Source organism: Sinohyriopsis cumingii, chromosome 17 (assembly GCF_028554795.1).
Source record: "Sinohyriopsis cumingii isolate HCF-2022 chromosome 17, ASM2855479v2, whole genome shotgun sequence".
In the NCBI taxonomy this organism is placed as follows: Eukaryota; Metazoa; Mollusca; class Bivalvia; order Unionida; family Unionidae; genus Sinohyriopsis; species Sinohyriopsis cumingii.
The window spans coordinates 111,631,956-111,692,903 of record NC_142977.1 but is presented as its reverse complement, the minus strand read 5'-3'; the positions used below and the strand labels follow the sequence as shown (position 1 = coordinate 111,692,903).

Genomic DNA, 60,948 nt, shown 5'->3' with positions numbered 1-60,948 from the left:
AACAAGTGAAAACAATTCATTACAAATCTTACTTAGTGATTATTTGTTTGATGTAACTGTATCTTTTTTGATAACTAGTAGAGTTAGTGTTATCGTTATTTGTATCTATATTTGTTAAAACAGATAATTTGTTGACCAGAAATCAGTGTCCACCTGCACATCTTTCAAATAAGTACAGTTTCATATACTGTTTTTTAGTTTTTTACATAATTTTATTGATTTCTATATTTGTTATATGTTTTGCATCTGATAGATTTCATAACAACACTCAATTATGATATTTTGCTGTTCATAACTCGGACACCGTATTGTTATGTGGGGGTTTTTTTTGTGCTTATTTGGGATGTGCACATCAATTGACTATTGTAATCTGCCATGCATCCAGTATGCATCATGTAACCTGTCGTTTATCCAGTAAGCATCTTGTAACCTGCTATTCATCCTGTAAGCATCTTGTAGCCTGCCATGCATCCAGTAAGCATCTTGTAGCCTGTCATGCATCTCGTAAGCATCGTGTAATCTGTCATGCATCCAGTAAGCATCTTGTAGCCTGTCATGCATCTCGTAAGCATCGTGTATTCTGTCATGCATCCAGTACGCATCTTGTTGCCTGCCATGCATCCAGTAAGCATCTTGTAGCCTGTCATGCATCTCGTAAGCATCGTGTAATCTGTCATGCATCCAGTACGCATCTTGTAGCCTGTCATGCATCTCGTAAGCATCGTGTAATCTGTCATGCATCCAGTACGCATCTTGTAATGTACAATGCATACATTAAGTATATTGTAACCTATCATGTATCTGGTAAGCATCATGTAACCTGCCATGCGTCCAGTATGCATTTTCTAACGTGCAATGCATACATTAAGCATCATTTAATCTGTCATGCACCCAGTACGCATCTTGTAAGCTGCCATGCATCTAGTAAGCATCATGTATCCTGCCATGCATCCAGTAAACATCATTATGATGATCATTATCAGTGTCATCAAATATATGAGGCACATAGAAGGAATTTAGGCTGAGAGGCCCCCCCCCCCCCCCATATTTAAAAGAGCGATATTTTCATTTTGATTTCATACTTGACGCTATATGTCCATTGAATAGGGTGATCATTTGACGATGCCAGTAGCTGAGGCCAGTGTCACATGCATGGTATTACTCTGTTTCATGTACTGGAGATAATTATATCAATATATTAGAGTTTCGACCACAGTATGACTATCTAGGTTTTTGCAAGTGCCATTAAGGGCTTTGCCCTCTTTAGCATATCGCAAATGCCATTAAGGGATTTATCGCCCTTAGTATATTCCAAATGACATTAAAGGGTTTGCCCTTTTTAGGACATCGCAAATGCCATTAAGGGGTTTATTCTTTTCAGTTTGTCACAAATGTCATTAATGGATTTACCCTTTTCAGTTTATCGCAAATGCCATTAATGGGTTTTACCCTCTTTAGCATATCACAAGTGCCATTAAGGGGTTTACCCTGTTTACTTTATCGCAAATGTCATTAAGAGGTTTACCCATTTTAGTATATCGGAGATGCCTTAAAGGTTTATCCTTTTTAGTTTATCGCAAATGCCATTAAGGGATTTACCCTTTTTAATATCTCGCAAATGCCATTAAGAGGTTTACCCATTTTAGTATATCAGAGATGCCTTAAGGGTTTATCCTTTTTAGTACATCGCAAATGCCATTAAGGGATTTACCCTTTTTAATATCTCGCAAATGCCATTAAGAGGTTTACCCATTTTAGTATATCAGAGATACCTTAAGAGTTTATCCTTTTTAGTTTATTGCAAATTCCATTAAGGGATTTACCCTTTTTAATATCTCGCAAATGCCATTAAGGGGTTTACCCATTTTAGTATATCGCCAATGCCATTAAGGGGTTTACCCTTTATAATATTTTGCAAATCAAAACTTCGGTCTTCTAATATAAAGACATTTTCAAAAATTTTGTATTGTCTCTGTCTATTTTGTTAGTAAAGTCTGTTTGCTAACGGGAAGGTTACTCACGAACAATGAGCATTAGACAATTATTCGTCAATATTTATATATAAAAAAATTATATATCTGATAAATATTTGGTGAAAACATTACTGACTTTCAAGCAGTAGGCATAATTGTAACTGAAATGATGGGTCTGATTTTCAGATAGACTGCATACAAGCACAGGAGACCTCTTGTCACACACTCAACCTTTTAATCTTTATCGTTGTCAGCAGCGTGATGTTTGGCTTTCATTGATTTCAGTCCTTCCATGTCAATGCATAGTCACCATTCTCTTTCACCATATATAGTTTAATTAGCAAATTGTATGGCATTACTATAGACAGTACCAACTCTTTTCTGGTCACTTTTATATGTTCAAGAAAGCAATTAATTTTAGGTATATGATTAGGTCTTACTGTGGTAATCTCCCTTTGATGTTCTTTACGAATGACGGCAATACTTCAAACAACAGAACAAAATTGTTTTAAAAGAAAATGACAACAGGAATTCCTCATAGTTGTTTCTCAAATTTTCTCATACATCTTTTGCGAGATATACACAAACTAAAATTTTAAATAATATTATATGGATTTAATAAACACGATATATTTCCTATATTAGAAAGGACCAAGAAAGCAATATCTCTGAGTTGTGTTCTTTAATTTGACCTTATGTAAACTGATATCAGGTCAACTCTCCAAGACTCTGATGTTTTCAACACTTTGATTACCAAGTAACAGCAAAGTTATTAAATAGTCCTAAAAGTTGGAACAAACTTATTAAACAGTGTTATATCAAGTCAAATGCAAAATGTTTAAAAAGTCTTATAAGTCAGAATAAACGTGTTATAAATTATCTAGTCCAATACTAAGATGGAGACAACTTGTTAGATAATATTATGCCATATAAGACCAAATTTATTGAACAGTCCCATGTCAGTAGTCTTATTTCAAGATGGAACAAACTTACTAAACAGTCGTATTTTAATTTGGATAAACATGATAAACGATCTAACACCAAGCTAGAACACTCTTACACCACGCTGGAGCAAACGTACTAAATAGCATTATTCCAACTTAGAGCCAACTTACTAAATACCATTATTCCAACTTAGAGCCAACTTACTAAATACCATTATTCCGACTTAGAGCCAACTTACTAAATACCATTATTCCAACTTTGAGCCAACTTACTAAATAACATTATTCCAACTTAGAGCCAACTTACTAAATACCATTGTTCCAACTTTGAGCCAACTTACTAAATACCATTATTCCAACTTAGAGCCAACTTACTAAATACCATTATTCCAACTTTGAGCCAACTTACTAAATACCATTATTCCAACTTAGAGCCAACTTACTAAATACCATTATTCCAAGTTAAAGCAAAAATACGAAATAGATGACAATTTGGAGCAAACTTATTAAATTATACCAGGTTGATGTAGACTTGTTTTATACCAGATTCGAACAAATGTATGCCAAAAAAGATGATGCATTGGTTTGATGGAGTGTGCGCGCGCCCGTGCGCGCGTGTGTGTGTGTGTGAGGGTGTATTTGTGTGTGTGTGTGGATATTATTTCATTTTAATTTTCTATCTCCCACTCTCGTGTTTACTATAATTAAACTTGAACTATGTATGCACTGCATACTAATGCTGATACTAATAATACTACTAATGATGATACTATATTGGTAGACTATCCGATTTCTTTGGTCGTGTTAGGGAATCAACAGTCTTGTGTTGGTTATGTTTAGAACATTGCAGGTGGTTTTACTGTCTTTTACTGTCTCAATGTTTGCGTTGTCGTTGACGCATAAACAAAGCCAATAAAATGAATATTGAAACAGCGAATCCTCTGTTAACGTCTTTGAATCCTAAAACACAAAACTGCTACCCCCACTATAACCCACTGTTTTTTTTAATGAAAATAGCAAGTTATGCGTACCAGATAACATGGAGAGTAAGGATGTCACAAGTTTTGTCATGATGCTACTGCTATCAATGCTCATGTTTAATCAGAAATGGCGTTGCATTCACTAGTGTTAGAATATTGCATTTTTCTTCGATGCTAATGTTTGCCGTGATGGAAGTCAAAATGTATAATATATCCTGTGGGAGGTATTAAGTGACTGTATCAAATATAGGCAACCGCGACCTACTTTACATTTTTCAATGTCTACTAGCTCACGTATTTGATTAGGGTCACTACCTAAGTCATTTGTGAAGTTCATAAACACTTGTCAAGGTGGGTGCGGCGTATATATCAGGGGACACGTTTGTGAGATAGTCTTAAATTCCCAAGAATCTCAGATCATCGTTTAGCAGCTCTGTTTCACGAATAATATGTAACAAAGTGGAAGTCTACTTTTTCAAGGAGGTAAATGGCATAAAAAGACAAACAATTTAAATTATATGCTTTATTGAATGAAAATATGTAGATATTAAAAATGTATTCAGCTATTTTGCAAAAAATAACAAGTAAATAAATATCTATGCACGTAAAAATATCTAGATTCCTCACATATTTGGAAATAATATTTTAAAATCACTTCTTGTTGACTGCACATTTATTTGTCATTTTTCACCAACTCAATTTCTTCATTTCACTTAGGAAATGGCATCATGATGTGTCAGCCAGTAAATCACCATCTCTCACACGTACCATGTAATTAATGGATATACATGCAAAAATGAAAACATTTATTTAATATAATGTAAAATCATAACACTGGATTTTTAAAAGCCGTAGGTTTCATCTTTTGTTTGATATTTTTAATCACAAGTAAAACTAATAAAAATGCATGGTGTAAAATATAGTGGACATGTAAACACTCTGAGTTAATAATTAATACACAGGCAGAATAACTGAAAATTGTATAAAAAAAAGACAATGCTTGACATATCAAGAAAGAAAGATAGGGCTTGTTCAACTGCCTGTTTTGCTGGATGATAATGATATAGATTTTTCTGAATCTAATTCTCTTTTTTAAACTTTAAATTTAGTCCAAACAATTTTGGCATTATTTGACTGAATTGTCTTTCTGTTGTAGGGATTATTTGTGACTATGTACATTTTATTTTCTTTAGTTGCAACATATTTCAGTTTTAACTGAAGATTCATTAGAATTTTGATATGATATCTCAGAGTCCTCTAATTAAGTTCAGTTTCTTTAAAAGTGTCTCTCCCATTCTCCAAAAGTATTTTGTGCTCACATCAAAACATATACAACAGGAAGACTCATCTCCGAGACATTATACCAATATTTGATGGAATAAACTTCCAAGTTTAACAAAGTTTTACCAAACAGATAAACAAACGTTGCCCTAAAATTGATAAAATAGTGCTTCTTTACTACTAAAAAGAAAACTCAGTTTCGTGATTGCTGCTCGTTGTAAGAATAGAAATCAAAGGCAGCATTCAGGCCAGACATGATAGCACCTTGTATCCATCCATTCGCCCACGATATAGCTTCTCCTGCTAAATATATCGGATGGTGCGAAGTCTGCAAAGCTGCCATGTTATTGTTGTATTCATATGGGTGAAGGTAAGCGAACGCACCCTGAGCAGCCGGATCGCTAAACCATGCCTGGACTGTTCCATGCTCAAAATATTCCTCCGTTTCATCATGGATTTCTTTCAGAATCCGGATGGCGCTAGCTACTGCCTGGTCCGTGGGCTGTGAGCCGAAGATGAGCGCATCCTGTCCCCATGTGTAGGACACTAGGATTCCGCGGTCTTTGCTTGTCAGTTCGGAGTTATCCCAGTCTGGGTAATGGATCTGGCCGATAGGAAGATCGGTTATCGTAAACCCACCCTGTCCAACCTTATCTTGCCAGAACCTTTCTCTGAACTGCATCAGAACTTTGGTGGACGGCTCATACGAAATATCAGCCAAAGCCTTTTGCTGGTCCATTGGTAGGGGTAAGTTCAGCTGACGTAGGATTGTCAATGGAAGCGTAATTATTACAGCGTCGCCTTGTAAGATGCTGACTTCTTTCCCGGTAGTTGAGTTACTTCCTTTGACGATCACTTTGTGTGTGTCATTGTCCACCTCTACCGAGTCTAGACGAATGCCGAAGCGGATTCTATTCAGAAGATTGACATCCTTGTTCCAGCCGTACTTGTTTGGCATGATGAAATGTTCAGGAAGGTCTGACATGCCATTTGTTGGAGTGTAGAGTTTATCCTGCCACCATCCCCCTAACTCATCTCGGAGGTACTCCACCATACTGATCTCTAGAATGGGTCGATAGCCAGACACCTAGTGGAAAACACAACAAAAAAAGTTTATTTACACTCCGTGCGATTGCATATAACAAAATATACTGGTATTGAAGTGCACATCGTACAGAGGTGAGTAATGACTAAGAAAGATGAAGCTGTCAGCTGTTAAATATTCTCAGAGTTTGTTAGGTTGTGTAATATATTTTAGATGGATAGTCGACGGAGTGCGTTTACTGGCGACTTACTGATTGAAGAGGTTTCAGTTATTGTAATGATTAGAAGTAGTACTCCGTGCAGTCATTTGTCAGTACTTTTAGTACTCTGAGTTTCAGTTAAGTTTACATAATATGGGCTGAACCGTTGTCAGGCTTTTGAGTGTATATACTATAGGCTGAATTGTTGTCAGGCGTTTTACTGCTAATACTATAGGCTGAACATTAGTTAGGCTTTTGAGTGTACACACTATAGGCTGAACATTTGTTAGGCTTTTGAGTGTACACACTATAGGCTGAACATTTGTTAGGCTTTTGAGTGTACACACTATAGGCTGAATAATTTGTTAGGCCTTTGAGTGTACACACTATAGGCTGACCAATTATCAGGACTTTGGCGTACAAGGTACACTTGACATCGATATGTCGGGCCGCGAAAGACTATTATGTATAAACTATATAAAAAAAGGACTATTTCAATCAAAGAATTTGCATTTGCAAGGCTGTCAAACGTTTAGTACTGCAGTGTGTACAATTCCTGGCAGAAAACTATTTATATTTTTTTAAAACTGTGATTGGTGTTCTTCAAAAATCCCTGCACGTGCTTTACATAAATGATACTTTACGAATTCCATGTCCCACGTCATTAAAGATGTCCCACGATATCGTACACTCTTTGTTTACCTCATTATCTTGTTTCACAGGACGGTTCTTGCGGTTTCAAAAATTGTATAAGCATTTTTTTGTTTTCATTATTTAATAAGAGAGAAGTTGGAAGCATATCGTTTTATGTCCAGTTTCTCCTATAGTTAATATATACACTTGGGTAACCACCGTAGTCATATCGATTACGTCATAATATAATAGTCCTATCATTTCGAGTTTTGCGGTAAATGTTTATTTTACAAAGCGCCTATCCTTAGCAAAGATATCAGATTGTATAAGCATGCAGTTATCATTACAATAACTTGATCTGAGTGCTTGTATGGCGTCAGGTTTGACAGTGAAGTACATCTGATAATATGAACACCATTGCAGCTAAGTACACGCTTCTGCTTATGGGAGATTTACTATTTAATTTTATTGTCCCGGGTGGTCGATTGGTCGAAAGCACTCGCTTTTTCCGATCACTGCCACCTCACCTCTTTTCACGTGAGTTCAAGTCTCGGCTTATATGGGTATATGAGAAAATTTGCCATTAGCTTCTCGTAGGTCGGTGTTTGTTATCTGTGGGGTTCCCTGGTTTTTCTCCACCATTTATACTGGCCACCCCGTACAGCCTATCATGGGCTGAAAAATGGCGATAAACCCAAACAACAATAAACATTACAACCATCACCACAACAACAACAACTTTTCATTTTTATCCATACGCCGACGAACTCGGTGGTCACATTTGTATGTTAAGTATAACATATTAGTTCAAACACTTTGCCCCATTTCTTTTTTTCCCCTTCTTTTTATTGCTTGCTAAGGTCAGGCTAATAAATCTCTTGATTGTAATTTAAACTAATTACAATTGTTCCTTTTTTAACGCGTGCTTTTGCAAAGCATACGATTGTACATGCATATTAAATTACTTCTGTTGCAAAATTTTCATTTTTGGATGTGCGTAGTTTTGCGCGATGATAAGCAATCTGCGCCGTTGCTGCGACTCTGCTATCTGGCGATTTACTATCCAGTTTTGAATATTATCCCTACGCCGACCAGCTCTGCTGACACGACTGCATTTTAAGAGCAAACAAAATAGTTCCAAATATTTGGCCCCACTATTTTTTTATTTTCATGACTTTCTAATATATGCCTTGATTATAATTTAAACTAGGTACAACTCTTATCAAAATGTGTTAACACGTGTCTTTGCAAAACGAAAAATTGCTCATTCTTTTTGGAGCAAGTTGTTGTCCAATTTTTACTTTCGGATGTGACTAGATTTGAAAGTTGTCAAGCTCTTCATTTTCAGAGGCAAGTTAATATTGAATTCAGTCTGAATCCCATAATGTCACAATCGAAGTGATCGGTGATGAACAAGCAAACAAGCAAACAAACAAAAACACAAACATAAGCATAGGAACTATTGAAGTTTGCGTTGCTAATATCTTCAGTTTCGTTGGTAAGTATATCGTGTATGTAGTCCACAATCTTGAAATGACTAAATATAAGTAATCAGTTAATCAGTTTTAAAAAAACACAGAAGCTTATGAAGTTTGATAAGGTAGACTGGGCGCCCATATACTAAAAAGTAAGATCAATTAGAATATCCTCGACTATTCAATCGGATGCTAAAAAGAAGAGAGAAAAAAACCCACAAATATTATTCAACTGACATCGGAAAAAGAAGATGATTTTCCGAATGCATTCAACAATATGACTGGTTCATTCGAATATCTCTCTCATCACCATTAGGGTAAATATATCTGCAAACCAGAAGTGTATTTTAAAATGAAAATTGACGATTCTAAATTACCCCTCAAACCAAACGTCCGCGGTCTTTTCCATTGCATGCTAGAAAGAAAAAAAAATCTCTGATGTAAATAATGGTCAACTTCAATTGCCCTCAAGCCTGTTGTAGTTGGTACGTCATAATAACGTTAAAATATCACATGAATAGATGCCGTATCATAACTAGCAGTAATAGTCGCAGACAATTTAAACCGAATGATCTATTTGCTTCTGTTGTAGGCGATGTAAGGATGGTGGTAATGGGGCACGCTCTATACCTGCGATTGAACGGGAGGTAAATCTTCCCTTAATCCTTAAAGCGGATGCGGGAGGTTGTGGGTTCGATCCCCGACCGAGTCATACCAGAGACTTACAAAAATGGTACTAACAGCTGCCTCGCTTGGCGTTCAGCATTAAGAGGTTAGTGTTAGGACTGGTCGGCCTGGTGTCAGGATAATGTGTCTGGGTGGGACATCATGCTACATGTCTGTGGCATGATGCCCCAGTGCTAGACATCACTATAAACTGGCACATTGCAGACATCGTAGCGATATGACTGAAAAATTGTTAAAGCTACGTTAAAAATCAAAATCACAAATCACATAATCCTTAAAGGAAAGGGATGTAAATCATTCTTCCTTTTAATTCTTAATCATTGCTGACAGTTTTTATATTCCACAAAAGTAACAAATAAAGTCAGCCATAAAGTAGTTTTTACAAGAGTATTTTAAACCAGTATATAATAATTAAAGAAATATTTTAAAAACAATTTACATAAATTTGATCCGATAGTTATATACTAGTATATAATGAACAATTTCTAAAATAAAATAATTTCTGCTCTTGTCCATTAATTGTAAATTTTTAAAAAACTTTTATTTACATAGCATGAAAACACACTTCTATTGTGTTCGTGCATATTTTAATTATCTCTCCGAAGAAATGAAAGTCAGAGGTGGAATGGTTCATTTCTTTTGTTTCTGGGTCGTTAGTAGTGGGCCGTAATGTTGTGTGGCAAAACAATTGCTTTACATCTCAGATGGTGAAAACACTAGACTGTCCCATTAGCTAAATAAGAAAATTGTTTCACATAAATAATCATTAGTAGTAGTACTACCAGTCTTAGAAGTTATTCAGTTATATTGATTCATGTATTTAATTTAATCATTCGCTGGAATTACAGTGCTCAAAATATTCAAATTAATTGGAATTACAGTTATACGGAGTTACTGTGAAGTTTTTACATGACTGTTCGTCTCATAAACTCTGTCAAGCTGTTTTCCATGACCCGAGAGAGAGAGAGAGAGAGAGAGAGAGAGAGAGAGAGAGAGAGAGAGAGAAGTAATTCAAGCTCTTATGAAAGAGGTATCACTTTAACAACGAAGATATGACTACAACTGGGGAATATGGCGATGCGAGGGTACGCGATCTGTAACAACACAAGCTTCTTTGAGATTCTGAAGAATGAACTAATTTACTGAAATACTCAACATATAAAATTAAATTCCAATATCAATCTACATAAACTTAAATTACGGATATAAGACATACATATAAAACTACGATATTCTTTCACTTACCAACATCATACATTTATATAATTTCTGCTTTTCAGAATAGAATACAGATAATTAAATATCGAATAAATTCACGATAGCTAAATAATTTAAAATTCATTATTTCAGAATAATACTGCAATCATTTAATATAAATATATTTTACTGAATTTAATCTAAAATGTCAACATATTAAACGCTCTTATTTAAAGAGAGTTTTATTTCTAAATTAACTATTACTGAGCATGAAGTTGGTAGTGAAAGTCGCTTTTTTACTATTATCAATAATATAATTACAAGTAAATATAAGTTCATTAAACAATTAATCTTTCCAATACATTATATTAAAGAATATTAAAGAAATATTAAAATAATCTAATGTTGAAACGTACTGATGTTAGATTAATATCTTAACACTGAAAATCCTTATAATATATGAAAAATTGTACATAGAAGAAAATCTTACCTGTGACGGCACAAGCCTCTTTGAGATTCTGACGAATGAACTGATGAGTCCGCAGTCCGATGCTTTTTATTTCTGTTTCTTAGGACGTAGCCAAATATGGTTATACGTCTAGTGTTTGCGTTACGCCAGAATCTCAAAGTGAGGCTCCATCGTTTCTTACAGACTATCGTCTGGGTCTATGTACGTCATTAGACAGACAATTCTACCACGTCAGCTCAATTACCCATTTAGAAAGAATCTTTGGAGTTTGTCTATTTCATCTACCTACACACCTTACCGAGTGTAGTTTTTTGCTGACTTATGATACAATGGAAATGTATAGAGAGTTTTGCCTTTTGCTCATAAGAGCGCAATCTTTATTAAATATTAGATAATTGTAATACCGAAATAAATGGATTTAATTTTAATAAATTTAAATAGAAAATTAATTTCAATATAATTTAATGGGAAAAAATACTTTTAATACAAATTAAAGAAATTTCAATCTTATTACTTTTACTGACAAATTCTGTCCTAATAAATTTATTTAAAGACTATTTGGATTTATAACTGTCAAGGGATTACTATAAATTCATTTAAAGACATTTTGGGATTATATCACAGTGATTCGTCTGTATTTTTGATTCATAATTAACCATCATTCGGAATACCATTGGAACAAATCCGGATTACTGGATATGTTTGGACTTGAGAGAACTGTTTACGACTTTAGGGTCTCCTTCATCATGCTGTAAGCTATTTGTACGTTTTCACTCTGTAATGTAAGGGACTAAATATTGATTAATTTATGACCACAGAGTCGTTATAATACAAAACGGCATTTAATAATTCAATAAATCAGATGAGAAAGTGTGTAGTGGTGGACGAAGCTTACCTATAAGGGATGCACTGACGTACTATTTACTGAAAACGAATGTTGTTGTACAGCGCACTAATATTAACAACTGTATAAATACCCACATTAGAAAAATACCTTATAAGCAAGGATGGCCTGTTCTGTCCAGGGCCTTAACTTGGGTCCAAGAGAATCCTGATACTGCTCAGAACGAAAGAAGCCCAACATTGACATTTTACTCCATTTTTTCACCCATTGTGTCCAGCCTTCCCTGCTATGGTCTGCCAGGATTTCGTTCTTCACTGGTTCGATCGTTTTCTCATAAAGATCCACTAAGAAAAAGAAAAGTTTTTTTTCTCTCGTCATTGTGATCGATTCATGTACTTTTCAATATCGGAGTGTATTCAGTTGAGAAGAGACTAATATGATAATGGAAAGAACTTTGTTGTTATTAGATCTTTCCCTGCCTTATCCGTGCAGTGAAGCAGTTGGTGAAATTGAAAATGATAACAAAAACTAAATTATAAAGTTCCCACAGTCTGGTCAGATGATCACGAAATCTCTTTAGTACAGGAAACAAAATATCGGATACTAATCCAATAATGCGTTACTCAGGGTCAATCAAGTGTTCCAGTATTTTGTTTTCTTACTTTCTCGCAAAAGAAGTTTGGTTATTGTGTAAATAAGTGTATAGCGTTATTAAGTGTAAAAGACGAAAACGACGGATAAACAAGTCAGACACACTGAAAGACGGACAGAATGCTTACATATTCCTTTGATTCCCGCTTCCTCTTTTTCCTCAGGGGTCAGGTTGTCGTCCCATCCTGGCCAGAAAACGGTTGTCCAGTGTCCATTATCCTCTTCCCAATCTGCAACATGAAATTAGTTGGACATTTAGTTACTAAATACACATATCTACCTACCTACATTTATGTGCATTCATACGAACAGGCAACAAATATAAGTCTACTCCCCCAACACACACACACACACACACATACACACACACACACACACACACACACACACAATGATGGGGTGTTATACCTACACTTGCGGTTTCAGGGATGTAATAGGTCCAATGCACCCCACCCCCTACATGCTGCAAGAGACGAGTGATGGAGGCAACCTTTCTGCCCAGGGATGCGTCCCGTTATGATGTTCCAGACGAGGTTTTAAAAGAGTGTATTTTATATCAACTATGTGACAATATATTTAAGAATTTTGTTTTCCATTTGTTGCCTTTATATTTGTTTTGTATGACTTTTTGGGGATACCTAAACTTAAATAGCACAAGTAATAGCTAGAATTGTTCTGACGTGCCGTTGAACCATATACATACATACATGCATGCATGTACACACACACACACACACACACACACACACACACACACACGCACGCACACACAGACACACATACATACATATATACATGCATGCATGGATACACACAAACATATTTACATACATACATACATACATACATACAGATACACATAAATACATACACACACATGCACATACATACATACACATACATACATACACACATATACGTACATACATACACATACATACATACACACACACATACATACATACATACAGATACACATAAATACATACATACATACATACATACATACAAACATACATACATACACACACATACACATACATACATACATACACATACATACATACACACACATACACACATACATACATACACACATACATATACACATAAATACATACATACATACACATACATACATACACATACACACACATACATACATACATACATACATACATATATACATACATACATACATACATACATACATACACACACACACACACACACATACATACATACATACATACATACATACATACATACATATATACATGATTGTTTTGCTCGTTGATCAATATTCGTAAACATACTCAGTAAACAAAGGGGTAGGTTATGGAAGAATGTTTTCAGTGTGACTATTCTAAGCCATAATAAGTGACTTAATATCTTTATTGGCGTTAACAAACACTGGAATAATAGTTGTGGCCTTAAGCATCCCATGTATTCAACTAGCTGATGACACGACCCTGCTATCCTCGTCATATTATGGCATTGACATTCTAATGACACGACCCTGTTATCCACATCATGTAATGGCATGGGCATTCTAATGACACGACCATACTATCCTCATCATTTAATGGCATGGGCATTCTGATGACACGACCATTCTATCCTCATCATATTATGGCTTGGGCATTCTAATGACACGACCATGCTATCCTCATCATTTAATGGCATGGGCATTCTAATGACACGACCCTGTTATCCATATCATTTAATGGCACGGGCATTCTGATGACACGAACCTGTTATCCGCATCATTTAATGGCATGGGCATTCTGATGACACGACCATACTATCCTCATCATTTAATGGCATGGGCATTCTGATGACACGACCATTCTATCCTCATCATATTATGGCATGGGCATTCTAATGACACGACCATGCTATCCTCATCATTTAATGGCATGGGCATTCTAATGACACGACCATTCTATCCTCATCATATTATGGTATGGGTATGTTGTTTTGAAACGTTCCTAACTTTGTAACTTCGTGGAGGCTGCGATACAATGTTGATAAAAGCAATATTGTCATATTTTAGAAGAAAAAAATCGTGCAAGAAACCTTGTTTACGCTCGGAGATTTATACATGCAATATGACACAATGTAACCGTGACAAAGTTAGTACAAAGGATCAGGACATCTGGCATGTGTTTTTAGAACCTGACTTGCATCGGTGATCAGATACAATTTTTGCACATTTTGACACTTTCACAGTTCGTTACTACACCAAATGTGTATTTGATAAGCGACGTAAATTCGACAACGAAAAGACCTACATGAGAAGGAGACGGTAGTTTCCTCTGACCCTTGTCACCCCATTTTTGATATTTGGACATTTATGTTGGGGGTGTCGGTGCTTGGTCGGATAGTAAGCGGCTTCTCCATGCCGACACCAGATGGTGTCGGCAAATTCCAACTTTTCGATAGGGAATGGACTCTGACCCTACACCCCAACAAAAATATCCAAATATCAAAACTGGGGTGTCAAGGGTGAGAGGAAATTTGGACTAAGGAGACGGAAGTCATCCTTATCTAACGTTGACGCCGACACCTTTCTATGAGACCAAAATATAATATCAATTATTATCGGCTTAAAATATGTGTCGATATGACTAATTGATGGTGTTCAATTTTATATGGAAAATGATTTCCAATTTGCAATTATACCACTAATGCGCAGCCCCACCCCAATTATCCCCCCCCCCCCATAATAAGGTTTTGCTGCTCCAGTATATAAGAAAATTATCTTGGTCAACACAATTACTATAATAATTAATTAAAGTTTGTATATTGCTTTTGAATTAAGTTCCCCTAACTTTATTTTATGTTACTTTAAGTTCGTTTTAGGTTGCAGTTCGTTCATTTTAGTTCATTTTAATCAGTTTCCAGTGAATCTTCGTTCATTTTCGTTAATTTTCTCTGTTTTCAGTAATTAGTCATGTTTTTTTTAAACAATACCCGTCTAAGCCTCCAATTTGACATGTTTTTCTTAAACAATACCCGTCTAAGCCTCCAATTTGACATGTTTTTCTTAAACAATACCCGTCTAAGCCTCCAATTTGACATGATTTTCTTAACCAATACCCGTTTAAGCCTCCAATATGACATGTTTTTCTTAAACAATACCTGTCTAAGCCTCCAATAAGACAGTTATTTAAGGGACAAAATCGGACATACATTAAGAGAGCAAATTTCTTGCATGGAAATTTTCTAAATTTTTCTAAAATAATGTTACTTTGTGGGCCTTTATTTACTAAGTTCAACTGAAAAGATTTACGTAGTGTATAGATATCTTAATACATCGTAAATATATTCTTGTACATTTCCATTAATGGGTTTTGTGTTATGCAAATACGTTGAGAATTAAATAGATTACTGACTCTTTCCTTAAATGTACCACTATAGACAAATAAATAAATAAATAAATAAATAAAGTAATTTGCATTACCAACAATGTCAATGCAACATCAATGTACATTATGTGCGATTAAAAAAGAACTCTTATAGTACGGGGGGGGGGACTGGAGCTATGGTAGGTGGTAGGGCGCAGCATAATCAAAAATGAAAAAAAATATATAAATATAATATCCATATCCAGTGTGCCGTATACATGAAATATTTTCACCTTTCAGTGTTATTGTTTTTCCATACAAATGAAGGAGCCCTTTTTCATTCTTATTCTTGAATGGCCGCGTTGGAATCTGGAAGAGGTCGATGTAGTGTTTTGTCAAGAAGTGTTTTGGAGGCAGTCTCATTGCACCACCTGCAATACAGTGCGATACAAATCGATTAGGCACGTTGTAACATTCAGATAATCCATCACAAATTCAATTAATATTGTCTTTCTCAACAATATTTTGTTCCATATAGTATCTAATCAGAAATTAAAGAAAGTAAATGCACATGCTTTGATCGTTGCGAAACTGTCTTTTAATTTCCCATCTTTATTTTTGTTGTCCCATTACAGACACTATCTTCACGAATATGATGCACAAATATGGAAAGTTTTGATACAATTTAGCCAGCTATTCATCCTAAATATGTCGGGAAAGGAGCTATTAATCCAAAACAAGTCGAGGGTGTGTGGGAGGATTAGTATGACGATGTGCATTAAACTTTTCTTGGCAAGTCTAGTGAGATTTTAGAAACATGTCTAGTCTAGTGAGATTTTAGAAACTTGTCAAGTCTAGTAATATTTTAGAAACATGTCAAGTCTAGTGAGATTTTAGAAACTTGTCAAGTCTAGTAAGATTTTAGAAATATGTCAAGTCTAGTGAGATTTTAGAAACTTGTCAAGTCTAAAGAGATTTTAGAAACTTGTCAAGCCTAGTGAGATTTAAATTTGTCAAGCCTAGTGAGATTCAACCTTGGCAAGTCTAGTGAGATTTAATTTTCTTACTTGTAAGTTACCATCTTCGCTACCCAAGGTTCCGATGTGTTAACCCTACCGACACCTCGGCGGATCGTACATATATTTACATATATTTAAGAACTTTGTTCTAGTGATTTCTATTGGATTTCATGAGTTATCTCCCTTAGTATGTAATGCCAACTAACCAATAGCGTGTAACAGCGGTGCGTTGTATGTAATCTAATTAAAATTAAACATCCACTGTTAACATGAAGATCTGACAGCGACCGCTTAGGGGTCACGTTCGGATAACCTACGTTATTACCATAATCGCTAATTTTATCAACCAATCAGGTGAAATTCTATATCTTCTCGTTTGGAGACTGAGCAGTGCAGATAAAGAGCATGAATGTGTACCGAATGAGCTGATTCACAATAAGATTTTTAAAGCTGCATTTCCGTTGGCTAATTCAAAGGTCGCCAAAACATGACTCTTAAGCGGTCGTCGTCAGATCTTCACGTAGGACAGCGGAGTTCTGATTTTAATCAGATTGCGTTGTACGTCGGCTGAAAATAGTGGAGGCAATTGACTTCCAAAGGATACTTTTAAAGTTTAACATCGAAAGTATGACTATATACCAGAGGAAAGCCATAACATGTGTCCTTGAGGGAAAGGATGTATTTGTACAAACACGGACGGGCAGTGGAAAATTGCTTATTTATGAGTCCATTCTAGCTGTGTGCTCCACTTGTCTCGATCTTGTACGAACAGTGTTCAGGTTTGAACAACTTGATTTTGATTGGATGCGGTGGCTTGTCGCCGCATCGAATGAAATTCACAGACCCGAAGCACAAACACATCTGAACGATCTACCAAGGTGTAGATATGGTTAACACATCGGAATCTTGGCAAGCGAAGATGGTAAGTGACCGATTTTTGTAATATCGTAAACATGGAAAGCTGCCTGATTCGTGGGGAGACAACTTTATCTCTTATCAATCATGCATCAAATCTGATGGTCGTTCTGCAATGATGTGGATGGTGACGACGATAATTAGATGATGATGATGATGATGATGGTAATAATAATAATAATAATAATAATAATAATAATTATTATTATTATTATTATTATCCCCTTTCCAACATGCAACACAGGATAAAGAGTTATATAGATATATTACCTTCCGCATGTAAACCATTGGAAAAGTCATGTATGGTTTTCACTCTTCCGCCCACTTTACCTGACAGTTCAATGATGGTTGTCTGCAAATCAATAAATGGAATGAATCAGATTGTTAATTGCTCTTTCAGTCATGTATAAAACACGACATCTATAGATACGGTTGGTAAATTAATAGATATACATGGAAAGTTACATTGCTAGCTCGTGGTTAGAATTAATAATGTAATTCGCTGTTTGGTTACTTCGTAGTAAACTAGTGCATTTATTCATGTGATATTCTAGATTATGCAACTGTTGAATTGAATAGTAACTTTGGAAAATGGTTGCAGTGTGTAAAATTAGTTAATATGGATATTTGAATATTTGTGTACACTTGTGGGAGTGTAATGTACAGAAATGCGTCTGATTGCTGTGCTATTGTTCAATATAATGAGATTAAGAATATATATATATATATATATATATATATATATATATATATATATATATATATATATATATATATATATATATATGTGTGTGTGTGTGTGTGTGACGCAATTCATTGATGTCATTAATTGATGTCTGTATGATTAGTAGTTGATACCGTGCTTTTATTACGACATTATTTACCATACAAGAGCGTATGGGTATTTCGATGTGCACGAATGTGTGACTGAAAAATGTAATAGCCTTTATCTGATGATTGATTGTTGGTTTAGTGTGAAACGAGATGGCTAAGGAAATATGCTCACGTCCTTGTGTTTTCACGGGAAGCTTTTAGGGGACAGACTTCCGGTGTGGTTTAGTCCCGAGTCTCTAGGAGAGACGGAATAGAGACTAGTGGAGAAGTAGATTGTGAATCGAAGGCTAGTCGGAGAGCAGAGTCAAGGAGGAGGATGTCCAATAATTACGTGATATCAGCAACAAACATCTTTCCAATATCATTTTCGAAAATATTAAATGAAAGTCAAGTAATTTATATTTAAAAAAAGAAAATGACATACATCTCAATATATTTATTCCGAAAACAACTATCAAATACCTGGAGAAATCCAGATTCATCAAGCAGATATGACCTGTCAACGCGATAGTCACCTGATACTAACACTGTAAACACGTGCTCTAAATTTGATGAATCTATACTTATAAGGTCACACCTCTACTGATCAAGAAGCATGTCAGTAGTAACTGATATTTATTCATACCAAATCATTTTTAAAGCACGCCCTTAAATGAATAATGTCGAATCGAATGTGATTTGCTTACCTGGTGTCCCACTTGCTCAAGTTCATAAGCGGCGACCAACCCAGACATTCCCGCGCCAATAATGATTACATGTTTCGGATACTTGGTTTTCGTCCGTTTGTAAATATCTGGGTCGGTTTCTCCACTCTTGATGGCGTACTCATACCGAAGGCCATCCGTTAAAATGTTGTTGTAAAAGTCAGCGTCATTATCTTCCTGCTGAATAAGAGGCGGTTTTGGCTTCTTAAGCTTCGAGTTGATGTCCATTTTCTGGAATTGCAAATCGGGATTATGATACTTGGTATGTTTCTCTGTATTTCATCACAAATATAGTCGTAAAAATAAATCTTCAAATGAACAACAAGAACAACAACAACCAAACTCGGGACCTGGTATAAAATCTGCACGTAACAAGTGAACGTTTGCGTGAGTATGTTTGCTTTGTAATGAGATGGTTACAATTATCCCCTAGAAACGCTTAAAATGCAGGAGCATTTTGCGGTTTCTCTACGTGATTCAACGCCATGGGTTCCATCCACCCCTGCTTTTGACGTTTTATAAATTGGATACCTTTGATCATTTGATTGCCCTTCATACTGGAGAAACAGATCAGCTCTTTCATCTGTCACTTGTATCTGTCACTTGTATGAAGGTGCTCGTCTTCTATCGAAACAGAGAGCTCTTTCATTTGTCACTTGTATCAAGGTGCTCTCTTCTATCGAAACAGAGAGCTCTTTCATTTGTCATTTACATCAAGGTGCTCGTCTTCTATCGAAACAGAGAGCTCTTTTGTTTGTCATTTACATCAAGGTACTCGTCTTCTATCGAAACAGAGAGCTCTTTAATTTGTCATTTACATCAAGGTACTCGTCTTCTATCGAAACAGCTTTTTCATCTGTCACATGAAGAAATCGTCTTTTATCGAAACATCTCTTTCGTCTATCACGTACCTGAAATTACTCATCTTCTATCGAAACAGAGAGATATGTACCTGTCACTTGTAGAAAGTACTAGTCTTCTATCGAAACAGAGAGCTCTTTCATCTGTCACTTGTATGAAAGTACTAGTCTTCTATCGAAACAGAGAGCTCTTTCATTTGTGACTTGTATCAAGGTACTCGTCTTCTATTGAAACAGAGAGCTCTTCCATCTGTCACTTGTATCAAGGTACTAGTCTTCTATCGAAACAGAGAGCTCTTTCATTTGTCATCTACATCAAGGTGCTCGTCTTCTATCGAAACAGAGAGCTCTTTCATCTGTCACTTGTATCAAGGTACTTGTCTTCTATCGAAACAGAGAGCTCTTTCATCTGTCACGTGTATCAAGGTACTTGTCTTCTATCGAAACGGAGCTCTTTCAGCTGTCACTTGTATCAAGGTACTCGTCTTCTATCGAAACAGAGAGCTCTTTCATTTGTCACTTGTATCAAGGTACTCGTCTTCTATCGAAACAGAGAGCTCTTTCATCTGTTACATGCGTGAAGGTACTCGTCTTCTATCAAAAATATTTGTCTGTCCCAGGCGACAAAATGTTGCATTTAATTCCATGAGGCAGTATATTCGCTGTCTATTCCACTCTTCTGTAAATGCACGATTTCAAGTCGCTTTTGAAAATAAAACAAATACAAATACTTGGCCATCTGAAAAGAAGGCATTTAAAAATGATATGGAAGGAGGCACATAATTCCTCATACAGCTTTTTCATTTTGAAGATCATTTTATCGAAATTCCCTAACTCTCCAAACCATAATAAGAACCATATGAGAAAAAATATAGTGTGTGTGTGTGTGTGTGTGAGAGAGAGAGAGAGAGAGAGAGAGAGAGAGAGATGTTAATCCTACCTCCATAATTTTTCACACCTGTACTTTTGTCTTCTTGATGGCAGTTTGCAGTTGTATTCTTGTCTTCTTGATAACAGTTTCCTTTTATAGCTCATTTGTGTCACGTGAGATATTAATATTAAGCGGGAAAAATATCTTCCTTTAGGATACTGATAAAGCGAAATTTCCATTTTCGGGCAACTGTTTGAGTAAACGTCTCGTGATTTAGTTTAAAAATAGAATATTGTAAATTAGCGATTGTGCTGGGTTTCATCATTTTCCAACTTCCTAACATTTTCCTTCACGCTTAAAGTTTCAAAGAATTGAGAGATATACTTTCGATTTAATGCCTTCCTGATCTAACAGTGGTAACTTGTAGCTGGAGGGCCTATTAATGTTTCCTCCCTAATGTATATGAAGTAACAATTTACTCTATTTAAAATATTAGATTTTCGCCGGGAAGCCTTGTTAAAGATGTACCAGACAGTAAACAAAAATAAAGATGCACATTTATTTTTCTATGATTTGCTATAATTACTTTATATGTGAGAGAACGGGTACCTGTTTACTACAGTCATCTCAATATCTATGTGTAAACAGTGATAAGGCCTCCCAATGTTGATGCGTCAGCAAGCTATATTTTATACACTTGGGAGTGAAGATAAAAATGTCAGTGCTATTGAGACATGCTCTATCAAATAGCGGTTTTGATTTCACTTTAAGACGCATACGGTGATTTCGTTTATGAAATGGTACCTCTTAGGTCAATGATCAAAGGATTTAAATTATAAACTTCATTTTGTTCCATAATACTTGCCCAGACAATAATACTTGCCCAGACATAATACTTGCCCAGACAATAATACTTGCCCAGACATAATACTTGCCCAGACAATACTACTTGCCCAGACATTACAGTAATATCTGCCTGATCAGCACATTCAATATAAATGTATAGTTTTGGATATCAGATACCTTTTAAAAACAAGCGTGAAGGTTGATATTTTAATGTTACATGTTGTATTTACAGTGTGAAGAAATCTTCATAAATCTTACAGAACCTGTATCTAATCCATACCAGGTAGACTAAACTAATTTATTTGTAAATAAAAGCGTGGTGTAAGTAGAGAAGATATTTATCGAGTATGGCGTTCAGTGTGACGAATTTTTGTGGCAAAGTTACGTATTAGTGTTCTAATACCTTTCAGTGTGATTTATAAAACTGATTACCAATAACAATGCAATACTGCCAAAACGCAGAATAATCTCTGTGTATCAATATCATTTGCATTTAACACTTGATCTGACAACACTGTTGATACAGCTGTCCATAACTTTGCAAAATTAAGGATGATATTTCGCAAATTATACATTGCTATAAGTAATGATTGTTGATATTAAATTGACAATCGTTACACAAGTACCCCATGCATTTGTCGTACTTTTTTAATTTTTGCCCAGCATGTTTAAAAACATAAATTTCATTAACGCCTTCAAGCAGAACTTTAAAACTATAGATAGTCCGGAGTGTAATAGACATTCATAGCTTTCACTACTTTTTCTAATGACTCAGCTATTCTTCATCATTTTCGAATGTTTTTAGTTGTAATCCATTATTCGTATTAGGCCTTATCGATTGTATCTTCCAACGATTTTCGTAACCTCTCTTTCTCTAAACCGAACCTTTATTGAACCGAGACACTAAGCAGCTCCCAGCAACACATCTTCAGTAGCCATGGTTCCGATATGTTAACCCTATCAACACCTTGGCGGCTCGAGTAGATATTTCTGTGCTTCGGGTCTGTGAATTTCATCGGATGCGGTTGCAAGGCACCACATCCAATCAAAATTAAGCTGTTCAAGTTTGAACACTCACTTTTCCTACATGACTGAGACAAGGGGAACATACAATTTGAATGGACTCATAAATAAGCGATTTTTCACTGCAGCTCCGGCGTTTGTACAAATACCTTTCACTCAAATACACCTGTAATGGCTTCTCTATGGTACGTAGTCATGCTCTCGCCGTTAAACTTACAAAGTATTATTTTGAATCATTTTCGGCAGTTATACAATACACGGCTGTTAGACATTATTGGTTAGTTGGCATAGCATGCTAAGGGAAGCAACTCATGAAATCTAATCGATGTCGCTATGACAAAGCACTAAAATATCTGCTTGATCCACGAAGATGCCGGCGACATAAACTTGCACATTACCTTGTATAGATTTGAATTCTCTCAACGAATTTAACTGTCACGCAAACGCTTGAAAGCTATTTGATCATGGGAAATGTTGAGCAGTGGTGTACTAAGGGTAAATGGCGCCCGGATCGACGATGAAGGCCCAAAGACCTCTGGCGCCCATTGTATCTGCGCCCCAAGAAATCTGGCACCGGGGACAACCGCCCCGTCCCCCCCCCCCGTTAGTACACTACTGATGTTGAGATTCTATTGTACACATTCAAGTTTTTCAATGAATATATTATAGTCCTGATGTGCTAAATAACTTTGCACATAGCAGTTGTGTTTTTCTTTTAGATTTCTGCTTTATGTATGGAAACAAGATGAATATAATCTATGTTTTGAGACAAGGAAATCCCAGTCAAGGGGTTATATTATTTGTCTACCCACGAAGCTATGCTTGGTGGAGAGATCAAGAATGTAATAACGTTACCCCGCGCCTGTGATTTCCTTGTCTTGGTACAAACGAAGACATATATTATTTTTTCTCACGCATTTCTTGTACAAATTAAATCAAAATAAGCCTGCACTTTTGCAATTTTGATAGCAGATTAAAAACACATTGCTACGCGCTCTATATAATGGTCATCAGGCTTTGTATTCCTCTATACAAATCTGAATAATTATCTAAGCAGGAATCTAGCTATATATGCCGCTCTTAGAAACGAAAACAAAATCAAGAAAAAAGACATAATTGTTATGTGTTGGAAGTACTGCGCAATGAGCGTATCGAGCCACGTGCTATTGTTTTCCGAAATAGTGCGCATTAAGACGCATATATTAATGAGGGCAATGGGGTGGGCTGTCGACCCTAAGTACACAAATTCTAGGCACGAGAAAAAATAACAAATTTGATGTTAGTACCGTGTTATCATATTTAATCGATGGATTTCATAAAAATAACGATAAGTAATTCATATTTTTTACGGTTAAATTTTAACTTTCATCACACTTGGGATAATGGAGAAATCCTACCAGTCATTAAATATTCATTTATGCAAATATGCAAATGACTTTGTTGAAACGATGGTTTTCATTGGACATTGTGGTTTTTAGAAAATAACATTGACGTTGAGACTTGTGCTGCTAGAAATTTAGTATTATGTTATCAGACCGGTAGTGTATATACTTTAACCGTTACTAATAATTCATTGTACGTTTCATTTCAGAGCTGGTAATTGCATTTTATTTTGTTTACTATTACAATTTTTTAAGTATTATTTGAAATTAAAGCGCCATTGGTGGCGTTATCAATTTTCGTGGATTGGTTGAATTGCAAGGTTATTTCGCTTGTAGTTTTAGTTTTATTTTTATTATTATTATTATTATTATTATTTATGATTTATGATTATTATTATTATTATAACCGTATCTATGAATTCTTTGTACGTTTATATTTTTCAATAGACACGTTTTTAAATTAGAACTGAAATTAAACGAAACAGTACGCTCATACCCATTTATGACCGTTATCAGTTTTCGTGGTTTAGTAATAAGATCGCATTATTTTATCTGCACGGCAGGACTCGTAGTAGTATGTATACTGACAGCGTTACTAAGAAATAAGTTACATTTTATTTGGGTACTGGCAATTACATTTCTTTCCGAATAAAACACTTCTAAGTTTATTACCGTTATTAATTTTCGAGGACTGGTAAAAAAAAAAAATCCTTGAAAAACCCACAGGGGCTCGTATCGTTGTTTACAATGGACCTGTCATTCATGTGCTATATTGTAGTTATTATATAGTACATTAGTCCGAGTTTCCTCTGACCCTTGCCTCCCCATTTTTGATATTTGGACAACATAAATAGTACATGTATGACAGGTCAGTTGCAAGTAACGATACGAGCCCCTGTGGAAAAACCAATATGATGTGGCCTAGCTTCCGACGATACTGGTTCTGTGGTATCGCGATATTTGAATTTTATCTATTGCACCACATATTGTGTACTTATATATACCACATGACCATAGGTTACTAGTTCTAAATCACCAGTTTATTTTGGGAAAATGTCAGGATTGCTGATGCGTACACTATTTGATAAGTAAACCCATGAATACTACTGTTTCAAAATAATATCCTTAACCTATGTTCTCAGATAGAATCAATATCTTCTTAAAATTTCAATCACTTTAACAAAATGTTTAGCCTGTTGTCTGATGATGTTATACAAGAGTTAGATCATATGATTACTGTGATGGTCAAGGACTGGGAGATCGAATCTATGGTAGCAAATAAGAATCAAAATGTGAAGCATGTTAATGTCATATTTTGGTGGCTTTCGCATTTAACAGGCGTTGACTTGAAAGCTGCATTGTACACGATTTATTACTTTTCATTGGATCACCGGTTGTTCAAACAGTCTTAGGTTGATATGTACTTTCATCCTCATATTTATTGTTCATTCTCAGCAACAATCACAGAGCAACTCCAGTCATCGTGGGTGGTTATTTACAAATGCATTTCTTTAATTCTTTCTTATAAGTTTCTGTTGCTGTAGGGCACAGGTGGCATAATGAGTGCCATAGAAGTAGCATCCATTTTTCAAGTTGATTACACTTTGTGCAACACAATGATACATTAAATTTCCAACATTAATACAAGTATATGCCAATATCAGATTATTGTTTTGTTGCTGGTCTTACTGCAATATCTGAATAACTGCCCTTTTACAACTAGGACTGTAACTAACGTCTGTTTATTGTTTGTTTCCCACAGCCATCTGATTTATAGTGGAAAATAAATTCATTTTAATACAAACAACAACAGATTTAAATTATATCTTGAGGGTCATTGTTTTTAATAACTTATTTGCTGATTGCAGACTTTATGACCTGAAATATCAAAGCACTCATGTATAGTAGATAACAGAAAATCAAAACAAAAGGAAAGAAATAATTCCAATTTTGAATCAGTTTAAATCAAAATCTGAATTGACTGAGTCTCATAAATTTTGTGACATAACTACACAAGTTTTAAGACCATTTTTGGTCTGCTTAAATGATAAATATACATTATACAGCTTCATCACTCAAATGTATGTTACCTTAGTAGTTGTAAAGACTTTGCTGGGTCTATATACTGGTCCATATCTTCCCATATCCTATATGTACCAAAATCCATCCAAAAATCTCCTAAAACAAACATTTTACAACCTTGATGGTAATCATATTGATATTTTACAGTCAGCTGATCATTAACATCAGAAATCTGTTCAACAGATGCATTAAGTTGAATGATAACTTTGTCAGTGCATATCCATATCTGGTGACAATAACAATCAGTACTGTTCGAGTTTTACGAATAACTTGTCCACATAAATGTACATTTGCCTGTATATATTATAGTATGTGATTTAGATTTTTAACATAGCTTTAAAACAATTTAAGTCATATCACTATAATGTCTGCAGTGTCAGCTTACAGTGATATCTAGCACTGGTTTATCATTCCCCAGACATGCAGCATCATCTTCGACCCAGTCACATTATCCTGACACCAGTCCTAACAATAACCTCTTGATATTGAGCACCAAGCAAGGCAGCTGTTATTACCATTTTTTGAAGTCTTTGGTATGACTCAGTTGTGGTTTGAATCCACGACCTTCCACATCCGAGGCGGACGCTCTAACCACTAGGCCACCGGGGCGGTCACCTGTAATACATAATGTATGTACTGGTAAATTTTGTGATAGTGACATGATTAGTTCATTCTGTCACTTTATTTTTTCTGTGACACTAATAGGTTGTGCATAAAGTATGTATTCACTGAGTGGAGGTGGGAGGTGTAGAAAAAAATTCAAAAAGCATTAGCCTGTGTATGTGGCAGGGTAACTGCTAAGTATGTTCTGCAGCGATAGGGGTCAGTATTCCTTGATAACTGTGATGTTTATGAAGACTAGTCAAATCAGAAACATAACTAGCAGATGAGTTAGATGCAAAGTGGCTGGTATGCCATGTCAGGCAGAGTCAATATCTGCTTAGAATTATGAAATGTGATATGCTGTAGTTTTATTTCACATGGTGCACTTTGCAGAAGACATTTTTTCCTCTTCATTTTCTGGCATGACCAGTTATTTTATCTCATGATTCCGACAGATTATGCATTCCAGACCCTGGTGCCTCATGCGAATTTGTGAAGCCATACCTTGCCAGACTGGGACAGTATTGTACTTGGATAGACACATAGATTGCCTTTTTGACACCTATTGTCCTTTACTTTTATAAAAGTGAGATTCAGAAGCATGTCTTAAATTAATTACTCATCCTAAGCCATCATGAAATGTCACATGATCGCACACACCTTACAAAAGTTGTCACCTGAGAAAAGAACTGTTATGGTTCATGATTTTGATGACATCGAAGCTAATGATAAAAATTTGAGGTCCAGTCATTCCAGATGATGATAAGGCTGATAATATTCCAATTTTCCAAAGTTGATATAAAAGTTTTAGTCTCTGTCTGATATTTGACTATTATAGTTAAGGTCAACTAAATATTAGCTGCTGTCACTTGTTTAAAACTATTATTAGAGATAAATATTTACATTTGCTGTAGAAAAGCATTGGATTCGATTTCTGTAAAATTCAACCTTTGTATCACTATTATAGTTAATGTTAATACTTTCCTACTTTCATTTTCAAAGTTTGTTTTACATGGTATTAATTTAAACCACTGCTTATTTTTAATGACTACTGATAACTTCATCTTTTAAAATTCAATTGTCCCATCTATTCTTGGAAAGGGGGTGGTGACTCAGCAATGTACTTACACAAGAGTGGATACAAAATGTATGATTTGCAATGAGTAATGGGAAAGGGGGTAAAACAATACGTGCTTTATGGACAACCCTTAACATCATTATCAGAATATTATTGCCAGCGTAACTGTTCATGGGTAAAGTTGTTGGATCGATGAAATGTTTTAACAGCTGACCATAATGTCATTATAGTTCATTTGTGCTTGAAATATAATTCATCATTGTAACTTTTTTCTCTTTTTTTTTGTTAACTTTGTTTGCAGATTAGTGTAGATTTCGGCTGATTTTGGTAATTATATGGACTTTTACAAATGGGCCTTGTCACCTGATAGTCGAAAAGATGTTCACATGACCATTCCTCTGATAAAGGTGTGTAGATGAGTCAGCGGCTAAGGACAAGCTGAGAAATGTGATGCTACAAAGGTATATTTTCCATTTGATATATCATAGATGACTCGTATAAGCATCAATACTAGAAGTATGGGTGTGACTTACTATCCCATATTCAGCATGAGACATAAAAAGCTATCTAAAGTTGTCTGCCACATCTCATAACATATATGCTATACATTAATGTGTGAAAGGGAAATATAATTTATTTTGTAATAGAGTGGGAACATTTTAATTTGTCATAAAAAATAGTACATTTTCCGTTCCTTAAGCTATGGATCGGCATTTTGAATTATGTACTATTTTTAACATTAACTCGAAAAATGTGCAATATTTTTGTGATTGCTTCAATACACTAAATGGTTTAACCTTCTGTGAGCAACAATTAATAATTTTTCTAGATTAAACATATTAATTCCATTATGTCTTAGATATTTCACTTTGAATTGTTCGCATGTAAATAAAAGTTATTGCACACGTATTGTATTATTATGTGCAGTATTAATTTTAATCTTTCTTGGGTGGGATATTCGTAGTGATGATTTAGTATCATTTAATATTCAGCTTTACATGCTGGGTAAGCTGATGAGTTTGAATGTTTATAAACCGCTGTTGCTTTTAACTACTGCTGTTCTAGTATATTGATAGTCTCTGTATCACAAGTAGAGCAAACTTTTCCATAAAGTTCGGAGTGAAAGCAATTTTACATTGTAGGTAATAAGTACAGAGAGAGAGAGAGAGTTCACAGGCACTGGCCAAACTGAAAAACAACTTTGTATGATGTATCCTAAAATATTAACATCTAACAAATAATCTTACAATTGCCAGTCAAGAAAATATATCATGTGTTAATTCTACCAGAGACAAAGAACTCTTTCGTCCTATGTCCAGAAAGCTTAGAAATAGATAATATTGTAATAAGTCCCAGATGAAATCAAAGTATTGTGATAAAACTTCATGTAGCAACACAGCTTTGATTCAAAAAGATGCTTTATCACTGACTGTGCACAGCTTCTAACTTAGACAACTGTACTAAAGCGACACTGTTACAAAGAGTAACTAAAATGCCTTCCAATCAATAAACAAACCGCTTCGGTGGCCTAGTGGTTAGAGTGTCCGCCTCGGATGCGGGAGGTCGTGTGTTCGATCCCCAGCCGAGTCATACCAAAGACTTGCAAAAATGGTACTAATAGCTGCCTCGCTTGGCGCTCAGCATTAGGAGGTTAATGTTAGTACTGGTATGTCTGGTGTTAGGATAATGTGACTGGGTGGGACATCATGCTGCATGTCTGTGTCATGATGCCCCAGTGCTAGACATCATTTAAACTGCCACACTGCAGACATTGTAACGATATGACTGAAAAATTGTTAAAGCTACGTTAAAAATCCAAGTCACACACACACACCAGTCAATAAATAAACAATATGATTACACTGTTGAGCCAGCAGGAGGGGTGGGGGTATACATTAAGAAAGGTAGGGACTAAATTCTGAGTACTGACTTAATGTTAACTCAGATGTAAATATTAATCACCTAGATTTTCTGATAGTTACAAATAGACTTGGTACCTCTTTATGCAATTAAATGTGACCTCTGCTTTCTGTTGGTGAAATAAATTATGTAAGATGGGTATGTTTTGATTCCTTTTTGTTTCCATCAGTGGTATACAAGGTGTTCAGACATCTAATGCAAAATGTTTATTTTTCTTTCATTTGTTCAGTGATCAAATAAAGGCTGTGGGCAATTCCAGAAGGATTACATCATCAAAGGTAAAGGGAAATGCTGCGTTACCAGATTACATTAGATTTTTTGGGTAAGTTAATCAGAATGACGAATGTTGTTGACGTTGTTGTTGTAGGGTTTAACACCATTTTTCAGCACACGATAGGCTATACATGGCGGCCAGTATTAATGGTGGAGGAAGAACCCGGAAATCCCCCGGAAAGAACCACCAACCCTCGAGAAGCTACTGGCAAACTTTCTCACATACCCACATTGGCTGAATCTGAGACTCGAACCCACGCAGACAGAGGTGAGATGGCAGTGATCCGTAACGGAGAATGCTTTAGACCACTCGGCCACTCAGGGGCCCCCCGACAAATGTTGATTTGGATGTTAAGATTTTTGTTTCTTGAGCACACTGGATACTACACACTTTCACTGCAATCATTCCAGTTCAGTTGCATGGATAATACTCCAATTTCATGTATTTGAATGCAGTTAAAGCAAGTTTTGATCTGAATTTAGATTATGCAAGTTAGAGGCATCATTTGTCTCAGTAGCAATGTAATGAGCATTGTTGACAGTACTTTGACTTAATTTACTTTTTTAACATCAATTTTTATAGTTTAAGCTGCTGAAAAAAATTAGTTCAGTTTATCAGTGTTCAATGTTGCTTCATTTCAAGGTATATATTTATGAGATACTTTTTTTGTCTGTATTATATAATCAGATAATTAAACTAACATATGAACAATCTACTACATTTCGCAGCATTTTAGAGAGAAAATTGTGGTGGTTCTAATAAATGGATGATCTATTTTGAACATATACATTATTGTTAGTGCAGAGGCTTCATTGTCTATCAGTATTACTATAAGTTAGTACTACTTGCCTATAAATAATAACTGTATATATTGGACACAAATTTTTTCATGTACTAGAACTTATGGTGAAACTTTTTTTACACCTAGGTCATATGTTCCAAGACTTAAAAACTGAAATAAATTTGTGTTTAATTTGTACCCCCATGTTGCATTAAAATTGATAAACAAAACACTTATTTGATAATAAAATGAAAGAAATTAACATTGTATTGTTATCAATTAACATTGTATTGTTATCACTTATTCCTCTCTTTTTTCCATCATGAGCATTAAAGAAAATGTATCCACACATATGCAGCAGAGACATGAATGATTGCTTGAAGGTATGTGCCATTCACCCATGACACAGTGTTATGTGCAAAATAACTAAGATTGTATTATATCCAGTTCCTGCCTCGCTTGGCGCTCAGCATTAAGAGGTTAGTGTTAGGACTGGTCGGCCTGGTGTTAGGATAATGTGACTGGGTGGGACATCATGCTACATGTCTGCGGCATGATGCCCCACTGTTAGACATCACTGTAAACTGCCACATTGCAGACATCGTAGCGATATGACTGAAAAATTGTTAAAGCTACGTATATAAAAAAATTCAAATCAAATCAAAATCAAATTCAAATTATATCCAGTTCAATTATTTGGCAGTATCTTGCAAATAAAAATCATTATTTGTCATTTTGCCAGCAGGATATTGAAGACAAAGGTTATTTTTTTGTTGCAAAGCAAGCTGACCTTGGAAGCCAACTTTGGATACTTTTAAGCTGATTATTTTTTAAAGGATATCAATATAAAGGTTATTTTTTTCAAAGCAAGCCGACTTTGGATTCTTTTAAGTGTTCTGATTTTATATATATATATATATATATATATATATATATATATACACACACACACACACACACAAAGTCGGCCCACATAAGGAAACTACTTTGCTTCTATTTGACCAGTTTTCACAGGAATTTTGGAAATAAATTGAAGTAATTAAACAATTTTTAAAGTGACATAATATAGTACTTCATTCATGGACATCGATGATCCAGGGTCACCTAGATGATTTGGAGAAAATAAAATCATTTGATGAATTCATGAAGCCCAGAAGAGTAGATGATTTTGCAGACAATATGATCATTAACATGGATGAAATTCCATTGTGGTTTGATCTCATTCCTGGATGGACTGTCAATAAGATGGTAGTTGAAAGTGTGAGAATTAGTATGACTGGTGCAGATCTTAAATAAAATGACTTTAGTCCATGCAGTTTCCGCTTAAGGAGATGTGTTGCGTCCAACAATACATTTTCACTGTATGACAAAACTAAAAAGATATTCATGCACAGAAGGATTGGATCATATATGTGCAGGAGAAAGGTTGGGTTGTTGAGATGATGCTGCAATGGATTAAACAAAAGTACAGTTTTATAATTTTTTAAATAAAAATTTAAGTTGGAGTGCATTTTCCGATATGTAATTTTCAAATGATTTAAAACGTGCCCACAACTTAAGACTGGAAAAGAAACAATGTGTCCCAGAACATACAGTGCACAAAAATGTACATTCAGAATTAATTTATGGTGTCCCAACATATATGGTAGATATAAGTATTTATGAATAACAAACTGTTGATTGAGTTGCATAGCTAAATGTAAGTGAAACTGCTGTAATGCTTCCATGCTCTTACGTATAAATATTAATGCTATTGTCACTGTATGAATTGTTTGCTAGTCATTTAAAGAGTGATATATTTATTTCATGATCTTTATATTTGGCAGCATAAAATTGATTTTTCAACAAACATTGATGCAGTTCACTATGCTCTCTAACTGTTAGAGATTTCACACAAATGTTTCCAAAAGTGAAGAAAAAAAGTTGCTGCAATTATACTGCAGAAAAAAATGTTTTTCCTTTTCTTGATGAGATCCACACCTAAATCTATTAACATAACAATTCCTAATAGTAACATTTCATCTGAAATGTTAATTGCCATAACTTTTTTAAATATATTATGATATTTTTAAAAGGAAAACTATTCTGGAATGATATGGAAAAAATCTTTTAAATTGATTCATTCCTTCATAGAAATTCAGAAAAAAAGAAATACATTTTCTGTTTGCTAAATAAAATAATTCTTACTTCGTTCTCATTATTTTCACCTGTCCATTCCTCCTTTCTGGGAAATACATATAAAATCTATGTTATGGTTTTAACCAAGACAAGTAAATCGCAGTCAAGGTTTACATTGGGGAGTCCAAACCCCAATGTATATTATTTATCTCACCCAATATTTTCCTTTAAAGCAAAAAGAACTCTTCACTAGTGTTGTTGTTGTTGTTGTTGTAGGGTTTAACGCTATTTTTCGGCACACGATAGGCTATACATGGCGGCCAGTATTAATGGTGGAGGAAGAACCAGGGAAAACCTATAGAAAGAACCACCGACCCACGAGAAGCTACTGGCAAGCTTTCCCACATACCCACATTGGCTGAATCCGTGACTCAAACCCACGCAGACAGAGGTGAGATGGCAGTGATCCATAATGGAGAGTGCTTTAGACCACTCGGCCACTCTTCACTAGTGTAATATAGTTCATGTGCAAATGTTTACATGTGGTTCATTAATGCAAATATGTTAATGAAGGCTGTGGTGTGACCATTGCATCCCAATTACACAGGTTATTAGCATGAGCAAAGAAAAATAACATAAAACGTCACATAGTAATCAGGTATTATCACATTTAATATATGGATGTTATATGAAATTGACAATAAATAATTAATATTTATTACAAGAAACTTTAATTTTTATCAGTTTCAATTTTGAAAATATTGTAAATAATGAAACGATACTGGCTACTCAGCTCTACTGTAGTTATACTTAGTACAAGCTGTAACGAAGAGTAATATCTTGCTTTAGATTATTCATTGGTAATTAGAGATCTGTGTCACTATCGTATTTAACTCTCCTTTTCTTTATAGGAGGTGAAACTGTTTGTGACATACTTATGTTGTCAATAGTATTAATTGTAAAATTACCCCTACGTATAAAAGACCCGCCAAATACGGACCCTAGTGGATAAACATGTGCTAAAACTTTCAAGTTCATGGATTCTTTGAAAATGTATTCTTCTGTCTTGGAAATATTGCAAGTAATACAGTGAAAGTTGCTTATGGATTAATGATTCCTTCTGGCTGCTAAGTGCATTATTTGTCATTAAATATTGTAGGTTTATCTTTTAGATCCAGTGATGAATGTCATTCTCATGATTGAGAAGAACAAGGTTATGCTCCACTGAAATCCACGTACCTGCTACAGATTGCAGATTTACACTGAAATCCATGTGCCTGCTACAGATTGCAGATTTACACAGAGAATGCGACCTCTGCCACGGCTATCAGAGCACAAGCAGAATTCGTCAGTCTTCAACAGCCCAAATTATCAAGAATCACCAATTATTAGTAAACATGTTATTTGTATTGCTAACTCAGTATACAGTAATAGTGAAAGGGATGTACATTTCTAACCACACTTTCTGCTGTTTCCATGATTTTACTCATAAAAAGCAGTACTGGTTTACTCATGTTAAAATTTTGCTCTGTTGCAAGAGCAATTAATAGAGCTCCACTTTTCATTATTGTTTACCTTTCTTGTTTAGCAAAGGCATCTGCTCCAACTGTATTTTACATGATTGTGTTATTGAGTAATGGTTAAGATGTTGCTTATTATTTCAGCTTGGTAAAAAAAATAAAAGAAATGTAAAAAGCATATTACAGATTACTTCTGATTGCTGATTAAACTTAAATGATGGCAGCCAGATTAATTGCTATTCCATTAAATCATACATGGGACCCAGGAAGGCACTTTCAAAGTGGGATACTCACTCATTGATGCAGTATAGAATTTTCTATGAAATCTGTGAAATCAATGTACATATATTTTTTTTAAACTGCCTTCCCTGGGTACTATGTATGTTCAAATGGAACAGCCCTAAAAGCAAAGCTTAAAAATATGGAACATGTAGTAAATAAGCTAAAATTGAATGAATCTTGGTGGGGTGAGCTCCACTATTTAAATAATTAGATTATCATGTGTGCATGCTTTATATCTTGTACTTGTGTCAGTAATTGGCTTAAAGCACTAAATATGTATATATGTTCATAAATATATGAAACGTGAACTGGCATCAAATCATGGGCAATAATTGTTGTCCAAAGAGTATTCACATAAAATATTTTGGTGGCTATCTGGGCAGAAAGTAGTTGCCTATGGGCACGAAACGGTGGGTAGTGGATGTGTTCCTCCTGTCAAGTAACAAAGTGAACAATATGTACATGCATGATAGAATGTTGCCTTTGCCACAGTAAACCACTTTTGGATACCATAAATTTCATTTATTGATTTTCTAGAAAAATGACATCCAAATGACCAATGTTTTGTGCTGAAATTTAGTCTGATGAATTTCCCAGAAAAATTGTTCTTTTGGTAACAAAAATCCATTGTGTATAAAACATGTACATTGTTGTTTCATAATTTACTTACCTAGTTTAACATGTTTTGAAATGTATATATTTTCTGTATTCAGTCCAAACATTGTCATTGAGATTTTCTAATTGTGACTGCAAGTCATTTGCAATTGCAAATTGTACAGTTCTTTAATGTATGAGTACAGTATACATGTTAAGTGTTTCACCTGAACTTTTTAAATAATGGTACAATGTACCTCTGCAAACAAAATATGTGGGTGCAGATGAAAATTACTGAAGTACATTCCTTGTAAGTGTAAATTTTCTTTTCAGTAAGTATACAGTATTTGGCTTTTAATTGCTTTATAGACTTTAAATCTCTGCACAGTAATGTAGTGAAAGTTACACTGAGTGTTTGCAAATGAATAATTGAGGAATTAAGGTTTAAAAAATGTATACCCAATAAATGCAGAAGCTGTACTCCAATTTTACCATTAGAAATATTTAGAATTGGCTTTTTGTCACAGCCACCATTATTTGGCTTCCCTGGACACTGAAAGGCTTTTTCCCAGCCTACAAATGCCTACCATGTCTGTCCTTTAGGTCTACAACAGTGATTTAAATGAATGACAAGTTGTACTGCATTCTTCATAATTTGCTACCATTTTATTCAGTATATGCTTTAATAATGTTTTCAGATAGGTAAGATGCTGTACATAAAAGATGTCCTGCTTTTCAAAATCTTTTTACCAGTCTACCACCCCCCATCGACCCCCATTGTGTCCCAAATGTTTTTCAAGAATTTACACACCTGGACAACTTCTGACGAGTGTATAAGTTATATTGTGATTTGTAAACACCATTAATTTCGTTGTAACTATAATTAAAATTTATATACTAAGAAGTTGCATTTTTGGTGCTTGAGTTTTTGCATTTAAATAAAGACTTGTTTCACATGTTAAGAGGCCTTGTAATAAGTATTAAGGAAAGAAATGAAAAAATGACAACTTTTTCATTGCATGATTTCAAATTCATTTTGTATTCAGATGTTGTGGTCTTTAATGTTTCTGTGTGAAATAAACAAAATTAATAAAACATTTAACATCATACAATATTTCTTTTATTACTTGCATGTACATAAGACCATACTTTTAGGCCACACATTGTCATAATTCTAAGCATCCACAATTCGTTTCTTCAAATAGGGAAATAATTGAATCAAAAGAAATTATTTTATTTGACTTCTGTTTCCGTCCTAGATTGTATATCTACTGTCTTCTCACAATTACCTTCTCACAATTATCAGATGTATTTTTATCATTAAAATTAAAATAAGTATTAGTCACTATAGTGCACAGGCCAAGACATAAAATTAATAATGGGAAATGATAAGGCAAAATATTTATTTTCCTTTCGTTAAATTATTTTCCATTTCAGGAGGTGTATATATGTGTGTGTGCATATATATATATATATATATATATATATATATATATATATATATATATATATATGTGTGTGTGTGTGTGTGCATATATATATATATATATATATATATATATATATATATATTACAAGACTACTATTTTCTCAGACTGCCCTGGTGGTCTGGTTGCCCATTGTCAGGGTAATGTAACCAAGAGGGGTATCATGCCACATGTCTGCATCATGATGCCCCAGTGTTTGACACCACTATAAACAGGCCCCTGGTAGCTGATTGCTGTAAGACATCACAAGCTCTGGGTTTATACACTCTCATTAATATTGCCAACACGTAAGACCCATAAAGCTAAAGAAACCCGAATAACTCAGAAACCTGGGTAACTGTCATTATATTCCATCGCTATTCAATTCCTACATTTGTATCATAGGAATTATGGTACATAAAGGGTTCTGAATTAATTGGAGTGAGATCCTCAGCTGATTTCTTTACCTTCTCGCATATAATTCTACCATTATGGTTTCTATTCCCACCCCACCCCAACCAGCACTTCATAGACAGAATAATTTCTTGCATTATGTTTGTTTAGTAGTTGGCATGCATGACTATAAAAAAAAATTCCCGTGCTAAATTCACAGAGAATAATTGCATTTGGTTTTTTCCTCTCCAGTTCAGTACAGTTACAAATGTAGAAATGGCTAAAAGAACAGCACACTCCTTTCCCAACCCCACCCCTGAGTTGAAACTACGAAGCCGTAACTGTCTACTTCTCCCAAGTGCGGGACCTGTATTGAGGAAAGTACGTTGTCTATTTCAGCAGCTTCAAACAATGTATATATGCTGACTTACTTTCATGGTGAGAACAGGAGAATGACTGAAACATGAAGGCAGTCTACATGCTAACAGATTTAAGATTGAGAAAATATTTGTTGACTAAGTGCATGACAATGACATTAATATCAGTCAAGTAGAAAAAAGCAAATGTGGTTATTTGTTAACTGAAAGAGGCTTGAGGATTTATTCAACAAACTAAATGTTTCATAGAACTAATGCCATGTTTGTGTGATGTAACACATCTAATGGAACAAATTAGCCATAAACGTCCACATGATTCAGGGAAGACAGATTCTTAAATATTTCTTACAGCAACTGCGTAAAACATTATTATTTAACTGGAACACATGCGGCCAAAGTTCAGTCCCGTCAGTGTTTGCAGTGACTTAAAGAAGAATGCTTACATCTTTCCTTCAAAATACTTAATACACTTCATGGTGAGCTACCATTGTTCTAATAATGACATTAGTGGTTAAGCAGAGAAGAGGTTTTGAAAGGATGCATAAATCATCTTCCAATAATAAAAATCTCTTTTAATCTAAATAGAAATTTAACATAAACAAGATGCCAATTAGTTCTTTTAAGAGCTTGTTAAACACAAAAAATTACATTGTACACAAAATATGATAACAGTGTAACATGTAAAGGACACATACAATGCAAAACCCTGGAAAGAACCACCAACCCAAGAAAAAACTACTGGCAAGCTTTCTCCCATACCCACATTGGTTGAATCCGAGACTCAAACCTACGCAGACAGAGGTAACTAGTATGCACAAGTACTACTACTATTACTAATAATAATTGAAATCCAAGTATTTTTTTTGTCTGGATAAATGTATCAATTGAAAATACCACATACTGTGACAAAAATGCATTAAAAAAGAATACACGTGAAAAATAGCACAAGTCGATTCACTGCAGAAAAGGTAAGTTTTCTGAGCTTTCTTGAATTGTGTTGCAGTTACATTATGATTAAGTTGAAGAGGCAGACTATTCCAGAAATTTGGGCCCTGGTAATCATAAGGATGCTTTCCAATGTATTTTAATCTAACATTGGGAATAATGATGATATGAATACAGGAGATGAGTGCAAGTGTCTGGAAAGTGTGTATACACGATGAACTCAACAATGTACTTAGGGTTTGACACATAGAAAATGTTGTAACAGAGAAGTCATTTTTTATTTAATCCTTGATATAACCAGAAGCCTGTGAAGGATGCCGCGCATAGAAGATAAGTACTCACTGATAGGTTTTCACTGACAAAATAAAGAGTATTTTGTACCTTTTTGATATTTTTTAAAAACTATGTACTGGGGTAAAAGCAGAGACTTGAATCGAAATAATCAAGTAGAGAATTTATAATGTAAAAATGCACATTGAGGAGATGAATCCAGTGATACATCGCTGATGAAAATCAGTTGAGGCATTCGTGAGAAAATTGTGTTCTTGTGACAGGGTTAGGGTTACGGTTTTCCGGTAGTAACGTATGAACAGAGTACCATTTTGGATACCGTATTCAATGAAATACTTGTCACATGGAGTCCGATAAAAAGGTATTTCGTTCATGAAAATTGGTCGAGTGGTTTATGAGAAAATTGAATTCTTGTGATTTCCCATATGTTTAGATAGGTTATGGTTAGGGTTACGGTTTTCTGGTATAACATACGAACAGAGAGTACCATTTTGGATACCGTATTCACTGAAATACTTGTCTCATGGAGTCCGATAGATAGACATTTCGTTCATGAAAACTGGTCAAGTGGTTTATGAGAAAATTGAATTTTTGTGATTTCCCATATGTTTATATAGGTTATGGTTAGGGTTTCGGTTTTCTGGTATAACGTACGAATGGACCCGGCAATTTTAATGCGCTTTTTGCTGCAGTACGTGTGTCATAGACCCCGATAGATAGGTATTTCTTTCATGAAAATCGGTCAAGTGCTTTGGGAGAAAATTTGATTCTTGTGATTTCCCTTACGATTATCATAGGTAAGGGTTAGTGATGCAGTTTTATGATGATACGTAAGAATGGACCCGGCGATTTTTATGGTCTTTTCACTGCAATACGTGTCTCAGGGAGCCCGATATATAGGTACTTGGTTCATGAAAATCGGTCGAGAGATTTTGGAGAAAAAATTAATTTTTTGTCATGTTGTGTTAGGATTTAGGGTTACCCATGAAATAACTATTTTCCCAAGATCTTGGGAATTTTTCAAGCGGTTTGCTTTGCTTGATCTGCCTTGGGTAAACCTATGTAAAGATGGTGCGTATGTCTTTCTTCGACCTGCAGCACCCATTATAATGCGAAATGAGTGTTTGGTATTGTAGTGAGCAGACGGATCATCGGAGTTTTATGATACCTGTATCCAACGACAGATCTTAAGGAGATAAATCTATTAATACTTTGATGAGATAGAGAGCTTGATTTTTGGTTAAGTTATAGCCTTTCCAATAAAATTTTGACTAAGTCATTTTTAGATGAATTTCGTCTTTTTCGGTGAATATTTTGGTAACCCCTTTGAATTGCTTGCTGACATTGGCCCAACCAGATGAGCCCAGTAAATACGCATGCTGAGACACCTAGCCTATGAAGGTAGCTTGAGGGCTTATGGAGTTATTTGGATTCGAGTGACCAAACATACCATGTACGACATAAATTGCAATCAAGCCCGTCTTGCAAACTAGCACCGTTAGACGGTCTGCTGGAGGTAAAATGGCCAAGTTGCCATATCAATATTTTCTGATTATCTCGAAACCGCCTTGGAATTTTAACATGCGGTTTGCTTTGCTAGATCTGCCTTGGTGAGACAAACATAAGGATGGTTCGTCCGCATGTCTGCGACCTACAACGCCCCCATAATGTGAAACGAGTGTTTGGTACTAAGGTAGCGGACGGATCGTCGGAATTCTATGATACCTATGTCCAAAGGTGTGTCTTCAGGAGAGTAATCCAACAATACCTCATTGGTGAGAACCGGTCGATGCATTCGTTAGAAGATCGGATTCTTGTGACTTAGGGTTAAGGTTTAGTGTTAGGGGTTATGTGCTTCTAGTAATAACGCAATGACAATATGATTTGGATGCACCTTTTACAGCAATACGTGCGTCATGGAGCCCGAAAGATCGGAACTTGGTTCATGAAAATAGTTTTTAGTAGTTTGGGAGAAATTCGGATTCTTGTGATTTCCCATCGATGTAGCATTGGTTAGGGTTAGGGTTACAGTTTTCTGTCAATAGCCTACGAACGGATGGAGTAATCTGGATGCAGTTTTCAATACGATACATGTCTCATGGAGCCTGATAGATAGGTAATTGCTTCATGAAAATCAGTCCAGAGGTTGTGTAGGAAAATGGATTTTGTCATTTCGAGTTAGGGTTAGGGTTATCTGTGAAGTAACATCAATATTTCGGTAACTCGTGGAATTTTGTCATGTGGTTTGTTTTGCTAGATCAGCCATGGCGAGGCCTAATTAAAAATGGTTCGTCTGTATGTATGTACACAGCCCCCTATAATGTGAAATGAGTGTTTGGTGCTGTTTCGGGCGGACGGATCAACGGAGTTATACGATACACATGTCGATTTTATCATAAGAGGTTTCCTATACTGGATAAAGGTAAGTCTGTAATCATAGTTAATCATATGGAACTAAGTTGTATCCCTGGTATTGATGACACGTCAAGTACTAGACTTGCTTGGTGGTGTTCACACCAGTTACACGTATGCAAAGTTTTTGTTTTATAAAATTTCAATTAATCTGCAGATGATAATTCCTATTGAAAAATATGTAACGTGCAGGTAATGACCATTAAATGTTGTCTTCTGCTAACATCGTCAACACTCCCAGGACTCAGGAATACGATGTTGTCAAGAATTTTTTTGTCAAGAATTTTTTTGTATCGGTTACTTTAATATATATATATATATATATATATATATATATATATATATATATATATATATATATATATATAATTGAATGATCGGATGTTTATTGTATCGATAGTAGTAAATGTAAATAATTACCTATGGGAGGATTTGTAAATGATTAGAATACAGTGGCTTAGACCTTGAGATTACCCGTCTGTTGAATTGAAAACTGTTCTTTGTCGCCATCGGGCTAGAGAAGTGACCGGCGTTTATATGACCGGGGGGTCACAGTCGCTAATGAAGGATACGAGTACAGGATGGCTGATAGTCATTTGCTGAACGTACGTGCTTGCGGTGTTTGTTAACGCACCTTATCACTTGTAAGGCGTGAACTCGTATTTACCTAGGTGCAACAGAATTAGTGAAGAGTTGGTGTCAACTATGTTTTTCTGGGTCATAGGGATAAAGAAAAATCCAAAACCAATGTGCACATACACTAGAAATAACAGGACATAGCATACAGTACACAGACGCTGAAAATATATATCAACAGAAGAGCAGAGAGATACAGTGAGCATGACATTGAGAGACAGAGCGATAGAAAGCACGAGACAGAGCAAGAGAGCGAGTGAAAGACAGCTAGCGAGAGACAGGTGCAGAGAAGCGAGACGCAGAGCACGAGAGACAGAAAGAGAGAAAACGAGAGCGTGAGAAAGCGAGTTTGACAGAACAAGAGATATCAAGCAAGAAAAGCAGAGAAAGCCTAAGACAAAGTTATACAGGGAGAAGACGGATATAAAGAGTAAGTGGGACAGAGCAAGAGGGAGCCTCTCACTCGATTGAACAAGAGAGACAGAGCAAGAGATAGAGAGAAAAATAGACAGATATATATAGAGAGAGCACGAGACATACATATGGAGACAGAGTGAGAAAGAGACATAGAATCTATGTTGGGGTTTGGACCGAGACAAGGCAATCCCAGTCAAGGGGTTACATTATTTGTCTCCCCACGAGGCTTGCCGAGGGGGATTTCCTAGTCTCGGTCCAAAACCCAACGAAGATTCTTTTTCTCACCCAATAATTTCCTTTAAAGTAAAAAATAACTTCTCACTTTTGAAAAATAGTCTACGTGCAAATATTTACGTGGTGCATTAATACAAACGTGTACGAGGACTGTGGCGTGACCGTGTCATCTAAGTAAACAGTAGTTATGCATGAGCCCCAAAAAACCCCCAAAACAACATAAAACGTTGCATAGTATTGAAGTATTATTACATTTAATATATGAATGTTATATGAAATTAACAAGAAATAACTAATATTTATTACAAGAGAATTTTTCATTTTCATCAGATCTGATTTAGAAAATTACGTTGTAAATAATGGAACGATACTGGGCCCACACTTCTGTTGTAGTAGTAGAGGCTATGTGCCGACGGATAAATGATTCATTCTGGCTGGTAAGTGCAATATTTGTCGTTAAATATTGTAAAAATATATTTTTGTTTCAACTGGGGCACAATGGATATGCTTAACAAAATTAGAATAAAGCTTGTTTGACATAACACATTTCTGGCTGTTACTAAGTTTTCTGTAGTTGTTAAGAGAGTTGGGAGGCTATGAAGTGTATAGGTCTATAGTCTGTGTGCACAGATCAGTGTTTTCTGTCATAGTTCATTTCACACAGCAATGAGAATTTTGTCCCATCTGTAGCACAGTAAATTGTCATGTCAGTGTCATTAATTGTTGCAAACAGTATATTGTTTCACACGAAGTATCTAAAACTAGTTAGGTAGCTTTATCCCCCCTCCTAGAGAAATGATACGCTACATGAAAATTTTGTGGAATAGCATGTGGACTGATGAATGAACCACTTTGATTGGTAAGTTGCAACCGCATTAAGTTTGATTCAACTCGGGCGGACTGTGGGTGATAGACAAAGTTTGAAGAAACCAGTTTGACATAACACATTTCCGTTTATTCCGGCTTTGTAGTAGCTCTTGAGAGAGTTGTATTACTGTAGCCATTGAGTATAGCCTGTGTCTGGAGCTCTATACAGTAGCTCGACGTGTGTGTGTATGTGTGTGTGTGAAAATGTTTTGTACAGTTTGTTATTAAAGTTGGAGAGACCTTAAGTTTTTCACGAGTGAATTTATATATATGCTAGTACCATTGTTCTAAGTCTTTGGTATGACTCTGCCGGAGTTCGAACCCGCAATCTCCCGAATCTGTGAGTAGTGAATGGGGATACCCTAGGGACAATGGGAATTACCATTAAAAACACCCTTGGGTCAATCTGGGGACTATGTAAATTTAACATTAACCACCCTGGGTCACTCTAGGGACAATGGAAATTTAACATGGGCAAAAAAACCTGGGTCACTCTGGGGACAAGGGAATTTAACATTGGAGAAAGGAAATATCCATGCTAGGGACATTCTAGGGACAAAGGCATTCGAACAATGGAAATTTAACATGGGAGATATTGCTGGGTCACTCTAGGGACAATGGGAATTGAACATGGGGAATAGAGTTTGGGCCTGTATAGGGACAAGGGGAATTGAACATGGGATTTTCTTTTTTTTTTTTTTAAATTTTTAAAAAAGGGGTAGGCAATGGAAAGTCAATCTCTTTTCGAGAAATGTGGGTGGCCCTGAAAAGGGCCTTTGGTTTCATCATCATCTTCTTCTTTTATTTCCTCCACTTCTGTAGCCATGCTCTTATTTTTTCCATCATTCCTTTCTTCTTCTTTTCTGTTTCCGGTATCCAGTCCGGGTGACCCATGACTCGGAACTTCTGTTGGATTTTTATCCAGTTAGCGTTCAGTTTCTCTAGTTCTTCCTTTTTCTTTCTATTTTCTTCTTCTTTTCTATCTTTTGCCCACCTGTCCTTTATTTTCTCCACTTCTTCATCTATCACCTTTCTCATCTTTTCTTCCCCTTTTTTCAATCTTTCAACACTCCTTTTGACAAAGGGCCACTCTGACCTTTTTTCTATCTCTTCCAAAAACCTTCTTACTTCTTCTACCTTCTCCAGGGCCTCTTTTAATGTTCCCACTCTGACATAAGGGGGATTTATTAGCCCTCTCAGTCCCTTCACTTCTTCTTCAATTAATCCTTCTATCATCTCCCTGGCTAATTTTAGTTCGTTCACATAGTGCACACTGGTTCTTAACCTCCAATCTCTTTCAATCCTCTCAACTCCATATTCACCATCCACCATCCAAAAATAAACATGCCTTAAATCATTGAACAGTTGGGACACTTCCATCTTCTTTTTTATTCTTTGTAGAATGGTTTGAACATCCAGCCTTGTGGGTTCTTATAGTGAAAGCGCGGACGTGAAGGAAAACATCCCCTACTTTTCTCATTTCATATAATATACTATCCACATAAGTGAAGCAACATTTAACAAACCACAAATCTACTATTTACACACGCAAATCATTAAAAACGAAATCCATAATCTACTATCCACACAATCGTACGTGAGTGGTTACAAAACCCAAACTATACTCTCCACATACGCTAAGAAACAATAAACAAATCCATAATCTACTATCCACACAATCGTACGTGAGCGGTTACAAAACCCAAACTATACCCTCCACATACGCTAAGAAACAATAAACAAATCCATAATCTACTATCCACACAATCGTACGTGAGCGGTTACAAACACAAACACACAAACACAAACACAAACACATACGCTAAGAAACAATAAACGAAATCCATAATCTACTATCCACACAATCGTACGTGAGCGGTTACAAAACCCAAACTATACTCTCCACATACGCTAAGAAACAATAAACAAACCCATAATCTACTATTCACACAAACTTACGTGATCGGTTACAAACACAAACACAAACACACAAACACATACACTCACACTATGAAAAAAGAGTTAGTGTTTATATTCACACTACTCTACCTACACACATTGGCAAATCGATTGTTATTTCTTTTCTAGAGTATTGGGGTAGCCCTGAAAAGGGCTGTTGGTTTTTAACTCCAGATGCACCTATCTAATGCTGGCACCTTCCTGGCCTGGCGCCACACACACATCTTCTTCCCCAGTCTCTTTTCACTCTTCTTTGGGGAAGAGCAGAGGTGGGATATGTGGCTTCAGAATCCAGGATTCTGAAATTTCTTCTCTCCTTTTCTCCTCTTCTTTTTTTCTTCTTTCCTCCTCCTCTCTCATCCTTCCCTCTTCGACAATGGCCTCCGCGGCCAGTTCGTTCAACAGGCGCCTGCCATATTCCAGGTGCATCTGGAGTTCTAGAAGCTTTACAATTCTGGTATTCATTCTCTTCATCAATCAACAAGGGTAGCTAGACTGCCCAGCGAGTTTCAATTTATAGTAAAAGCGCGGACGTGAAGGAAAACATCCCCCTAAAACAAAATTGATCTCACCTAGATCATGACCAAAACAACGCGCGGACCTAAAAGAAACACTCACTTTTTTATACTACCCATTACTATTCTAAAATAAACTTCATTAATCACTTCAATATACTATCCACATACGCAAAGCAATCCAATCAAACCCCCAAATCTACTCTCCCCACACCTCAAACGGTCAAAAACATGATCTTAATCTACTATCCACACCAACGTACGTGAGCACTTACAAACACACAATCCTATACACAAACACATACCCTCTCACTATAAAAAAGAGTTAGTGTTTATATTTACACTACTCTACTTACACACATTGGCAAATCGATTATTTCTTTTCTAGAGTATTGGGGTAGCCCTGAAAAGGGCTGTTTTTTTTTGTTTTATTGTTTGCTCTGGCAATCTTTTAGTTTCTAAGAATGCGACGTCCTCTGAGGATAGACTTTCTGACGATAGGTCTGCTTCTTCGGAAAGAGAAGAAGAACTCTTTGGTGTCGATACGACAATCGACAAAGCCTCTGTCAGGTTCAGGTTCCTGCTGCTGCTGCTGCTGCTGTTGTTGTTGTTGCTGTTGCTGCTGTCTCTGAAGTCTGTACTTCTCTGTCCATTCTTCTTTCTCCCTGTTCACTTCTTCTCTGAAGAGCTCTTCTATCAGGTCTTCAGTGACTTTTAGCATTCTCACATTCTCTATCTCTTCTGGCTTCGGTATCAGACTGTGTCTGACCCTGTGCAAATTCACGTAGGCTTCGTTTAGCTTAGCTAGTTTGGAGCACATCTTCGTAGGAGGATGAGTCGACAATGGATGGTTAGACTGGAAACTATCCCGGTTCTTAAAGTCAAAAGCGCGGACGTGAAGGAAAACATCCCTCTACGGTTTTCGAGCCGCAACGTTCAATGAGTGTCATGAGAGGGATAGTAAGAAGTCAAAGAGCATAAATCAACATTCTTATAGCCAAACAAACCACAAAGGCATTTTTTTCAAAACACAACATTTTGTTATTCAAAATCACTTAACATTAACCAACAACTCTAACATTTTTTTTAGCAATAATCCAACAATATAACATAAAACATTTTTTTCAAATGACAAACATTTTTTTTCAATTTACACTCTACTTTAAACAGGGTTGGCAACTTTGTGAATGAAATTGTGATTTCCACTGTTGCAAGTCATTGAGTCATGGATGGACACTACGTTTCCTAGCTGAAGACAACAAAATAAGCATACTAGTCACAAAATCAACGATTTACTTTCTTCTCGTTTCTAGAAAAATCACGATCAAAATAAGTCACTAAATGTTCTTTTGCTGATAATAAGTGATCAATTTCGATCCCGACTTTCTCTTTGAATTTGTCAAAGAGGGCATTGATGTAATGGATGTCTCGAGTCGTTAATGGAGGACAGAAATGTTCACGCAAGTCTTTATACCACCAACGTAACACGTCTTTTTTAAACAGACTCCAAGCTTCGTCCAGATATTCGTTGAATTTTTCTTCTTGACTGATGTTTTGACATCCATAGTAATCATGCTTCATCCATATCGTAATTGTGTCTGCCAGGTATGTAGCACAGTAGGAGACCAATTGCTGTTCTTGTTCTGGACATCTCGACTTGATCACGATGTCCTTTTCGTCTTTGTGTTGGGATTCTCCTTCCACGGTCTCCTCACATTCCATCTTCAAAGCTTCTCCACTAGGTAAAGAGGGAGAACAGTCTTCCATAGCTTCTAATAGTCTAGAATGACTTCTCTCAAACTGTTGATTTCTATCGTATCATCGAATTCTGCATACAGGATGACGTTCACTGTTGCTGGCAGTTCTTTTGCAAACTGAAGTTCCACACGAATCTGGCCAGATTTTATAGGGTGAAAATGTCCCTCGTCGCTGCCTTGGTCTGGAGTGAAATCGAAAGCCCACAAAGCATAGCCTCCTGCGTAATCTTCGTACGTAATGCCGTGACTGGTGTTGGTTCCTAACTGACCGGTGGCTTCGTACAGGGACAAGTACGATCTCAAGTAATTCATCTTTGTGGGATCAAAGTTAGGTTCGATAGGTCGGGTACACAAGGTCTTGCCATCGCGACTGACTTCGATTTTCTTCACGTCGAAGTGATGAAAGTTAAAAGGATTTTTTTTGAAGGCTCCGTTGAAGGCTTCATTCTCGACCATACCAAGGATTAAACGCTTGGGTAACTGTCCTTGAAACAGATGATCTTCGATCATGGAATGATGGCTAGCGGGAATAGTGAACGTTTTCACTTCCACGCGTCGTATGGGATATTTGGCAGTCGTTCTGCTCAACGTTTGACTGATGTCGTTTCCCACTTTGGGTAACACTTCCACGCGTCGTACGTAGAGTTTGACGTCCTCGATTTGACTTTTGGGATTGCCAGCAGCATTATCAGCCAACAAATGGAAAGCGGCACTGCTGAGATTCAGTCTCAAGCGAACATTTACCCCGTTCAGCAAATATTTCTCTTGCAACCACATGTCCAAATGCAAGCGATCCATCAGTTCTAAACTGTTCTTATTTCAGATTTTTTTTTCTCTTTCCTCAAAGCCGTCATTGCTTCCATATGTTTTGTCGAACTTGCCCGCTTCGTCAGGTTCCCATAGCACACAAGCATTGAGATGAGTATTCTTGGCATCTATTCCGTACGTCAAGAGATTTTCCAGGTAGGCACGATAAGGGTAAGTATCCATGCTGCTGCTGACCAGTTTGTTATTCAATCACAAGTCCACTGAGCTGAACAAGGAATGCATGAAATTGTTGACGGGAGCTATATTCTCAGTGTCTTCTACTCCATTACCATCCTTATCTAGAACTTTGACTTTCAAGTACAAGTAACTGCTATTCAGATCGATGTAATCTTCGGGTTGTCCCTTGATTTCAAACTCGATGGGAGCGGAATCTGTCAGTGAGGAGACGGGATGAAATTCCACCCATTGGGATTCTTGCATGGTCATCATGGTGGGGGGCATGGCAAACAGATCCAGTTCCGACTTGGAACAAGCGCAAGATTCTCGGTGCATCATTTTTTTTTTTGTTGCTGTGTCTCAATAATCGAAAACGTCTAAGTCTCGAACGGTTCTTCTTTTCTTTGCCTTTCTAGCTTTGGACGTGTGAAGTCTGGTGAAAGGGTGTTTTCTTCATCGTCTCTTTCTGCCTTGTCCTTGCTGAATGCCTGACTCGGTAGCGTGCAGGGCATTTATAGGTGTGTCTCGGCGGCCCAAAAGGTCTTTGCCCGTTTGCAAAAAGACATTTTTGCCTGCCCTCATGAAGGCTTCTTTGGGGTTTTGTTTGTCGATGATGACATTTTGGAGAAATTCTTTGCCTTGCGTCAGTGCCGCATCTTTCAAGGCGTGCAATCCGCGTGTCACCATCGGTTTCAACACTGGGGCCACCGAACGAAAGGCTGATTTTAACATATCTCCTAAACCGTGTCCTCGCTGTCGAGCAACCCCTCGGTACACTGGATACATGACTTACGAGTCGTGAGAGAACCGTTTTCGAAAATGGAGTTTCACCGTGACTTTTCCTTTGGTGAATGGAATATTTTGTCCCAAATCTCCTTTTATAGCAATGTTGACCGTGTCCAAATACGACTTGCTGACAGGCAAATAGTGAGGATGTACAAATTCGCGGTGAACGTGATAAGTGTTTCCACCTTCCTCGTCAGTGGCCGTGGCAGAATTTACTTTGAAAGGAATGACACGCAGTAACGGCACGGAGGTGTGTCCCACCACGTTGTACTCCACCACATCGGAGTACACGAAGATCAAATTCAGTCCTTGGTTCAGTTCTACTGGGAAACGAAAGTACCTCGCAAAATGCCCGTTGTTGTCAATGTCTGCTATGTGAATCTTTTTGGTCTGCTTATCCGTGACCATATTGAGGTCTCCACCCAAAATGTCATACAATTCAGGGCAAAATTTAATACGTATACTTTTCTCCTCACTTTCAAATTTGATGAGCAGACGGTGAGACAGTTTGTGGTACTCAATGGTGACACGTTTTTTAGTCCGGTCAGAACTTTGTCAAATGCTGCATAGAATTTGTCAGCGATGGCCTCCACCAGATGTTGACCACTAAAATAATGGCCTGAGTTAATTTTAAAGTGATAAATGTAAAAAGGAGGAGAAGTGTCACTGCTGCTGCGGGGTATTAGGGTCTTGGGAAGTGATTTATGTTGAGAAGTGGTCGTCATGGTTTGCTGCACTGTTGGGTCCAAAATTTCGACGTCAAAAGTGTTTTGAGTTTCAGTGATGTTTTTGATTTGTGTTGGGTAAATGATTTCTACCAAAACCACTTCCCAATGGGCTTCGTGATCTAATGGGATGGCCTGAGGTAATTTGGCCGTGTAACAGCACAACGTGTTGTGGGGAAACACCTCCATGTAACTGTCACTGGGTAAGGTTAAGTAAAATTGGTTTTGGTGACTCATAATTCCAGAGTTCTGTGGTTGTCCGAGGGGTTACTGGACGTCAGAGGCGTGTCTCCGCCCAAAATGGGGTTCTCGTTGCCGTTGTTGTTGGAGTGGTGACTGGCACTGGCACTGGACACAAGGTTCCCGTGGTTCCCGTTCGAGGAGAATTTCAGGGAGGGATTAGGAAGCAGGTAACCGATGCAACTGCTCAATAAAACGGTCCACAGTTGTTTGTCTCCTTGTTGCAAACTCAAATTGGCAATGGCTGCCCCGATGACACAATACACCACGAAGATTTGGCAGAAAAAGACGATTTGCGTTTTAGGCACACGTTCTCCACACCACACCCACAAAGGTTGTTTTTGTAAATCTTGCAGAGAAGAACTAGGTGAAGGAGTGGTCGACGTAGCTGCGTCTGTGTGAAAGGGCATGATGGTCACTTCTTTTTATAGTCGATGACTTGCGAAGCGTCGATCCAAGAATCAAACCTGGGTGGATATCCTTTCCAACGTACTTTCACTTCTTTGACACGTCGTTTGCCCACTTTACGGGTTCTGCGTTTGAGAATGCTTTCGATGTCGTACACGTCGTCTTCTTTTTTGGTCACACGTTGTAACTCGGGCAAATAAAACGTTCCTTTGAGCACTTCTCCGTTCATGTCTTCCAATTTATAGACGGCAGGATGACGACCATGCACTCGTCCAGTGACACGAAACAATTCGGTCGTCCAGTTAGGTAAGTAACCTTTGTCAAAAGTGCGTTTGGTTTTGCCAATGCGCACCCAATCTCCTACGGTCAACTCTCCACTTTTCTTGGGGACAGCCCTCGTCGGGGACGTACCAAACAGGCTCTCAAACACCAACACTTCGTTGTCGGGAGTCACTTCTTGCGGGGCACGTCCGATGCTTCGATGGTAAGATTGGTTGTACGCTTGCACCAGGTGCGGTAAGATGTCGATGTACTTCAGAGAGTGGTGATGCGTAAAATATTTCCACATGCGTTCTTTCAAAGTGCGTTGAAAACGTTCCACGATGCTGGCTTTGGTTTCGGGATTCTCGGTGGTAAAAAAATGAATGTCACGTTTCTTTAATTCTTTTTGGAAAGCTTGGTTCAGAAATTCGGTACCTTTGTCCGTTTGCCATCGAAGAGGGTGACAACCACTTTGTTTCAACACCCGTTGCAGGGCTCGCACTAACTCGCTGCTGGATTTGGAAGTCAAGGGCACGACCCAGGCAAATTTGGAAAAGACGTCGATGACACAAAACAAATATTTGTAGCCACGATTGTAGCTGGCCAAATGAGAGACATCGGCTAAATCGGCTTGCCATTGATGATCGATGCCTTCCACTCGGGTGCGACTTCTGGCAAACGTGCGTCGAATGGGTTTGTGTAAAGTGTAGGTAGCTTGTTCTTGTAACCATCGTTGCACTTGAGGTAAGCGGAGACTTTTCAATCGAGTTTTGGCAGCACGATACAATTCTTGAACTCCTGCGTAACCTGCAGGATGAGAGGGATCGTAGTAAATGCTGGCTAAGACTTTTTCCATTTTTTTGTGTTTGTGTGTTAATAAGACACCCACTCTTGGAGGATGCTACTCTTTTTCTCTTGGGGTACTTTCTTGGATTGCAATGCTTTGCGTGTGCGACCGGCAATAGGTGTTGAAGAGGAGGATGTCTGAGCGGGGGATATCGGTTCTTGTTTCACTTCTGTCTTCATTTTCTTTTTCTCTTGTGATGAAGAAGGGGTGGCATCATCTTTTTAATCCATCCAATTCTGGAGGTAGGTGGTGTTGTTAACTTGCGTACTTTTTCTGGTGGAGTTTGGAACCCTTCTTCTTCTTCTTCTTCTCCTTTTTCTGTTTTGGTCACTGGTAGTGGTGGTACTGGTACTGGTGATGGTGCTGGACTTTTCATCAAGGTCTTAAAATCTTTCAGAATGGGTAGAACTGTTTCGTCTAAAGCTTTCTGGTGAAAGAGTTGCAGTCGTTGCAAGAGTTGACCGTACTTTTGCGATTTTTCTGTTTCGGACAAATCTTGGCGATCCATCAAGGACTGCAATTCGTGTTGTAACTGGGACATCTCGCTCAAATGGGGATTGGGAGGTAAATGCGAGGTGCGTTGTTCTTGCCAACGATGGTATTCCATCCATCGTTTGTAAGGCACTAAAGCTAGTTTTTGTCCTTCCATGGGGTTGTCAGGGGTCGATTCTGAGATCTTGGGACTTCCGAGGACCTTTTTCATCTTGCTCCCACCAGTCCTCCCAACATGGTTCCCAAGACTCCTTTCAGTAAGGGGCCTAACAAGAGGGGTAAAATGCCTCCACGTTGGACCAACATCTTTTTTTTTTGGCGAATGGGAATTTTCTTTTGAACCATTTGGCGAAGAACGTGACGATGTTTGCTTAAGCATTGTTTCTGGTGTTTGGACAGAGGGATCGTGCCTTTCAAGACGTTGAAACAGCATTCGCACACGGTATCGATGACCTCTTTGGAGGCCGATTGAATGAGTTTTTTTCGTAGAGGTGGAGAAGCTTTGGACAGGACAGATAACATGTCCCCATGTTTGACTAAACGAGGAGGTAGTCCTTTCCTTTTCTTTCCTTGGGGTTGTTTAGAAGAGGGATGTTTTCTGGAGGGTGACATCTTTGAGTCTTCAGGAGCACCAAAAAACACTGATACCCTACTTGGTCACACACCTTTTTTATACTGGAACGCGTCGCCACTGATTGTCTTTACGTCGTATCAATTTGAGGACAGGCATGACACGTCGTGCAGGGGTACGCAACGGACTAAATCGAGCCAGTTCTTGCTTGGACAAATCCAGTAAACTTTGTAACATGCCCGATCTTTCTTGGACTTTGATTTTGGGAGAAGGTACTTTGTGAGCAGCAGCCACTGCCACTAAATTGGAGGGTCCTGACACTGGGGAAGTTCTTCTTGGGGTCATCAACGGAGAAGTTCTTGGTGTGATCAACGTCTCCAAGTACTCTTCAGTTCTTGGTGTCATCAACGGAGAAGTGGATGAACTTGAGGCTGCCGGAGACACGGTCACCGTCGTGGCAGGTCGTGGTTTGCGAGTGTAAAGTTGCGTCCTGGCCGAAGTGCCTCTCCTGCGACTAGTTTTCTTCTGTGGACTTTTCTTTTTCTGGGGGCTTCTTTTCTTTTTCCGGGGTGGTGTCTGGTAAGAGGAGGGTCCCGCCACTGGAGAAGTTCTCCTTGGGGACCTGGTCTTTTTCTTCTTCTTGGAGCTTCGTTTGACTTTTTTCTTGGGGAGAAGTTTGGGGGTATTAGGATCCCATCTTAAGAGAGAGCGAATGATGACCCCTCCTATAGTACCGCTCCCTCCAGGTTTCAAAATGATTTGTTTTTTGGTTTGAGTGTCGATGCGGGGATCGGCCAGTTGGGTCAAAGCGACTTTGTTTCGATCGAAAAAGCGTTTGGTTTGATGAGGAATCTGAATGATTCCTTGGAGTAATTGACGTGCATTCACCGTGAACCATCGTAAGACTTCTTTGAGACTAGCTTCTAAGACACGAGGTCGTGTTTGTGGATCTTTTTCTCGACTGATGCCATACAAGGCACGAATCAATTTGACGGGAAGATGCGACTGAAGGGATGTCATGTTCACACTGTGTGTCAGACAGACGAAAAGGGTCTGAGGTTTTTATAGATTTTTTTGTGGAGTGAAATTAAGTCGAGGACGGAGACGTGTACAGGACAGGCCCTCCGTCTTGGCCCCAGTGGTGAAACAAGTGGGTACGAAATCGCAATTCCTCGGGGGTCGTAGGTTTCAAATCGACGAGTAAATAGGCGTGTGGAGTTTGAGTGGCATCGTCGTACTCCTGAGTTAGCCAAGGTGTCCCTAACTGTTTGGCTAAGACTTGCACTTGCGATTTATCTCGAGGGCTTTTAAACAAGACCACGTAATGCGCATTGAGACTGATTGTGCGATGGGCTTTACTTTGTTGAAACAAATTTTGGGTGATGTAAACGACACTGGCATTACGGTGATGCCCTTTGCGCGTGAACCACAGTTTAATTTCTTCTTCGTCTTCTCCTAACATGTCGTCAAAAATGACCAAATGGGTTTGACGGGAGTCAGAGACGATGCCGTCGTCTTCTTTAGGAATGCCTTCCACAAACACGATGGAATCGCCTTGACTTTCTCGCAAGTGGCTGTACGCCGATTGCCACTCTTTGTAACACCACACGATCCGCTGAGGTGGTCGATCGATCAAATGATGTTTATGTTCGATCAAACGTTTGACGAATTCGGTTTTGCCTGAACCGCTAGGTCCAGCAATGAGCATGTTAAAGGGATGGCGAAGATACAAGGCCTCCCAACTGGCACGATCTAAGTGTTCGTCGATGACTTTGACAGTAGAGGAAGAGGGAGCAGAGACAGCAGAAGTAGCCATAGTGTCAGGAATGTCACTTGTGACACGAAAACAAACAAGACGAGAGTTTATATACTTTTTTTCAGAACACGTTTATTGAATGTTTTAAACATGAATACGAAAGACAAAATATACATAAAAGCCAAAGGCTTAAGTACAACGATAAAAGGCACATGATAACCATCAACGTGGAATAAACCAATACCGACGTGTCCATACGGTAAGGTGAAATGATTGGAAAGTCGCACTCGCTTCTGGTACACGATTTGATAGACTTTTTCCAAGGGTCGACTGACGATGTTGTGAGTGGGTAAACGTACAATCTTGTTCGGTTGATAGGTGGTCACTTTAAAGTGTTCATCTTCTCCCGATTGCAAGGCTTCTTTCAATACCCCAAAGTTGACCACACGACTGGTACGATAATTCAGAATCAATCCTTTCACTTTACACGTCATGTGCACTTCTCCTTGTGGGTCCCGGTATTCGTAGCCGTAATTTTTGGGACCGCCACTGACGAAACTTAGAATTTTGTCGTCGGGATGCTCGTATGTCCAGGCTCCTAAACGGTCTCCTTCGATGTCAGGGTGCTGTTGACTCGGGTGATGGATGTAAATGCAACTGTCCGTGTCAAACTACAGGACGCGTTCCCCTAACAGTTCTAAAGCTTCGTACAATTTTAAGCGAGCATGAGCTGTCACGTAAGCCGCAATGATGACATTTCCAAAAGGGTCGTCTTGTACAAAGTCCAAATCTTCTTCGTAATTGACCAAGATCAAATCCTCTCGAACGACGTCCACGTGTTTCATGTATTTGGTTTTGTCGTGAATCATCTGGAAGTAGCGGGAAGGTTCTGTCAAATATTCCGTCTTGGGTAAACACGGTCGTTGTGCCATTTTACCCCACAAGCAATTTAACATCACTTTGGCAAACGATCGCCTGCCTTCGTTTTTCTCGATGTGGTCTAAAGAGATGCCTTCTTGTTCATAGTATTTCTCTTTGAATGTCTTTTCGTCCTCGGAAGTGTGACACCAGGAAGGATAGCCGCTGACTTCTTGCTTCAGTTTCAAAAAGGCATCCACGTAGTCTGCGAAAATGCCTTTCTGACTGGGGTCACCCCTGTGGTATTGTTGTGTCTTGGGAAAGTGGCAAATTTCGTACACTTCTAACAGTTGGTATCCCATGTCCAGAGCTTTGAACAATTCTACGCTGACCCAGGTTCCCGTCAAGGCACGTTCTTCCTGGGTGTGCTGACAAGGTTGATCTTGGTTGCACGTTTCGGCACAAGTACGGCACAAAGGAAACATCAGTTTGCCTTGGCATTGGTGAGGTAAGACGGGATGGTAAAAGTCCGTGGGAGGCAAAACTTTACACTTGATCAAGCCTTCGTATTGTCGAATGTTTTTCAGGTCGATGTGTTCCGTCAGCAATTGCGAGTGCCCTGAAGGAAAGTGACAATATTTACACACGTAGGGATACAGCGAACACACGTCCAAGTATTTGATTTCTTCTCCTTTCTCTTCGTCGGCTTGGTACAGCAAACAGGTGGCATTGGTCCTTCCTCCGTACAAACTATCCCTCGGGTTCAGCGGGTCCATGAACTGGTAACTTTCAACGAGGCGTTTAAATTCGGGATCAGTTTTCATACGGTGATCGTATTCGTGTTCCCACATTTCCACCACTTGGTATCCTTGCTGTTCCAACTTTAGGCGTCGCTGACAAGTGTCCTGGTACAAGTCTTCCATGGTTCGTTGTAAAAACTGATTTTTAGTGCCACGGTCAGGGTAACAGACGGGACATCCGTGAAATAAGCAACCGTTAAACTCGTACACGATCTTGGGGTTTTCTAAGTCCCAGCCATCGACCGAATACGTTCCGATGGTCTTTTCGCCCCCTCCGTTGCGGGCATGCTGAATCCACTTGTCTTCCTTGTCGCACAAGTAATGTGACCAACGTAGGGCTTTGACCGAGTATTGACGTTTGACAAAGTGGGTCGTTTGAGGACTGATGACAGCCGCAGTGTTTTCAGGCATGAATCGTTGTCGATACACTAAGGAACACGCTTTGGCAATGGTGCAAGCTTCTTTCAAAGGATCGACCCCTCCGTGTTCCATGAACAGTTCTCGAAATTTTTCACAGCAACGCCGTAAAATGTCCACGTCGGAACGACAATACTTTAGCATTTCTTCCTGAAAGTCGAAAGGGTCCGAGGCGTGAGCTTGGTACCAAGCGTAGAAAGCTTCTCGTTGTTCGGTGCGCATGTTGTCGGGGTCGTAATAGTGAGCCTCAGGTAAATGGAGTAGAACGGCATGTTGATTGGCTTCCGTATTGAAAAAGTGAGGAAAGTACCCTTTAGCCATTTCTGTCATTCCAAACGTTTTAGGCATTCGACTCAAAGGCATGGCCAAGTAACTCATCGAATCTTTAAACTGCACTTGTCCCACTTGCATGAAAATGATTTTGGCTCCGTTCAAAGTCACTTTAGGACGCTCGGTGCCTTGTTCCGTATAGTATCTGAGAAGAAACTGTCCATCGTATCCGGAGAAATTGTTAGCGATCACTGTGACATGACGATGACAATCTCCGTAACGTTCGATGTCCTCTTGGCTCCACGTCTTGTCGATGGGATCTAAGACCCATTGGGCAAAATCGGCTAACGTGTTCGGTCCTCGAAAGATTTTTTCACGCCCTCCAGGAATCTTGCTGCAGTGAGGGCAATGACTGAAGATAGGTTCTTGAATGCACTTCTCGCACGCTCGATGAGCCACGCAGAAATTAGGAATGTGAATGCCGGTCTCTTGCATGCATTCGAAATCGAAAAAGATGAAATTGCTTTTCTTCTTGTGACCGTCCTCTTTCTATGGTGGGGGTTGGTATTTTTGCACGTAGCATTGGGCATTTCCATCCGCAATGCTTGTGTTGCTCTCGATTATTATAACCATAGTCACATTTCTCACAGTAATATCTGTATCCCAGGAATCCGGTGATACTGGTAATGGTATCGAAATGGTCATCGTGATGATAAACATGAATGTATTTTCCGTCCTTAAAGTCTTGGCCTCAAAACAACAGAGGTCTGCGCATTTCTTGAGGGTGCACTTTCAAGGTGTAGCGTGGAGCTAGGGCATCTTGCAATTTTTGCATCTCAGGAATGTCACAGGGTGTGTCTTTGGACAGGCCAGCTTGTTGCAACAGGAGTTCTGCTTCGTTTCGTTGTTTGGTTCGGTTCGATTTTCGAATGTTCTTCCAGGTTCTTTTCCATTCTACTGTGTCGTTCTTGTTGGCATAGGTTCGTCCCACCACGATGGCACGGGCTAAGCACATCTGGTCTTGAGGGTTGTTAATTCGGACGAGACTTGTTTTGGTGTTGCGAAGGTCGTCCACCAATAACATCTTTTTGCGTCCTGTCCCTTGAGGAAGAGAGACGTGAGCCATTTTCAGTGTGGCTTTACCATCGGTGATGTCAAACTGGTCATTAGATTGTTGTACGTGTTGAATCTTGTCCATGACTTTGGAAGGGGTTAGTTCTGCGGGTCTGCTAAACTCGATCCAAACAGGGGATTTCAAACCGTCGTGATCTATGGATAGTGTCAAGCGATCGTCTTCTTTGGGTTGACATTGTCGCTTGAGTGAGGTGAGCAAAGAATCCCACATCTCGGTGATAAACCCTTCTGCTTTCTCCAAGGGTACGTCGGCCTTGAAATCTTTAAACTTCACCGTGTAGGTGTAAGCCGTGGTTCTAAATTTTCTAGAGGAGCGCTCTTCCGTCTCTCGAATGGAATAGTACTTTTCAGGGTTGACTAAGGGTGGTGAACTTGGTTTAGAGGGTTCGGATTCTGGTTCACTCATGTCCTCTTCAAAATCACTGGCATGAATTTGTGCCAAGATTTCAGCCCTGGTACGAGGCGATAGATCACGTTTCTGCCTCTTACTTTCTTCTTCTTCTTTCTTCTCGAATGAATAGGATCGTTTCATCTTGAGTGCAAAACGTCAAATGACTCAAGTTTAAACACCATAGACTAATTTATAGTCATGACAAACCAGCGTATATAAAAGGGTGTGTGTCTTGTCCTTTCACTATTCATTTCACTCTCAAACCGAGCACAACGATGGAAGAGACTACCCAGATGGAACGTTTCGTCAGAGCTTTGCGAGGGGTCATTAGAAAATTCTCTTCAGACCAGCCTACGGACTACTCTCCTTCCTTTCGAGATAAAAGTCAAGATACTTGCTATATCTGTCAGAAGAAAGAGCATTGGTCTTCAGAGTGTCCAGACCGTCAAAAAAGAAAAATAAACGGGCTAGAAAAGACAAAAGTCAAGATACCTGTTATTATTGTCAAGAAAAAGGACATTGGTCTCGAGATTGCCCAAAAAAGAAACAAGAGGAGTCAGAAGAAAAGAGGGATTCTTCAGAAGAAGAGAGAGATTCTTCAGAGGAAGAAAGCAGCCAGGTGAAGAAAAAGAAACAGGAGAAGAAAAGAAGAAGGGAAGAAAGTGAGGAGGAAGAGGAGGAAAAGACTGTGACGGTGAAGAAAATAAAACATAAAAGAGAGAGTAAAAAAAGAAACAGAAGAAGTGAATTAATTTATAAAGTGTTCTGTTGTAAATTGTGAATTGGATTGTAACTATGGAGAAAAGAATACATTAATTATATAAGGTAAGTGTCTTTGAGTTTTGATTTTAAATAAGAAGTTACACTGACGCACTCATACACAGACACGTACTATAAGGGTAAAATGGTTTTTTTGTTGATTTTTGAGTTATTGGCAAATTGAAAGGCTATCTCTTTTCGAGAGAAGTGGGTGGCCCTGAAAAGGGCCTTTTTTGGTGTAGGGGTGAGTTCAAGCAATCAGCTTTAACTGCCTTAAGCCTTTGCCACGGCCGAGGCCTACTTCTTCTGATGATGATTGGGTTGAAATCACTAAGGGTGGTACGGTAGGCTTAGTCACAGGGTTGGCGTGTTTAGCTCGGGAAGGTCGTATTCTCTTCGGTCGTGATAAAGAAGTCTGATACATTTGTTTCAGACTTCTTAACTCCCCTAAAATGTCCAACAGTACCGTGGCCGTTTGATTTTCACCCTCTTGTTTCTTTGCTGCTACTTCTTCTTGTTGTTGTTTTTTTCTTACCTCTTCTTGTTGCTGTTGCTGTTGCTGTAGGAGAAAAGCTTGTTCCGCTTCCTTTTGTCGTTGCATAAATTTCTCCAATTCTTCTTTCTGTCTCTGTCTAAAATTCTCCACTTGCGGTAATGAAGAATGAGACGAAGGTTCCGGAACAAATTCTTGCGAGGTAAGAAAATCCACAAAATCCCAATGTACCTCTTCTGAAAGTAAGTCCGGGTTCCCTTGGGCGGTCTCCACTGCTGGTGCACCCCAGTGAATTATTTTCTGAGTTTCCGTCATGTTGAATCACTGTCGCATAGATTGACTGCACACAGGCGCTAGCGAATCTATATAGACCACGTGACGTCACAGACTGCTCTCTTCGGATTGGATGCTGGCTGACTGAATTTTGTCACGCGTGTTTGGATTGGTCAATGAACTCAATCCGTTTCAATCCTTCCTCTCCCTATAAATAAACGCAGTTCAGCGCAATCACTCACCTGTTCTCGGAGCCTCAAGATGTGGACCGACGTTCGATCTTCCACCCTTGTGTCAACAATGATGTTCAGGACGGACATACCCATGTATGTCCGGTCCATGTGGACTGTTGTCGATAGGACAGATACTAGTCTATAGATGAGAAGAGTTTACATAGAAAGACAAGGATGCCTCAAGAGGGTACTTGTGTATGGACCTGCAGTTAGAAGGAGTTTAAGAAGAAGAAGATGTGACAGATGCCGTCTATGTTAATATTAACATAAAACCAAAGGCCCTTTTCAGGGCCACCCACATTTCTCGAAAAGAGATTGACTTTCCATTGCCTACCCCTTTTTTAAAATTTTTTTAAAAAAAAAAAAAAAAAAAAATCCCATGTTCAGGCCCAAACTCTATTCCCCATGTTCAATTCCCATTGTCCCTAGAGTGACCCAGCAATATCTCCCATGTTAAATTTCCATTGTTCGAATGCCTTTGTCCCTAGAATGCCCTAGCATGGATATTTCCTTTCTGCAATGTTAAACTCCCTTGTCCCCAGAGTGA

The 60,948-nt window shown here is 37.7% G+C and overlaps 1 protein-coding gene and 1 long non-coding RNA gene across 5 annotated transcripts; one reads left to right on the top strand and one right to left on the bottom strand.

Moving 5' to 3' along the window:
- Positions 1–4,405: 4,405 nt before the first annotated feature.
- LOC149779676 (uncharacterized) lies at positions 4,406–21,152 on the bottom strand. Its single transcript, XM_089940503.1, has 7 exons — positions 21,001–21,152; positions 19,183–19,431; positions 17,933–18,014; positions 16,022–16,159; positions 12,507–12,608; positions 11,878–12,071; positions 4,406–6,265 (listed from the first exon to the last, which is right to left on the bottom strand). Exons 1-7 carry the CDS (start codon positions 21,004–21,006, stop codon positions 5,372–5,374), a joined length of 1,665 nt encoding a protein of 554 aa, XP_089796629.1. The 5' UTR covers positions 21,007–21,152; the 3' UTR covers positions 4,406–5,371.
- A 3,024-nt stretch (positions 21,153–24,176) lies between these two features.
- Positions 24,177–36,546, top strand: LOC149779675 (uncharacterized). 4 transcript variants are annotated; one of them, XR_016415696.1, is made up of 4 exons: positions 24,177–24,338; positions 28,247–28,406; positions 30,095–31,303; positions 34,211–36,546. It is a non-coding gene; the product is annotated as an uncharacterized LOC149779675 (long non-coding RNA). The 4 variants fall into 4 exon arrangements; XR_016415697.1 differs by having other exon boundaries at positions 30,095–31,399; XR_016415695.1 differs by having other exon boundaries at positions 24,196–24,396; positions 30,095–30,187.
- The last annotated feature ends 24,402 nt before the right edge of the window (positions 36,547–60,948 follow it).

Excerpts from the sequence above, each read along its gene's own strand:
- LOC149779676 (XM_089940503.1), bottom strand. Across the intron at positions 12,609-16,021 it reads AAAAACAATAACACTGAAAG|ATTGGGAAGAGGATAATGGA; the intron begins GTGAAAATATTT and ends TTCATGTTGCAG. Across the intron at positions 12,072-12,506 it reads AGCGGGAATCAAAGGAATAT|TGGATCTTTATGAGAAAACG; the intron begins GTAAGCATTCTG and ends TCTTTTTCTTAG.